Source organism: Anser brachyrhynchus (assembly GCF_964034855.1).
Source record: "Anser brachyrhynchus genome assembly, chromosome: 7".
Taxonomy (NCBI): domain Eukaryota; kingdom Metazoa; phylum Chordata; class Aves; order Anseriformes; family Anatidae; genus Anser; species Anser brachyrhynchus.
The window spans coordinates 31,480,790-31,551,702 of NC_137701.1; the positions used below are offsets into that span (position 1 = coordinate 31,480,790).

Below are 70,913 nucleotides of genomic sequence, written 5' to 3' on the forward strand. Positions count from 1 at the left end.
AACCAAACAACAAAACTGGATTTTCAGATCCCAGCAAGTGTCCTGTGCTTGGCACTGCTGGCTGCAGCCAGGCTAGCTTAGCCAGCAGGTAATGAGTAGCTAAGCAGGTCATTTGGCAGACAGGATGACTGATGAATCCTGGCTTCCTATGGCTTTGTGCCTCACAAGTCATCACCCACTCGGATTAGCTGATGTTTGAGAAGGCTGAATCCATGCCTTGGCTTTCCCTGGACATAGGCATTGAAAGAGTTTACCTCCTGCAGCCAGCTGCTCATTTCACAATACGATCCAGTACACGAGATGATGTTATGGGGAGGAAAGGCAAACTCACATAGCGCAGTCTTGATGCTATAGGAACCAGGCTGACCAAGATAACAGCCTCACCAAAATGATTCCCTCAGAGAAGTCACCCACTCCTGTTCTGCATCTGAAACAGCCAAGTCTGCTTTGCCAGAGTCCTGTCCTTAGGGACTCCCAGTCTTGACCCATTTCTAGCCTTTCATGGAAGCTTGCAGGTTTTCTGTGTTGTGCTGCTCACCTTGGGAAGAAAGCAGAAGACGGGACTGGACAAGGCCCTGAGCAACCTGCCCTAACTTTGAGCAGCAGATTGTGTTAGAGACCCCCTGAAGTCCCTTTCAACCTAAACTATCCCATAGAGAGACTGAAAATTGAGATGCAGTGGAAAGAGAAATAGTGTAGAAAGTAAGCCCTGCTTGCATTGAGAAGAAGGAAAGAAAATTTCAGTGCGCTGACCCTCCAAGGGGATCACCATCACTGGATATGTGCCACAATGTTCTCGCTGTCTGGATGCAATCAGGCAGTGATATGCCGAGCCTCCGCAGCAATGCACGGGTTTGATTGCTGAAAGACAGCTGCCTCCAGCAAAGGTGGAAAAGTCAGTCTCCACTTGTTGGGTTTATTTAATCCTTCCCAAACTTGTGCCAATCAACACAAAAGGGCTTCTCTCAGGAAAAAAAAAAAAAAAAAGAAAAGAAGAAAAAAAAAGAAAAATAAAAAGAAGCCCTCATTCAGAAGAGCTAACCGTCCTGTCAGCCTAACTCTCGAAGCTCCTGGGGGCTACCTTGTATTTCATCTCTCCTCTTGCCTTTCAGGTCCTGGTTTCTCTTTCTTCCCTGCTCCCTTTGCAACAGCCCAGCCTTAGAGCCAGTTCTGGCATCTCTCTCCCTCTTGGGCAATGTTTGCCTACTAGATGATCCCCTCTCCAGCAAGAGGTTTCTCCGGCTGTAATGAAAGCTGACAGCAAACAGGGAACAAGGCTCTTTTTCTGCAGAAGTGCACACACCTCACAGATTCCTACATGCTTCTTGCTGTTGGCCATAATAAACTCTACTGGCAGTGGTAAGCAGAATTAATGCATGTTTGAGTCCCCAGCTAGGGGTGCTGATGGCACAGCAGATAAAACAAAAATGACTATTGTATTTCCAAAACAGCACTGGGGAGAGATGTCTCTCCCTGTGACACCACATCGGACGAAATCACAGGGATTTTTGCTAATATGAAGCTTCGGGGAATTACTGTCTGAAACAGAGAGGCAACGGCTTTCTGCAGCTCTTACATCTGAGTCATTTGCAATTGTCTGTGCCCCCACATGTATCAAAGGCTAAATCTGGAGAAATCTGCACAGGATATGGGGCATTTAGGAAGGAGGTATTTCCAGGTTAACATCTAATAAGTATCAACTTTGAGACTCAAACTTTGCGGGATACCACAGCATAGAGGTAAAACCAGCAGGCACTCTCTTCCCTTTTCTTTCCACACAGGAGGATGAACTGAGGTCCCACAACAACCTCCTTCCCACATGATCCCACACGACTTTTTTGACAGCAGCCCTCTCCTCTCTGTTGGAGAGCATCTATTTCATGGTGGTGAGACCTGGTGGCTATTCAAACACAGTTTCAACCTTATACAGCTGATTAACCCAAAGGATCAGAAGTACTTCCTCCAACCAGACAACAAGTATGTATTTGGGAAGAGCAGTATGCCGTTACCCAGGCAGGAGTCAGGTAAAGGCAACAGAAGTTTTTCCTGCAACTTTTCTCCATATTGCTTTTAATGACTGAAAGGAGCTCCGTGTCCCTCTGCTATGTATTGGTACGTGCCTTTAAGACAAAGATCTATTTTTCTTCACCGTCCACTGTATGATCAGCTAAGTCTGCAGTAGGAGGCTGTATAAACAGAGCTCTCAGTGCTGCAGTGAGATGCTGAGCACTCATCTAGGTGCAGGCAAGCAACAAGTGACACTCAGAATGCCTGGAAATACCTCTGCTTCAAAATGCCTGGAGATATCTCTGCTTTCCTTGCAACCTACACCGCAACCTACAACGCAAACATTCGTTCAGCTTGTGATTCTCAGGCCATTTGCATTGCCATATAGATACTGTCCTACAGTACTCTTTTATTGCCTTTTCCAACTATAAAGCTGGCGAAATGTAGATCTACAATATATCCTAAACAGCCATAATTAGTGCTCCTGCCTCTAGTAGATTTTAGCAAGATCTAGTGTTTGGTTGAGGGGTCAGGAGCAAGTGGAGAGACTCTCAGAGCAACCCTGAAGTGACCAGGAATCTGCCCTTCTGCTCCAGTATTCTATACAGAAACAAATACGGAACAATTCATGTTGACAGTACTTAAAGTTTGGGTGGCAGGGAATAATGGTTATTATTACCATAATGAACAAAAAGTTAGCAAAAATCCAGAGACAAATGAGTTGTATGTTGAGTAGACCCACTGAGAGAGGATTCTCACATTTAAGTCTTCATAACAGTAAAGAGAAGACATTATGATCAAAAGAGGGTTGTTGAGGGTTGTTGAAAACTAACAAAATTTCAGCATTCAAAGCCCTGTCTCTTTAAATGCTACAGTGTCCCCACAGGACGAAACTCAATCCCATGCAAATGGCTAGCACAAGGAGCTAAATGACTTGTCAGATTTTTGCTAGTCCTATCTTCATGGCTGAGTTCCACTGCCTGAAAGCCAAGCTTACACAGGTCTGTGCTTCTGCACACAGTGTCAACACTTTGCCCTTCTCCTTTTGTACAAAACGGCTGGAAAAGTAGGACTGGTTCTTCATCAGTTATTTGAAACGTTAGTGATTGTATTTTTAATTTCACAAGAGGATGGAGGGGGTGGAGATTAAACATTGCTTATAGCAAACTAGCAGTATTTCACTACGTCTGTGACGAGAGAGTTTCCAAAACCTTCGTAATCTGCTCATGAAAGAACATACTGACCGTGAACTTATTTCTTCCAACCTCATTTGCTAGTTTTGACCCTAGTCCTTCCTCCTGGTTTAGGATATTGGCTGAAATCTTACTGTTGGGATTAATCTCTCTCTCTCTCTAACTGACCTCTGGAAGGAAAAACAAGGTTTGCCTTACAGGGAATTATGAAGAGGTTTGCAAAGCACCCCAAAGATAATTAGTGAGCTTTTTCTCTGTGCACAGCAGTGTCACTGAAATCAAGACAAACCATATGAGGACTTGGACCCAAAAAGAGTAGGAAACATGAAGCAATTTTCCTGTTGGAATCAGTTTTCCCATCTCTTCATTTTACTGGTTTGGCTGGGAGAAGAGAATGGGAGCCACAAGCGATGTGTCTGTGGACATGGAGCGACTCAGCTCCGGATCTGAGGCTACAAATGCCTCTTCTCCTCTTAGCCTCTTTGTTACTCAGTCAAGACCACACAATGTCCTTAGGCTGCTGACAGTTCCTCAGCAGCTGAGTTCCAGTTTATTCCTATAGGCTTTTATGGCTACATATATCATCCTGAGACAATTTAATCTCTAAGTATCATCAAGTTTATTCTCTTTGATCTGACAAATCCAGCCTCTTCTTTTCTTTTCTTTTCAACAATCTTTGTGGTTAATCTTTTGCCCGCTGTAATGTTGTTGCTCTGCAACTGTAGCAGGTCAGGGAACTTAGCTGCTGACTCTGCAAATATTGTTAATCAGGATTTGATGGCTTTTCATCTGTAACAACAGCCAAGCAACTATGATTAGGGATCGTGTTCCATCACGTGAGCTACCTGAGTTTGGGTAGTTGGACAAAAAAAATACACATGCACAAAAACCCTACAAGGAGCACCCAGGTGGCCATAAGAGAAAGTCATTTGACAGCAGCATCCAACCAGGGAATTTATGGCCACCTGATCAGCTGAGTTTCCTTCTTTTCAATGACCCAATTCTCTGCTATCGCTTATGAATCAGAGGCATCCTTCAGGATTTGGCAAGAGGAAGGGTGCAAGATTCTTGGTCCAATCCCATTTGATGGACCAACAGTCCGTTCTTCCCGCCGTAGGCCCCAATCCAGTAAAGCCCTTAAGCACGTGCAAAAACCCCCTTGACTTCAGTGGAATTTCTCACTGGCTTAACGCTAAGCATATGGTTGCGTTCATACCACCGCTTCAGCTTGCTTCTCCAATGGCTGTGTAACGTGCCCGTGACCTGGTAAGCAGCTGACACATTCCACCCGGCAGCAGTTCTCCTCTGTGCAAAGTGATTTCTGCACCGAGAGGGTGGGAGGTCCTCCAGCAAGAGAAATGCCTTATCACTAAATACCCCTTTCTTTATTTCTTATCTTTGTGCTTAGTCCTCAGCAGTATATTAAACTGTCACAGGGGCAGACAGAGGGGGAAAATCCCTGGTTAGTTTGCTTATCAATCACACAGGCTGCTGAGAGGAGAAGGAGCATGAAGACCTGAATAAAACAGACCAGTGTAGGCCCACTACATGCAAGGATCATGAGGGAGGAGAAAGAGACTTAGCACCTTGAGGAAAAGACACTGGAACAGACAGGAGTCTGCCCTTTGGAGACATGCCTGACAAGTGAGAAAATGCACTCAGCAGATGACAAACCCATGGCCAACACTTCATGCCCCCTTGCTCCTTTCTGTTAGGAACAGCCATACTTTCTCCCACCCATTTTCCTCATCACTTTTCCTTAAGGTCCTCTTGGCCCAAAAAAGCTTGGTCGGGGATTTGCTCAACTGCAGGGCTTGTCCTTCTCACCTCTCCCATGGCTGCGGAGGATGTAGAAATGTGGTGATTTAGAGGCCAGCTACAGAGATCCCCAAGGAAGCATTATATAAAAAGTGAAGCTGGGACAGGACAGATGGAGCAGGATTCAGATCTTGCTCAAAAGAAAAAGATTGGACAGTCTTTCTAGGAACATTTTATTTTAAAAGTCGATCCTCCTGTCAGTTAAAGCTGTGTCCATTCTGTCACATTTCCAGCTCTATCTCACCAACGTGAACACACTGAGAAGGATATTTAGCAGCCCAGACAAACAGGATTTGTTCAAATGTTTCCCATGGGAGAGATCTGAACCTGGCTAACTTCTATTGATCTCTCACCTGTCCCTGTGCCAGAGGACTCAGTAAAAGACACTGACTTTGTGCTGCCTTTGTTTGCTGGCTTCACTGGATTTTACTCCTACAATTCTGCTGCCCCAATCATGTGTGTACTTTGGCAGAAGGTGAATAACTTCAGAAATGTTGACATCTGCCCTATGTTTCCTTAGGGGAGCTTGGAGTTCATGAGGGATTTTTGCTTTTGGAAAGTTGCAGGTAGAAGGTTGTTGACTGAGACACAAGTGACTCAGCAAACAAAAAGCTTGAGCTAGAAATGTGAGGTATACTGAATGCCTGCCCTTGCTAGAAGAGCTACAGTGACTTTGAAGAGATAAGGAAGCAGGTAAACTTGCACAGCCCATTCCCACCTTTCTTCTATTTGCTTTGCAATAATTGAGTTAAAGTGCTTTGTGTTGCAAGAGCAGTCACCAGGCTTCAGTGCTTCAAAGACTTTCTGGCTTTCCATAGCTCAAATTTTTTGGAAATTATTTTGCCTTGTGAAGAAGCATCTCCCACTGACCAGAACTGGCAAAGTGGTGACATGAAAGTGGGAGGAAGACCCTGTTTTGGTATGATGCTTCTACAGACTCAGGGAGCAAAGCTCTTGATGGAAAAGAACCAAAGTAAGATGGGAAACATTCCTTCATCTTCTCCTTCCTATAGGTTTTCTCAGAAATCTGTGGGATGCCTTTAATCATATGAAGCCTTCTTAAGACTGAGGTTAAGACTAGAATTGGGGCTTATAGAATGCCCTGAACTTGCCAGGACCAGATCCTAAATATATTGCTCTAATCCTTCTTTCAATCCCTCTTTATTCAATTCCCAAATTAAAGAGGTCAAGGCCTGTGTTGTGTCTCCAGATGTGACTGTCCTACACCCAATATTTTTAATTGACTCCTTCTCTTCTAGACAAGTAGATGGATACAACAGATGTCTTTATGTCATGACACCCTCAAGCATTTAGCCCTAGCGTATGGGGTCTTACCCATCTGTCTTTCAAAAATACCACATTCCTCTTTTCTCAGGTCCCTGCGTAGGCAGTCAAAGATCCAAACACCTGCAGTTAGAATGGACAATGAGCAGGTTTGAGGAACTGCTTGGGTACCCAAGGTAAATTTTAATTTCAAATCCTATCTCAGGGTGTTAAACTAAGACTTTCCAGCTGAAGATTTTGGATTTTGGTATATAAAATTTGACATTACAAAGGAGGTGTTTGCCCTGTGTAGGTTACTGGCTACAGCATGATGGACTGAAAGTTGCTGAGAGAAGGTAGGTGTGACTGTTTCTGCCAAAAGTGTGTGTCTGACTTGGCAAGAAAGTAACTCTGCAATAAAAAAGGATATAGAAGAATATTGTGCCATAATCTCTGCACCGGGATGGAACTAAGTAGAAATAAATCAAAAAATGGATATTTCCAGCTGGTCGCAGCTGACAGGGAAAGTTTTAGAGTAGCAAAATGGTTCTGTTGGTTTTTCAGTTCTTTATTTCTTCAAATAAAACCAAGAGAGAGCATGCAATGGACCAGTGGAATACAACAAAAGCATAATGCCGTCCTTCATAAGAGTATTTTTACTGTACTACTTTCAAAATGGATTAACCAGAAGTAGCATAGTATGCCTCCTGGTAAAAGATCTAAGACAAACATCCTTAGACTTAATGACTTGACCTTAGATTAGTCTCCCAAGAGGGAAAAAAACCCACTGGTCCCATTTTCTAAAACACTCCAAGCTAAACTAATCATATGGCTGCAATAATTAACGATTCATCCTTTCAGTGGACGGAAAGAACAGATGAGAAGATAAATAGCTTTATTACATCTCTACTTTGATATAAGCAATTCCATAAACATGGTACTCATGTTGAGTGTTCATCAAAGTAAACAATAATACATTTTGAAATCATGTAGAAAAATGGATAAATGTTCCATGACCACAGGTCTTCAGGGGATGGCAGAAAGCAGCTTGCTTTCAAGGTCTAGCTACATATAATAGAAGTCTAAATGATGCACAAGAGATTTAATTGGTGACTGCGGCTTTTTCTCTTACCAAATGGTCATGAGCAAGACTACAGTATTCTCAGAAGTGTTCAGAATGGGGATTTATTTGTGAAATTCTTAAGCAAGCAAATTCTGTTCCACAAATTATTAATATCTCCAACTGTTTTAGATTACTGATAGCTTTTGACTGTTTGGCTAAACAGAAATAAGTGTATGGGAAGCCTTATGAACCTTGGAAATCTATACTGTAATACAAAAAGAAAATAGATGGGATGTGTCTCCATTTTGCTCCCATTACCACCTAATTTAAACATTCACTTTAGAAGGGAGAAACTCTGCCTCTGGAGGTACCAGTCCTTCACCTTCAACTGTGTAATGAGCCTAGAGAGCTAGAAAATGTCGTATTTATTTAAATCTTTGGATAAAGTGTTGTGAAACAAATTCCACCTCGAATTTCACCCTCTGCTGCATTTCTCACTCCTGACCTTACATGTGTTTGCACTGAAAGAAAGTTTTTTTCCTGTGTGTCATCAAACATGGTTGTCCCTAACCTATTTGAGACCTTTGTAGAGCACCTTTTTTTTTTTTTAGAAGGGATAAGCCTCCACAACTCCCAGGGAGACCCTTAGCACCTCACCACACTGCCCTCTTCACTAACTGGTGTCCTGATTGCCAGCAACATTACATTTCAATGGCATGTCCACCTCTACATCAAGAAATGCATGGTGCTGATGTGCACAAAGCATATTAAGCTTGTCTCCAAGTCAGCATACAGATCCAAAACACAGCACTGATTTACCATTTACTAATTATTGTGCAGATTCACGCAATGGAGGGGAGAAAATCCTCTTTATCTTTGGTACTGATTAGCCAAGAGGCATCAGGAATGAGAAATGTAATCCAGACACTACCACCAAAGTAAGAAGAGTGAAATTCTGGAACAGATGGCCTGGAAAGTTTGTGAAATCTCCATCACTGGGGGATTTTAAGAGCAGTCCAGGCAAAGATTGCTTTCAGTTGAGTTGTCGCTGTTTTGGGGCAGGTCAGCACACTGAACTGTCTCTCAGGATCCTTCCCACCCTTTTTCTGTGGCTGTAAAACTTTCCTATTCTCTGAGAGATTTGAGGTGCATTTGCACACAACAGCTGGCCTGTACCAAGGTGTTCCACAAGTAAGCAGCACATCAGGTAAACACTTTCTTGACAGATTGCCTTTCCTGATGGGAAAGCTGAATGCTTTTTCTGGTGGCCAAAACACAAACCTTCATTATCGTTATCATCACAGACTCTATCATTATTATGAAGGGAGCAGCAAAATCCACCACAGGTAGGGCTTTTGGCTACTGCAGCACTCAGAGTAAATATATGCAGAATAGGTGTGATTTGCTAGGACAAGATTTTGATGGGGATGAATGCCTGGGGGTGTCTTGGTACTTCCTTCTCTTGAGGAGACGAAAGCCCAGAGCAACAGAGCCTCCACTGATGCCAGCCCCAGCCCCAGCCTGGGGCAGAGAAAGCAGCTCTCTGAACGGGCACGCGGCAGCAGGATGCACGTCACCTCTGTGCCCAGCAGCTAGAAAAGCTGAGGCACCCCCAAGCTGCTTTAACATATTCCCTCGCCCGAGTTTGGTTAAGAAACAGCACGTTTCTGCTGTGGATCAGCATGCTGGGCCTCCCCGGGAGGACACAGCAGCAACACGATGACAGCACAGCTGGAGAAGACCCTCGACCCCGAGACCGAACCTCCAGCTCAAGGCCTCCCAGGGCACCCTTTCTGCCCCAGGCCAGGCCAGAAGCGAGGGAACAGCTCTCCTTTCAGGCACCACTGCTGCTGACAGCTTACAACAAGCAGCCTCTTGCCCTCCCTGCCTGGACTGCACAGCCCCTCCAAGCTCGGCCGTAAATCCCAGCCTCCCCCAGCGAGGCAGGGGAGGGGGATGTTTTGAAACGGCTCGTCACCGCTGGCTCCTTTGTTCCAATGCAAAGTTCACGTAGCAGCAGACTCGCTTGTTTGCTTACATTTCAAAGGAGGGGGTGGAAGGGAGGGAAGAGAGGGAACAGGAGACGCACAAAGTTTTGGCTCTCAGGCAGAGCAAGAGCACCCTCTACAGCTCCCTTCTCAGAGCACAGACAGGCCGTGGATTGCCTCCAGCCCTGCCTGTCTTAGGGAGAAGAGGTGGAAGGAGGCAAAGCACCAGCTAACCCTCAGGCCACGGGCTTTTCCCAGCTCCCCACAGCCTCCAGGCCCTTTGCAGTCCTCTCAGGCCTGTTACACAGACCAGATCGGCCTGCCTGCGGCCTGCATAGGCTTGGTAGTGTCCACACATCTGGAGGATCTGGGGTTCAGGAGAGAGGAACGTCACCTTGATTCACCACTCTTCTGGTCTGGAAGGAGTTTGTAGCAGGTCCAAGGGCTAAAATCAGACCAAGGCTGGTTTAGATCCTCAATTGTTGTGTTTCCCGACATAAGCCCAGGACCACTGCAGGGTGAGCTCTCCTACACCAAGAGGAACTGAAAATCCCAGAATTGTCTTGTACGTCATGAAACTTCTCAAGAATCTCAGGAACACAAAATGATGTTGAATTTGCTTATTGTACTCTGGGTACTTTTATCACTAACTCAGGTTTTTCTTCCTTATTGCAGAAGTTAAGAATCTGTTCCCTTTCTCAGGAAACTAAAGCAAAGAGCTCAGTCACATGAAGATCACACGAATCTCAAAACTACAACTCTAGGAAAGCAACTAAAATCTGTTATATTCAGGAATGAGAAACAACTACTTTTTCTACTTTCCCTTCCCCTTCCTCACTTAGGAGTATAGTTTTGTGTCCTGATTGACTTACAGATTAAATTATATTTTGTTTAGAAAGAAAAAGAAGAGCCTTTCCTCCATCTTCTGAGTCTAGCTGCTCTTAGAGACAGTGAGAAACTTCTCCTGCATGTTTGCAGAGCTTCCATTGATTGTCACAAGATTTTGCAGCCAGGCCCATGCTGAATGCCTGCAATAGCACAAGGATATGAAGGGACCTACTGTGTTATGCAATGCAGATTATTACCATGGCAGGCTACCAGGTCATATCCCCTCCATAAACTTACCAGTACCCAGCGTATGAGAAAGTCCTAGCTGGATGATGGAGTTAAAACTTTTTATAACCCTAGTTCAGCCCTTTCTACAGCTCCTACAACAGGGGAGTTGAAAAAAACTGGCCAGGATGGAGTCTGGCCAATACAGGTTAAGAACAACTAGGAAAAAAATATTATTGGAAGTAGGGGACGGGGGTAAAGAGTTACCTCATTTAATATTTAAATTAAATGGCACTGTAGGTCTGGCTAATGCCACTAGAAGTGGAAAGTGGCTAAAGACCTCCTTGCTTGTTTTTAAAATGCTTCACAGGACAGACCTCCAAGAACATGATGTTGAACCTTTTTATCCCAATCTTGATAGTAGAGAAGGTTGAATGTAAAATCTCCTACCAAAACCTAGAGAGCTTAAACAATATCTCCTTGACATGTATTTTCATTGAAAGGGCTTGGATTTTGATGTGATTACCAAGAATTGAATGATTTGGGGTGGGAGAGGAAGGAAAAAAGGATAACCAGCAGCATTTGGCTTAGAACAGAAGTGCTATATCTTTCTGTTTTCCAACAATGAAAAGGGGTAAAATAGTATTCACTGTGAAAGGACCAAGACATTTTGTCATTGTTTTCAAGGACACTTGTTCAGTCATCCTATTATACAAAACTTTCAATATCACCATGGTCAGCTTCATGTCACTAAAGCATCAAAAAGAAGCCATGTTCTTTGTCAGCAAACACCAGTACCCTGTTGCAACTGACAGCTTGTGCAGAAGTCCCACAGAGTCAATGAGCTATTTCTTGTGACATTTTGTATAATTTCAGATGTTATTTCTGAAGACTACCGTGGCTAATGAAATAAGAACCAGAAAACCCATTCTGTGGCTTTCCAGGACCAGGATTTGATCCATTTTTTCCCTCTCATTATAATAGATATTTGTGAATGGACTGATTGTTCCTGGACTTTTCTTCAGCAGAAATGTAATAGGAATTTTGCTGAAAGCTGGGGTTCATTTGGTTTCTTTGGAGATCTGAACCATATTACAATAACTAGAAATGACAGAGCTGTGTCCAGGGACTCCAGAGCTTCTAAGTTCTGGAAGTAGATGCAATTTATGAGTTGGCTGGTCTCAAGTCCAAAACTATGAGCATCCCTTGCTCCCTCCCAGTGGGTGCTCTGGTCACAGGCATGCTGTGTGCTCACGGGTCAGACAAAGCCTCTCATCGTATGATCAAGAAGCCCAGACAATCCAAAGAGAGAAAAGTACCCCTCAAGCCACAGAGATCTGACTTTGCTTTTGATTTAAATTCTGAGTTCATTTTGCATAATGGTTCATTTTGCATTTCAAAAGCCAAGCCCCAGCCTTTCTTCTTGCAGGGAATTAGTTGGCGAAATGTGTCCCACTCCCTTTTTCAAGGCCCTTGAGAAATTATGATATTCCAGATCCAGCTCTCTGTACCACTTCACTCAAGTCGAAAGCATCCTCAGCAACTAACCTGAAACACTTTACATGCCTAGTTCTTCTTAATATATGCTTCAAATTCCTAATTTGGGGCTTATGAATTGATGATGCTCTACTCATGGTTAGGTGGAGGAGCACTTTCAAGGAAAACCATAGAATCTCAATACCACCATACGATGTTCAAGGTGAGACAGAAGTCCTGCATGCTTGCCCACAAAGTGTTGGCTGCAAACACCAAGCATCCCCCTTTTGAGTTACAGCACATGCTTTCAAATAGGTTTGATGTTATGGTGCTGCTGGTGTGGCCTAGGAGATGGTGGCTGAGGTCATGGAGAGCAGCTTGAAATCATTGGTTGTTGTAGCTAAAGAAGTGGCCACCTGAAACTCAGCTGTAACAAGGAGGAATTGTAGATGGAAGAGAAATAGATCCCTTCCAAAGGAAAAACATGATATTTCACCCACATTTAAGGTGTACCTAATTGACAAGGATAGCTAGGCATAATTACCCTGTTTCCAACAGAAAGGAGGGCACTAAGTGTTTCAATGATCAGCATTTTGAGTTTGGACTCTACAGAACTCATTTTAAAATTGGAATTTGAAAGTTTTCAGGCAAGTATCTTTGACAAACCAAATAACATCACAGCCAAGAAAACCAGCCCTGTTTCCCGCACTCCCACCAGCAGTACAATGCTTTGGTCCATCCACACCTTGCCTGAGATGTCTACTACAGGGCACAACTAAACTTCCAGCATAGTTGAGCCACTGCTACAAGTGTAGTGGCAAAGAGTAAGCAAAGTCCCTGTTTATTCCCCATTTTATGCAATTCTGATAGCTTCACAGCAATTAGTTGAGCAATTAGACATGCATTTTGCATGCACAATTGCACATCTATACTGTCTGAGAATCTGGTTCCAGGCTACTGCTTGCCAACAGTATCGGGCCATCAGTGTTTGAGCAGGCTGCAGTGTGGCCCATATTCTAATAATATCCTCCCTTCTATATGGATGGTTTCTTTTAAATGTCCCCATGTGAACAACAGCCTTGTCAGCTTCCTGCAGCCCTCACTGTCCACGAGCTAATGCGCCTCCTGGTCACCCAAGGCAAGAGACCTCTTTCACTCCAGCTTACATGCCACTCAAAATTTTGCCCTCATTTCCTTAATCAAACTGGTGATGGGTTTGGATATGATTTCTCCAGTCTGAGGACCCTCCTGTCATGGCCACATGCTCCTCATTCTGCATGTAATTTTTGCTTGCACAAGCAGTCCTTTGTACGTGTAAAAGCTCACATTTGTGCTTGCCAGTCAAACAAGTCATTGTCTGCTTACTCTGTCTTTGTGCCTCAGACTTTCTAGGGCAAATGGAAAGGCTGGACAGAAGAGCCTTTGGGACTCCCAATTTTCTTAGCAGCTGAAGCCAAAGGCATTTCTATCTCACAACGACCTTGTCGTAAACATGAATGCAAGTACACATCCATTCGTCCCAGCACAATGGCTGAAGTCCTGGTCCTGTCAAAACTGATGGGAGCCTTGTCTCTGATTTCCAAGGGAGGCCTGAATTTCCCCTCTGTGGCTTTTTTCAAGTCTACCCTTAGCAGAAAAGATGCTCCTCACTTGCATGTGCTCTGCCATTTGCAGCAGCAGAGGTAGCCATGTGACCCAAAGCAATTAAAGCACCGAGCGCGCACTCCGGCTCGCCCTTGCATTCTGTTTGGTCACAAAAGAGCAGTCATGGACCGTTTCGACCGAAAACAGACCTGAACACAGAGACTTCATTGTCCCAAGGCCAGAAGAGATGGCTGCTGGGAAGAATTTGAAAAGCATAGGTTTCGGTATATATGTTGCTTTTCCATGAAACTACATACACTTTTGCAAATTATAAGCTGTTTCCTGTCTATGTTCCAGCACTTTGGGCTCAAATTAAAATCTCCTTAAAATTGGACCAGCAGGAGGGGGAAGAAGGAGGAGCTGTTTGCTGGAGTTCTTAAGCAAATGGGAGGAATTTAAGGTCTTGTCCTCTCTAATTCCTCCCCTATAAAGGAACGTACTTCAGCAGGTTGCCACATACTGAAATAAACTTGGCAGCAGCGAGAGAAGCAATGTTTTCTTTCAGGTTTTTAATGCTTTTGGCTTGGACTGCTTTCTCATTGCTTCCTCCTATTGCATTCTCCTGCCTTTCCATCCAGGTGTCACTTAGAGCACCGGCCATTTTGCCCAGGGATATGGTAATAAAGGAAACCATTCCACCAGGCTGTGATATTTTCCTTCCCCTTTGCCACCGGCGACCAGCAGGCCTCCAGGCAGGAGGCACTGGCCAAGGGATAGGTAATGTTTTATATGCCCCTCGGACGGGGCTTGCTTGCATACCAATTACAGCCTGGCGTGCCTCTGTCCCCCTGAAGGCTGGGAACATCTGGAAGCATTCACAGTCCAAGCACAATCTGGGCCAAATCCCTAAGTGGAGGGAAATCAAACCAGAGAGCCCGGGAAGTCAGCAGAGCAAGGCTCGCTGAGGTATACCACAGACCTGCTTCTGAAGTCTCTGCTCCTCCTGCTCGTGTGATGGGAACACAGCAGGGTGAAGATAGCCACCTGTCTGCTGACCCCACGCTATGTCTTTTTGCCATCTCCAGTGATCATCTCTTCAGTACAAAGGCTCTGTCTCGTGGGCTCCTTTCCTTCTGTGCTTTGAGAAGGACTCAGCCTGCGGGTCTCAAGCTCACTATTCACACTTTTCAATCCTCGATCTTTTCCATCCTCCTTAAATTGGTCTCTTGTTCCCCTCTATCAGGATGTCCAGAGCACCCTGGGTGTCTTGTGAGACCACACAGCCCCACTGAAACATGGACAGGCTCTGCAGCTCCCAGGAGGGGCCTACTCTCTCTAACACCTGTGCCCATCAAGTCAAGGCCCATCTTTAGGTGCCTCTTTCAGCCAGCAGAAAGAGCATGGCACCTTGACAATTTAGGCCATACACTCTGCAGGTATGAGGAGCCCTGAGGAAATGGGTTGTCTTTCCTGATGTTCCTCTGGAGGGTGGACACCACTTTCCTAAAGGAACACTGCTACGGTGACTGCAGTTTTGTGTAGAGGTAGTGTTTAGTGCCAGCCAGCTTGTGCCAGAGCAGAGCATAGCATAAGGTAACTCACCCTACTTCTGAGGTGGGTTTTCTAGGCCACGTTGTCCCACGTTGCCCTGGCTAGACCAACACTGTGCTCCCGCTACATTTAAAGCTGAAGCTCCAGGAGGTGAAAAAGCCAAAAGGAATGGTTTGGTGTAGAAGAAAATATGGACTGGCCTTCACATTTTTTCCTGATAGCAGTGTTCACAGTGAAAGATAATGCCATACCAAAGGCATATATGGTTCAAATATGTGTATGATTTATAGTCCAACGTGAGTTCTCAGTTCAGATTTCCACCCACTATTACAGAAATCAGGAACAACTTTTCAAATTTTCTAGGTATAACCTTGGTGAAGAAGAGTTAATAAATAAATAAATAAACAAACAAACATGGCTGGATAAACCTTTTGAATTATTTTCTTTGGCTTCTTCTCAGTTCCAAATGCACATAAAGACAAAGAGATAAAAACAGGAGGTGGGCAGTTCATATGTTGATTTGCTGTTCTGACTGAGGTTTTGGAGCCTTATACGGCAGGCAGCACAACTGTGATCTTATCCCACCTCAGCTTTGTTGATTAAGTTCAATGCAACAGGACAGCCCTTCATTTGCAGGTGGCTCTGGGTGAAGTACATTTCAGAGGAACAGCAGTAGAATATATGTCTTCCTAGCTTGGAGTAGGGAAAAGAGACTGACTTTGCAATGCCTGATGCCTGCAGTTCATCCTCCTATATATAACACCGGCCTCAGTAATTCCAAATCACAAGTAAGATTCTTGGGTCTTCAGCATGGTGGGGAAAGCAGGATGTGTTTGTTTATGTGATGAGGGGGTCCCATCCTCTCAATATGACCCATGCTGTTTTACCCCCCTCACACCTGAATATTGTTCCTTTCTCTTTCCATATACCCACAACGTTGAAGGCAAAGTGACTGGTTACTATCATGAATCCAGCCCAGGGCAGAAACGAGGAAAGAAACAGGGAATCTGGAGGGGAAGTCATAGCGTAGCAAGAGCGATGGGCGTTACTCCACAAGGCAGTTAGCCTAGTAGATAAGAATATGCATTAAGTTCAGACAGGATCAATCTGCGTCTTCATGTTTAAAGTGAGAAATTTCATTGCAGCAGATAGACCTGCAGCCTGGGAGACCAAGGAATGTCCATTTAAGTGGTCACCACAAGCAGGTACAGAACCAGTAACAACAGCATTCCCCTTCCAGTGCTCTAAACTTGCTTCTGCACTAGCTGCTAAGGCCAAGCAATGCTGAGAACGAAGAAATTCCTTCATTTTTGCCAGCTTCAGCTGAAAGGCGCAGAGGTCTGAACTCAGCCAAACAAGCCAATTTTTCTAAAGCTGTGTTTTATAAGGGAGGAAAAATAATACAGAGAGCATAATAAAACAGAGAGCACGCTGTCAGTCCTCCCTGCCCATGGTGTGGCTTCTGCTGGAGGGTAGTGCAAAATCCATGTGCAGAGCTCAAGGGATGATCATTCTTATTCATCCATGAAAAATTGCCCCGGGAGGAATATGTCTGTAGCCACATGCCTACTCTGACCCCACCTCCACGCTGAAGGCAAAGGAAGCTGTAGCTGCAGTGGGCAATTTCCAGAGCTACCTGGTCCACGCTTGCTCTTGGGACCACCTTGCTCTTCTGCTCCCCCTGTCCATGACCATCTCCTTGGGATCTTGTGTGCAGGTTCTCTCGCTTTGTACCTCATAGCAACCTGATGCGTTAGTCCTGAAAGAGTTAATAGCTCTGTTGTGGTGCGGGGTTCTTTTTTTTTTTCTCCTTTTTTTTTCTTCTTTTTTTTCTCTTTTTTTTTTTTTTTACTCTATACAAAGCAAAACACAGAAGTCTGTGTTGAGAGGCCTCTCGCCAACAGGTATATTTTGTCTCTCATTAGGGTGCTCGGAAAAAGTACTGACGAGGCAGATTTTTGCCTAATGAGAGTAAGAAAGAGAGGAGGGGAAAAAAATGAAAAAAAAACAATAAAACTGGGGATTTCCCTTCTATTATATTTCCCACTTGAGCAAATGAAGCAAGGTAACTGTGGGTACAGCATTTGGGGCTTTTCTAATCAAGATGGTTAATTACTGTCTGAAATCAATACATGCAGCATTTCCCTTTGGTCTTCCAGCAACATTTCATGTGCTGACCTCAAATTCTACAAGCAACAGTGTGTTTTATGTGTGCAGTTGAATTTAGCCATGCCCTTCTCATTTGCTGAGAGCTCCAGGGTAAAGCCTGATCTTTGAACACCCTGTGCACGTTAGAGAAGAAGGAACTTCTAGATGTTCCAGTAGTGGGTGATGAGGAGAGAGATTTAAACTTAGACTTGTTTCTAGGTCCCAAATTATGGTAGGACTCCAGAGACCTACCGTCAGCTGGGGCAGAATTGATTAAAGTTATACCTACCTACCCAACATTTTTTTTTAGGTAGAGATCACCAACTCCAAAGATCAGTTTATTTAGCTTTGCCTATTTCATTCCTGAGAGAGGATGAATCCTTCCAGTCTACCCAATCTACCATCTATTCATTGATCCCAAGCTTTCCTATGCCAAGCATCACGTGTCTATATACACTTGATCAAAGAAACAGACAAGCAAGCAAGCAGTCTCCCAGTGGTTGCAAACATTGACTTTATCTTATTCCTGGTTCCCCTTGGGTCAAAAGACTCCTCTTCCCTTTCCTCATGGAGGAGGAGTACAACATGAACGCGTCAAGTTCCAGTCCACAGGGAGAGTTTATGAGCTGGCCAAGAGAGCCTGAAATGTGACTCCAGGATGTGTCTTTTAGAATATTGCCACTGAAAGCCCCTCAACTGAAAACTCGTCATAGAAAAATCTTCATTGGAGCAGCCAAAGGAGAATGCTGGTATCTGAGTGCAGAGTGAGGAATCAGCAAATTCATTTGAAATTCAGATGCCAGCACTAAGACACATATGGAAACAGGCCCTACCCCTTCTAATCTAGATGATCATGGGGATCGGGTTCCTTGCAGGACCCAGGTCTCAGACTGACGGGGGATTTAGGCAGTGGATGACCTTGAAAATGCCACAGCATAAATCACCATGCAAACCCAGGAGGGTGGGTCTGTTTTCCCCATATAAATATTTAAAGAACATTCATTTTTTTCCAAAGTGATAGATGACAAGCAGGTGGCCTGAAAACTAGAAATATTTTTGCCATTTGTTCAGGGAGCTTTGTACACAGGTTTTGCATTTATTTCTTTATCTATTTATTTATTTATTGGTGGTTTGCCATGTTATTCTCCAAGGCCAGGAGTTGGTTTTGGAAGCTTTCCTGGAGAATGGTGCTCTTGCTCTGCAATTGCTTTTTAAGCCTGGTTTTGATTTTAAGCAAGCAAGATCTGATTTCCCTGCTTTGCTCCAAGCTACTTTGCAGTACACTCTTTGGGCCAGATCCTCAGCACTCACTCCATGGTCAGAACTGTGCTGATTTCATTAGAGCATGAGTACAGCCAGATCCAACCAGCCCAAAGGGCCCAATATCTTTTCTTTGCATGAGGCAGTAACAGGTGCTCAGTGAAGAACGTAAGGACCAGGCAAGTGCACAGTGATGCTTCCCTGAAACACTCTCCCACCCTCCAGAGATCAAGGATGGTTGCTTTGTGCTCAAAAGCCCTTTATTTTTCCAGTCAGTTTTTGAACTCATGCCAGCTCTTAGCCTTCACAGATTCCTGTGGGAATGAGCTCCTATGGTTAATTTACAGGGGGGTCTGAGTTTGTTTTTATTATGTCATTGCTTTCTTGTTTGCTTACTTTATACTTTTCCCACCTATAAAGATGTCTGTTAAATCCTCTGCTGGTCACATTATTTCCCAGCTGAAGACTTCCAGTCTGCTTATTTCTCTGGTTCTGACCATCCCTGTTGAAGGAGCCTGAGATAAATTCTTGTGGAAAAAAGTATGAAATACATCATTTGTACAAAGTCCCCTACGTGATGCCTCTGGGAAGCAGAGCAAGGCAGTACACACCTCCCCTCTGGTAGAGCTCATATCTATACATACACCACACATCTCTACCTAACACAACCATATCTGTAAAGGGGATCTCTGCCCCAATGGCTTCACAGCATAGGTAGGAACCTGAGGGAACAAGGCAGGACACAAACCATAAGGCAGAGGACAAGACATTCTCTCAGATAACCTGCTGACTTTGAAGACTATTTGCAGGGTAGATTCATGAAACAAATAGCTAAAACCTATTATCCTAACATTAATGGAGCCATCCACCAAGACCGTTTCCTGGGCCAATGCATAGTTTTAAGAGTGTGCAAGTGAATAGCACTGTTAAAAAAATCTTCATGGGACAAAGTGGGGTAGGAACAGGGATAGACTGGCAGGGATAAAGTGGCTCATAAGCCTCAGTCTGCCTGAGTTTGTTTCCTCCCGCTCCTTGTTAGCATGAATAATAATGAGATAACATGATGGGGGTTGCTGGCAAGGCTGGCGGCAGGACTCGTGAGTCCCAAAGGAAAGTGTATGCAATTATCTGAATGAGTTAAGACCGAAGCCAGAGATAACCGGTGCGGATAAATGAGCAGCGATGAGATCAGGCTGACGTCATCCACCCCAGGCAAAGTTTGGACGTCTCTCCAGGTGGAAGTTTCGCTAACTGGTGCGATGGAAGTAGGAAATTAAGAACAAGCCCCTGAACCATGAATTTCACTGCTGAGTGCTAACACAACTCCGAGCCCAAAGCCAAAGAGGAGGCCAAATAATGGAGAAAAGATCAGATTCCCATTTATCACAGATTTATCTCCTGGTCCCCAGCAGCGCTTTGACATGGTTGAATGGCTTCTGATGAGTTGCTTCCCTTTGGCCTCGCCTTCCAAGTTTCTTCCACCTTACGTAGCTAAATAATGGCCCCATGGAGGTGAGAGACAGCCCTCTCTCCAGTGGTCAGACCTAGCAGTGCTGGCTATAGACAAGGCTCCAGTGCTAGCAATTTTGGGGAAGTGCTAAGCATCTCTCGACAGCAACAGGAGTTAGAGGCACTCAACAAGCTTTCAGAACAAAGCCAGAGAAAGAAGAAAATTGAGTTACTGCCTTTTTTTTTTTTTTTTTAAGTGGAAGCATGTGCATAGAAAGTGGAGCTACTGACTGGTCTCCCAATGACTGACGTGTGACCATTCAGTGAAGCTGCTGGCCATAGATGCATAGGGGTTGTTTCCTCTTTTCACTGGTCATATTTATAGATTTGTAGAATGCTCTCTACAGTTTGCAAATGACTGCTTCATACATCTCTCCATCTTTAAGATTTTTATGATGTGGAGCCAATCCAGCGTCTAGACCAATAATGATAGCCTGCATCTCAGCCAAGCCTTTTCTTAATTGTCCACAGGGCTGGCAAGGAAATATAAACATTTGTACAAATGGCGACATTACTGAAAAGGCTTTGACCAGCTGGCATCTTTCCCTGCCAGTCCTGGGGCAGCTTCTTACTGTATATTTCCTAGAACTCAATCCAGTCTGGTCTTAAAATAGCTCAAATGATGGTAGTTCCCTGGAAAAGTGAAGGTTTCTGCAGAAAATGCGATAGCAGGAGACTGATCTACTTCTGTCCATGGGGGTAAGGCTTTGCTATTCCTTCAGTCACCTTCAGACCTCTCAGCTTCTTTTTGACACAGTAGGGTCAGGTTTAGAGGTGTCTGTTGGGAAGGCCTAACATCCTTCCTCCCCACCCTTCTTCCACATCAACAGGGGCCACATCTCCCATCTTGGAGCACCAAAACCCATGGGTGCCTCAACGCCAGCTGCAAGGTGTCCCTGGTCCCATTTACAGCCCACAGATACTGCCATCGTGCAGTTCATGATGGTTCATATTGGCAGAAGCTTGACTTTGGCACCAAGGCATTAGTCTATTCAACCCCTTCCTTAAACTGTATTCTTTTCTGGACTCTCAGCACCTCCTGAATAAGCTTAAGTCCTCTTCTCACTGAACAACTTTCCATCACCTCTCCCCCCTGTTAACTGCCATGCAATTCATTGATTTTTTTCTCCTCATTCTTCCACAGTTTCTCCAGCTCACTTCCAGATTTTGTTTGCCTTCCCTCCCACTTTGGCTACGCCCATCCACTAAGGCAAAATGACCACAATAGTGTTACAATCCAGGTCTGGCTTTAGCACAGCCCTGACAAACCCTTCCCTAAATTTCTCCAAGACTGAGGTGCTCAAAGATCTTCGTGACCCTCAAGACCATATAGTCTTATGCCTTTGTGCTCATCTCCACGTATTGTCCTGCTTGAGATGGTAAACTTGCTGGTATGGGGTGTTACTCTTAATTTGGGAGTTTAAATAGCACCAGGCAAAAGGAGAGGAGCTGGGAAGGGGATGAATTAGGTTCTTCAGGGTTGGCTCCAGATCAATGAATATTAAGGATAGGAAGAATCCCCAGGAGCCTGTCTCTCCACCCTTTAACAGAGAACCCCACCTCACTGGTCTTGTGCATCCCATCAGGGTCTGAGCTCCATTTCAAGTCCAACAAGCTATACTTTGTGGCATGAAGTGAGGGTTAAGTACTGAGCAGGCTTTATGCAGACTCTGGGCACAGAGGGAAGTTTCACCACAAAAGCATTATCAGAGATCGCTGACTCAACCACTGCAGCACCTCATTTCCAACTGCACAAAAGCTGCAGGATTCAGACTCCAATGTCAGGGGACCGGGGGCTTCAGGGTTTTGGTTGGGGCCTACATCCCCTTGCAAATTACCCATTGAAGACACAAATGAAGCTGTGGGCCGTCACGTAATACGAGGCATTTTATTGCAGCCGGGTTGGGGTTTTAAAATAACACGATAGCATGCAATGAACAGTTGGGGAACAGAGCTAGAGAGAGTACCTCTCCAAGCCTTGCCTACTGGGAGCCGGCAGCAGAGCCAGGAAATAAACCCACAGCTCCCAAGACCCAGACTAGTGGCTGAGCCACAGGAACAATCCTCCCCCTCCTGCAATCACCCCTCCCAAGGGCCTGCAATCTCCCCAGCATACCAGGCTCCAGCAGGCATGATAGGCTTCCAAAACATCCCTGCCAGAAAGACTGAAGGGGTGTTGGGTCTCATCCCCATCGCACAGAAAGGGCCCTCACTGCTATGCAAGACATGGTAGCTCTGTACCACTCTGCCAAGCTCTCTGGCATGGCCCAAGGAAGGCTGCTATTGCTTTCACCTTCTTGTAGTCAGCTTCTCTTGGATGCAAGAAACCCAGAATCCTGGTTTCTCTGTCCTGTACAAAGATTCTTTCCACACCAGTAAAAAAAAATAAAATGCAGCCATCCTATTTTGTCTGCAGGTTCAGAAAAGGAATGTACCAACCTGGCACATCATCAGGATGTCAGTGTCATCAAGTAAGAGATGTGCAATCTGAGGTTGAAATGAGTGCTGCCCTGGATAGGAGAGTGTCAAGCTGGGCAAGTCCATCTAAAATTTTTCACCAGCAGCCGCCCTGTGTTCTTTGGTTCCTGGCAACCCATTGGAAACCTTCAGGCTCTGGGTTAGGGCAATGCTGGGTGCTCAACCTGCAGCTGAACTTAAGGGGAGGTGTGTAATGTCCACAGTGCACCAAGTCATTCAGGGACCTCACAGGAATTTAAAAAAACCACTTACACTGTGCCCAAATGAAGGTTGCACAGGAAGCCTGTCTCCAGGCATTTCTGATCTCCTGACTTCAAGTTTGCAAGCAGAGCATTCTGTTCACTTCAGTTTTATTTGGTATAATACCAGCAGAGTTCCTTCATGCCTCTGTAACTCAAAGGATTGTGTCAGCTCTTCTAACCACATCATTGTACCAGGAATGTGTATTCAGCTGGACATTCGCTGTAAACCCTGTCTTTTGCATAGTCACCATCTTTGGGAGAACAGCTTTTCCTTTTTTTCCAGTTTGCCTTTCCTTCTTTGTTCACAGATATGACCATGCATGTGGCCCTGTTAAAACCCACTTCCATGTGCAACCAACTATCGCTGTTCAGCCGGTTATTAGCAGCCAAGGGGTTGAGCCTGGGTTTCAAACTTGTGGTAATGACAACATTACCCTGGCACACAAATGATAGGGTTTCTCATCTCCTCTGCTTCATCATTCCCTGGAAGTCCAGGTCTTCCTGATTGTAACCTGGTGCTCTAGGTTTCCAGTGGCATTGGTGCTATAGTAACAAAATAGATGGGTGGCTAGATGGTTGGAGTCTTGCCAAGCCAACAAAAATAGCTGAACAATGCCACAACTTAAGCCAGGAATGGCTAACTTCTAAATTATTGAGAAACTCTTGTATTCCCAGCCAGGTGTTCAGGGACCAGGCAGATGCAACTTCAAACTGCAACTTAATAAACCTACCAAGCCTGACCTGGGTCAACATGGCACCTACAAACACAAAACACGCCCCCAGTATGGTAAGCCTGCCTGTGAACTGGATATTGGGATGTGGATCCAGCTTCTGGGTTGTCAGTTAGTCACCCTTACGCGATCTAAACAGAGAAAGTGAACACAAAATACAGCCCCCCTCTTAGCATTGGTAACATTCTTTATCTTGCATAAGAATGGCAAGGCTTCCCAGCTCCATCAATCCTTTCCTTTTGTACAAACACAAGGAAGATAATACACATTAAGCAGACCATAAACTGCTCTAGGCATTGATTCCACACGAATTCTCACATTTGGAGCATGACATCGATTCGGCCCAGTGGTCACTGGAATTCCCAGGCCTGCATCTCTCCTCTCCTTTTTGCCTCTTGTGAGATTGTGTTAGCAATAACCCATTGTCCTCATTCCACAAAGACTACAGAGAAAGCCAGGGCAAGGGTAGGGACATTTCTTCCCTGGGGCTAGAGGCAGCACCAGAAATGTAATGTAGAAGAGGATGTTCATCTTGAAGAGAGGAAAGGAAGAAAAATTTCTTTGGTGCAAGCCTGGCATAGCTTTTCTTTGCTCAACATCTGGTGTCCAGCCTACCAGGCCTATCTAGGACTTTCCTGCAAGAACACTTCATTATCCCTCTGCACACTCCACGTGCTGCTGTCCTGGATCATGGGTCTGCTGGAACTGGGGACATATGGCTGACATCAGTGGATCTACTCCTGTCTGGGCCATACATCACTCAGGGGATGTCGATAAACCCTATTTACACTTGTAAACTGTAGATATTTCTTTTTAGACCTTTGCCTAAAAAATTTATAAGCTTTTCGTGGCCTGGACTATGTCTACAGAGCACTCCACAGCACGCATACCTAATTTCACATCAGACACTTAATCCACACTGCTTCTGACCTGTCCAGTGAGAACAATAAGGCACCTTTTTACTCCCACCTTGGCAGGAAGCCTTTGTAATAAGTGCAAAAAAAAAGTTGAACTCATAGCCCTGGACCTGCAGCAAAATACTTGAGTTGCTTTGGTATCTCATACCATCTGAAAATAGCAGATTATGAACTAGATGAAAAGAATGTATGTTCTAATCTGTACTCCTGCTTGGAAAAATGTAACCCATAGGTCTGCGACAAGTGCAGCTCCATCTAAAGTAGCAGTGATTTAGGCTGTGGGTAGCTCTGAATCCACCAGAGCTCTTAAAGAAATGCTGTGCTAAGCAGCAAGATGGGAGAGTCAACCCTAAAGCCAACAGCAGGAAATAAAATTTGACAACTTTCTGGATATAAAACGTGAATTTTGAATACTATAGCTTCTTTTGGAATAAGATCATTGGGATGGCAACAGATTTTCCTTCCTTTGGAAGTATTTGGACCGTGTCCATATTCACATGACCTACTCTGTGCCTTATTTAATCATTGCACTTGCTGTGCATTCAAAAGGAGTAAGAAATTCTGATTATTTCCTCTCCAGAGCTATGAGATCTCTAGATCCCTACACAGTCAGCAATAAGCTTTGGCTTTACCAAAAACTGGTGGATTCAGATGAACTGACAGAGAAAATTGTCCAGGGCTCACCTGTCAGGTATCAGGCTTGATCTTCATAAGATCTTCATAATTCTTTTCCAAACTTACTGTTCAGAGACCACCATCGAGAACAGCTTTGGGAAGAACTGAGGAACGCTATGGAGATCTTCAACTAGAAAAGTGATTATCAGCTAAAACTTTGGCTGTTTGGGGACTTAATTCTGGTGTTACAGCTTTGGCTTTCTAGTACACTAAGAAGATAACAGGTAAAGGCAAAAAAAAAATCAAAACACTCAGTTCCCCCTGCTATAGGATGAACATATCCAGCAGCTCCCTGATCCATCCCCACTGTAGACCACAAGTGTTTTCCTCACTGCTCCACCCTCTCACCATCATGCACGAGCACCAGAACAGGAGTAAAGTTACTACCCTTTGAATTCCCTTTTACCTGGAAAATTATCACATGGCTGAAATACAAAACAACCATTTATCTTAAGCAAAGAAAGGGTTAAGCAGGGCCAAGAGCACATTGTAAACAGACTGAAAGTGTAACCTTTGCTTATAAATCATGTGTTCAGCCCCAGAACACGCCTTTAATCCTGTAATTACATTCAGAACTCGCTGTTTCAGTTTAGGAAATACGAGCTCCACTCCAAATGGCACCAGGGCTGACCTTAAATGATATGTTAGCTCCCCAAAACGGCCGCAGAGCCCTCCGGCTTCCAGCATCCCTTCCCTGGGCAGCGGGGCAGGGAGGAGCATGCACCAGGCTGCATCACCCTGCCTTTTGTGAAAGGAGCCTGCGGGGGCCCTGCCTCCAGCCAGCAGTTCCCCGAGAGTGAAAAGCTGCCCGCAGGCGTGGGGTTGGCTTTGCAGATGTGGCTGACAGGAGTCCAGATCCTCAGCGGCTGGGAAGCATGCAGGAACTCAGCCTTTGACGACAGGGCAAAGGGACAAGCATTTATTTGTCGAGCGTGGCATCCTCGCTCCTGTGGCTTGCAGGACACGAGGCTGGGGGCAAACCCTGCCCAGCCAGCTCTTGCTGTTCCCCACCACCATCACAGTGGGATCCCTCTTTGTCCAGGGGCTTCTTCCACTGCAGCTCTCCTCCTTTTGTGGGCACAGCCTGTCCCCATGATCCATGGGGAACAAGCAGATGTCAGGAGCAGGGGGAAGGCACCCAGGCAGCTCCCTTTCTGGTCCCAGCTCTGCTTCTGCACCAGCCTCTCCTGCATGGTGCTCTCAGGTCACTGCATGGCTGCAGCTCATGAGACCATCCTCAGGATGGCCCCAGGTCACTGCTACAGGTCTCATGTCCATTCCCCAGCCCTTTTTATCCCCCATACAGGCTGAGAAGAGGAGCTAGAGGTCCTGCAGGTTGTATGTAGGAAAGCAGGAACCTGAAGCTGGACCCAAGGCCCCAGAAAGGCATTTTTCCCAGCCTAATGTACACAGACACATGTACGGGGAGCTGCCCAGCACAGTGGTGGTCACCTAGCTTTTGGTGGCTCAGGCAGAAACTATTAAAGCAAACTGTGCAGAGAGGCTTTCATCTATTCCCAGGCTGCCTGTATCATCTTTTGATTAATCCCAGGATTATCTTTAACTCCATTTACTTCCTCTCCATAACAGCTTCTTGAAAAAAAAACATGCACCAGCTGATTCTTACTCTTGCTTCCTGGTCTGATCAGGAATCTTCCACAGGTATGTTTTCTCCAGTAACTTCAGAGTTTCTGCAAGTGGATCAGCAAGAAGAAAAGGAAACTGTAAAGGCAGTATGGCCCCAGCTCCCAGCTGCTGTGCCCTCTGAGAATTGAGTGGGACCTGTTGGGAGCTTAGCAGAGGTTTGAGTTTCCATCGGGAAGTGAAGCAGGGTTGCTCCTCTCCAGACCCATTTACTCTTTAGGATACAGTATCACACTGAGGCATCCCAAATGAACAAATGAAGCACAGATATCTCCAAAGAGCAGCTGGCAAGATCCTGCAGTAAGCAGATGTTCCGCCAGCACCTCCTGAACTTCTGGAGCTCTTAAAGTAGTAAACAGGGTTATCACATTGCAATGAACTCCCAAGATCTCTGGATTGGATCCATTTTCCATCCCTTTCATGGGAATGATCCAGGAGCTGGATGATTCATTAGCGGCGGCTGGCCAGAGCGTGCAGCAGCACACCTCCTGGATTTTTATGGGAGCAGTTGTATTGTCTTCCCTGCAGAAACACTGGTGCACTTCAATATACAGCCAGCCTCACCGCTGCCCTGACTGAATCCTCAGTCAGATTTTGCCTTCCTCTTACATTTGCTTTGCCAACTGTTTAAGTGGCAAGGAATGCCACAGGCAACGCTGGACTAGCAGATCTTGGTCTCTTGTTGGTGACAAACAAGTCTTGAATGTGACTTTGCAAAACACACATCTGGGGTTCCTCTTTAAATCCAGTGTGTGTCCTTGCCACCGGGCAGACTATTTGAATATTTGTTTCTCCCAGATACCTGCCACATCCTTCAAGGATGACATGGTGTCCTGGCCATCTATCCGAGCTCAGGGAAGCCCTGATGCACAGAGACTGCCACTGTGTCACCCAGGGTCTGCATGTAGTACATACAAACGGGGTCCGTCTGTAGTTTGTTTCTTGTTTATACCACAACAGTCTGACCCAGATGGAAAGCCAAGCTCCCAAACTATTCTGCTTTGGACAAAGTTAAATCATAAGAGCAGAGGGTAATACTAGCAGCACAAGGCTGTTTGGTGCAGTCGTGGAGAACTGGCTGTCGAAATACTTTGTTTTCAAACTTGCTGCTGAAAACAAGTCTGTGATTGAGCCAGTTCATATCAAATTATTCACTTCTAATCTCTAATTCAGCAACTGGGAATTTACTCCCTTTCTTTGAGGAAGCCTAAGCAGAGCAGTTCTGCAAGGATCCTGAATGTCTGAATGTGTGATAATCTTCCCTCTGCCCACGGTCAGGTAATTTCTTACTTGAAAAAGCCTCCTTCAGCTTTTGCAACCATTCTCCCCAAATATGCTTTTTTTTTCCTCCGTCCATTGCAAAATGTTGGCACAAACACTAAGTCTGTGTCTTTCCAGCAACGCATTGCTGATAGTCTTCAAAACTTGGCTCTCTCTCACAGAGATTGACTAGAACTAATCTGTGTCCCCATCCCTAAGGAACAGGGATTGCAGCTACAGAGACTTTTTCTAGGGTTACATTCCTACTCTTTTCAGATGAGAAGTATTCAGCCTTGCCTAAATCACAATGGAAGTCTTCCATTTTGTATACAGGATACATGTCACTGAGACTCACCACATCTCCATAATCCCTTCTAAACCCATACTCCTGTGACATCAAGGCACATCCAGCCAATTTAGTGCAGGGAAAGGAATAGAGAACAACCCCTTCTTTATTCCAGGGTCTCCATCACATTACTGATGCTCCCACAGCACGCAAGTTAAACTGGTCTCCATTAGTGCCCTGCACTTCTGGGACAATACCACACTACCATATCAATTTCGACTGTCAAACTTCAGCTGCAGTGGTATGGCACAACTGCTGCAGGACTCATTTACGTGCCCAAATGGATGTGGTGTGGTCGAAGCTGGCTTCAGAAATCAAAGCTTTCTGCAAGACCTCCTCCTCTTCCCTCCAGGTCTGCTGTGAGATTTTAGCACAGATAGCTCCAGGACTGGAGGAAATAGGCTTGCTAGAGGCCTCACATACTGGGATTTCTCTGCCATTCGTTTTGGGAGAGGCTGAACCAAGGAAAAGGAGAGCTCAGGCTCTACTCGCTGACTTGTGGAAGGGAGTGGAAAATTGGCTGCAGAGCAAGAACCATCGGATAATTCTCAATGGAATCCTTTCTAAGCGGGAAGGAAGTTGCTTGTGGAATACCACAAGGATTAGCACTGGGCCTGCACAGCTTTTAATTATTTATATTGTATAAATTAAGGCTGGGGAGCACTTGGGAAGAAAAAATTACCTGGCAAGCCAACTCTTCCTCTAAACCCAGCTTTTGCTCTTTTATGCCTAGTCTTCCTTCTTTTCCGAACTTTTACTGTCCACTATCACATACCTTACATTTCTTTTTACTTTCTGTTATTCTAAGGTTGTATGACATGATGCTATGCTCTGATACAGTCTATATGTATTTTTCAGTCTACCAGCCTATGAACTCAAATGGAGGCAAAGACAATGCTGTGCTGGCCTTCCCCCCTGGGAACCAGCTCTGCCTTCCATCCTTCCCTCCACACAGGGCAACAAGACCTGCAGTAGGGCTGCATCTAGTTTTACTGACAACTGCCCTGGCAAGCAGGAATAGCGAAGGAAAGTAACCCAGAAAGCAATGAAGAAAGTAGACCTGGGGTGCCTGCTATATTTCGTGCCCAGTCTATCAGCGTCCAGTGTTTTGAATGAGATCTTGCCCCATACCCTAAGGGGATGGAATCAGTGTCTGTTCCAGGCTAAGTGGGACCAGACCCAGGGAACAGGTCTCTCAGACTGGCAATGCCGAAGTCTCCAGTGCATGCGACTGACAGACACAGGACCTCAACCAGATGGATCCTAGATCACAGACTTGCTACTCCTACAGTCCTAAAATCAGTGTCTTATGTCAAAGGATAGGTGATCTCCAGAGTGAAATAAACAGTGAAACTCATCTCAGAAGTCTGACAGATTACATCTAGAGTGCTAGTGACACTTTCATCCCTGCCCAAGCTTAAGGCATCTTAGAAGGGAGCAGACCCTGCCACAGCTGGTCTACACCTGTGCAGGAGCAGAAACCACTGGCACAGGCAGTTTAGGATTGACTCCAGAAAAGGTGAGCCATTTCAGAGGGGTGTAGGGGACACATTCTCTCCCACTGGCCCCAAGGGAGATGACAGCACAGGTCCATTTTATGCCACTGTCCCTTCCACACTGTTAGTCTCAGGCTGTACAGAGCAACACTTCCCTCACTTTCAAGGGGCACACATCTCCACACAAACTGATTTGAGCCTTGTTCTTTAAATCTAGAAGCAACAGGAAGCTGCTCTGCCCTTTGATTTGTATCAATAGGACCTGAGCTTTTCTCTGGGGCTGTCTCACTTGGATGGGTCAGCTGGTTACAGAGGTTCAGGGCTGAACATGAGCTACCTGCAGAGTTTGATTTCTAGCGTTCGCTCTTTTCTTTCCTAAGTGAGGCAATGTGACTATCCGGTGAGCAAACCAATTCGATCTGCAGCTTCACAGGGTGAACACACAATTGGGAGGAAAAGCCAAGAGCCATGAATTTTGCAGTGAAAAGGAATCAGCTGGGTACTCAGATGAGTCATCTCACATTTTCCCAAAGTGTTTGTTCTTATTTTTGAAGGGCTGAAGTAAGAATACATGAGAACTGTATACAGCCTTGATTTAGGGGGACATAAACTGCTTCCTCCACATTAGGCTAGAAAGTAAACATCCAGCCTGGGAGTAACTCCATCAGCTCCTACACAGTCACACCAATGCTGAAACTGATTTACAGAAGACAACAAACAAAATCTGAGAAGGTCAAACAGCAAGAGAAAATGGGAAGAGTGAAATGCCCTGAACTTCTCATAGGCCTGAACCCACAACATAAGCACAGGCTTTTCCTTACAAAGGAAGTATTTCAAAACGTTGGGATCTTTGTCAATTTAGCTTAACTGTCTACAGCCCCTGCCAGGAGCGAAGGGGCTCAGTTTCATAGCTAAGTGGCTAACAGTTCAGACAAGGACTGATGGTCAGGATAGTTTGTCCCTATGCTCTACATTTGCCCAGCAAGGCAGGTAGGAAGCGATGGGGTGGGAAGGGATGTTCCCCTCAGACTGACCTTTCCTGGTAGAAGTGAAGTCATTGAGACAAAAAGCTTTTCTGGCCCCAGTACTTTCTTCTTATTCAATGAAATATTGGTGCTTCCACTCACAGGAATGGAGATTTCCATCCCAAACCAGCATGCTGATATCCTTTCTCTGATGACAGCCAAAACTTAATGCCTCAGAGGAAAGCAATAAACTGCCACAAAGCACCTGGCCAATTTTACGTGGCTGAAAGGAGCAGAGGAAGGGGCTAATTCCTTCCTGGCTCCCAGGATTATCCCCCCACTGATGCCTGAGATCTCATGACTTTACTCTTTCCTTCAAGTGTTTCTGACTCCGTATTTATCCTGCCACACTGCTGAGGGTGCAGCAGAAGTGTTGGGTTCAATGGAGTGAACAACCTCTTGTTCACCTTTGCTCCAAACATGGGAGCCTCTGAGAGGACAGATTGTGACCCAGCTCTGCCTTCCTCCACTTAAAGAACTAGCTCACTGTTAAAAACCAAGGCTGGCACTCTCCAGACCATGGCAAGGTTTCCTGTCAATGTCATTGTCATCTTGCAGTTGTTTAGCCATGGATAGGATCCTGGCAGAGGCAAAATGTGATCAGACAAGGCCCAGGAATAAAGTTGGAGCTTCTGAGCAGCAAGAGGCAGCCAGCTAGCCCTTGGCATGTGAAACATTCTGCAAGGGCTTGGGGAATGGCCTTCAACTATGTCTGGAAGGGGTCCAGAAGTCCCTCCGGGAAAAATATGTTGCCCATTTCCATCTAATATTTATGCTGAGCTAAGGACACAGAGGCCAACTGGTTTGAATGCCACAGGGATGTCTGCCAGCACACCGCCGGTTATCTTGGTCATCACCCCCAGTGAGGGAGGCTGTCAGTATGGTTGTGATTTGACTGTGAGAGTAGGCCAGGGGAAACTGAGGCAAGGCATGTTTTAAGAAATATCTGATGAGACAGGAGGAACAGCCAGACCAGGAACAGAACCCAGCTCTCCAGAGCCTCCCCAGCCCAGTTTTGGAGCCAAAAGATTTTACATCTTCCTGTTTATACATGTATAGTCAAAACCTGTCTGGAGAACCTGCCAAGCTTGTCAGTACAAACTCCAGTCCTCCTTACATACTGAATGTCTGTTAGCTGCATCTCCCAGGCACACCGCATCCCAAGTGGTCACAGAACAGACATCAGCCAACCCATGACTGCTAATAGACTTGACAGAGGGGTTACAAATACAGACTTGCAGTGTACTTGCAGGCCTGCTCAGGTGACAGGATGAGCATGCACATCTGTGCTCCACCACGTTACAAGCTGCTGCATTCCTAAAGGTTTCTGGTGCCTGCTCTCTGTCCCGCATGCAATGCAAACACAGCCTCAGCTGTCATGACCAGCTGCACCAGCCAAACCACTCGTGTCATCATTAAGGTGAGAACCAGAGCATCCCACGTGTCCCTGTAGACAAAGAATAAACAAAAAGATCTGGCTTCGCTCAGTTTGGACAAAGCACATCACCTCCAAGCCCCCAGGAGGGGTGTACTGGCATCTCAGAGCTGATGCTCACCGTGTGCCATGCAGCCACAGGCAGCAGCCAGGAATGAGCCATTTCCTCTGTCTGCTACCTCCTGTCCCCTGGACTTTCAAAGAAACGTGACTTATCATGCATGCTTGCTCTATCAAAGGTAATTTTTAACCCAGCTGATTAAAAATCTTTAACCAGCTTCCATCATGGGAGATCAGAGTCACATTTTGACATCTGCATTTAGGTGTATTCATCTTGAACTGAATCTTACTCTTAAAACAGGACGCGTCGCAGAGGGGAGTTCAACCCTAATCAGCCATCAGATCTACATGAGACATCCTTTGAAGAACCTCAGCCATGGGACAAGTTTCAGCAGGGACCTGCCCCTTCTGACATACCACAGCAAGCCAGCTTTGAGGCAGTGATACCCAGCATCCTGGCCCTTCCTGACACAGAGCAGAACGACCTCTTGGGTGGATGCAGAGTGAGGCGGAGCATGGTTAGTAGTAGCAGCACCAGAGCATAACCAAACAGCAAAATAAAAATAAAATAAAAAGTGGCTCAGTCCAAGGCCTTTGCAGAGGCAGGGCAAAAAGCATCATTCCAGTTAAGCCAAATTGCAGTGGAAAAGCTTTGTCTAGGGAAGGAAAACGCTTTTGTGCAGAGGTTTAATTACATGCACGATGCATCCTTTCTGACAAGGGTCAAGGGGGCAAAATGTTTCCATTGAAACAATAACAGAAAGGGAAAGTTTCCACATCCCCATTCTCAGGATTAAACAGAGGGGTGGGTGGCAAGGGCTCACATTCTATTGTTTGTTGACAGCTTTCCTTTATATTTCCAAAACCAAGCAATCAAAGACTCAGATGGCTGCCAGGCTTCCTGCGAACTCCACCTTCCACTCCCTCCTATTTTACAGTGTGCCTTTTTTTTTTTTAAACATGGTTCCCTAAATGAATGGGCTTATTTGATCTCATCTGCATGTCACTCTTCAGCTTCCCCCCATCATTAGCTGCTCTGAAACCCACAGACCCTTTCCACCAAGTTTGCTGAAAGGGAAGAGATCTCAAAGATACGCAGTACTGCTGAATTTGTGAAAATAAGAACCTAGACAGAAGACAGGCTGTATTAGGGATCCCACTGAGGACAGAGCTGAACTGAACCATACAAATCCACACAGAGGTGCACTGCTGCTCTTCTGTCCTGGCTTTAGGGCCCCAGTGGTCACAGCCTTGATCAAAGCACAGTGAGATAACACACAACAAGCCAGAACCACACCATGCTCTCCACATCTGAGGTTCTGCCAGCCCCTGGGCCCAGACACTGAGGGGTTTGAAGAGGTCTTTGAGCAACCCAGAGAACAAAAGGGCTTTGCTGGAGGAAAACAGCTACAAGGAAGTTGCCAGCATCCACAAGCAGGACTTGAACTTGGTGCCAAAGCAGTCACAGCCTGGAAGACTTCACCCTGAACACCCTGACTACTAGGACAGGACTCTCCCTTCCCATGGAGGGCACGCAGAGCCTGCTGGCCCTTACAAAGGGCATGGCAGAAGCTGGCAGCTGCATTTGGGTGGCCTCACTCTTGGAGAGGATGCTATCTCCAACAGAGCAGATCAAAGGCATGGCAAAGCCTGGGCTCAAAATAGGTGCTCTGCTCTGAGGCTTGTTTCTAGTGCAAGTCCCTACAAAAGAGGAATAAAGACTATCCACTGGAATTTCTGACCCAGCCCCTAGAAAGCAGCTCATATGGATGTCCCTCACGGACTCATTTCATGCATCTGCACCTCAGGGCTGTCTGGTGGTCTCCCTCTCTCTGATGGGAAGCAGGTTCCCTTCTCTTCCCACAGGGAAGACAGGATGGTGCAATGTTTCAGTCATCACCGAAGGGGAAAACAAGCTGCTGCACGGATCTATGGCACAGCTGGACTCCGAGCCACTCGGCCAGAGGTCCTGCACTGTTAGCAGTGGTTCCCTGCCAGCCCCTCCACGGTTCATTTCTCCAGCAGAATCCTATTGCTCTTGCAGCTGCAAAGCTCAGGCCCCAGCAACGCTGGGGTTGACATCACCATATTGTTAAAGCCTCCCTCATTTTGCAAGACCATTTCAAGCACTCTCGTTTGCCTTGGGGACTTCACTGATGTGCCCAAACAGAACCATCAGCTGAGACCAAGTTTCCCAAGCTGCCACCCTTGTCTTGCAGCAGCAAGAAGCTAAATAAATGAATAAGCCTCAGCTTCAGCTGAGCCCATCAGCTGTCTCACACCACCATGGGAGTGCAAAGTCAATCAGTCCAGGCCCTTTTTTTTTTGGCACCACCAGAGGTGTGGGTGCTGTGGGCATGAAGCAGCATCTTCCAGTGGTTCAGAGAAGCCACCTTCCTGGCAAGGAACACCTCCAGAGCATCGGTATTCCGATGTTTTCCCACTTCTGCCTCTTTGCCAGCCAAACTCCATTTCCCCAGCTGCCACTTCCTTGTGCATCTCATTCCCAGCTGTGCTGAGGCTCCTCCGTCCACCACCAGGCAGCAGAGCTGACCACAAATTACTGATTCCATGAGTCTGCAGGATGCGTGCCCCATACTTGGGGCAAAGGAGGGGAGAGGAGAACAGGGGCTTAGCTCCGTGCCAAACACACACAGTGCTCCCTCTGACTGCCATTGTTCTCCCTGCAGGGCTGCTGTGCCTCCAAGGGGAGCTCTTATTTTCTTGATCAAATCTCACTGGATTTGAGGCTAAGGACACGCAGGCTTTGGCTTGGAGCCTTGGAAAGAAAAAAGCCATTAGCCATCAAGAACCAATTTGCCAGAAACATTGTCTGTTCCTCCAGAGGAGGTGTAGGAAGACCTGGTATGCTTATTCTACTTGCCAGGGGAAAAAGGGAGCAGCAGTGACTCCAGACTCCTCTCCTCCCTGGTGTGAGGGACCAGGCAAAATATCTTGCCCATAAGCTTGGCCTGAGGACAGATGCCAGGAGGGCTCTCAAGAGGTCTACATTTTTAGTGTGTTCATGGCCTCCTTCAGATTAGATAAAATGCAGAAATCTGTTGTCTACTCCCAACATGGCTGAAACCTTTTTTACGTACTGCTACCCTGCCCAGGCCAGGCATGTCAAGGCTGGTATTAAGCAGACCTTTGTTGGTTGTATTCACACCTCAGCTCCTCCTGCCCACAACCTCCAACCTTGTTGGATCTTCCATTGCTCAGAATTCAATCCAAAAAGCCTGAGTTTCTCAGGGTTCCTCCAAGAGAAAACCTAATATCTTAGGTTCTACTGTGAGAAGTGATTGCAGTGTCCACCTGTGCCACAGCTTGCTAGTGACCAAGGTCACATCTGGACTTAAACTTCTCAGTAAGAAATCATTCCTTACAGTCTCTCCTCTGCTCCTTTTGTTTGTGTCCTGCACAAGATCTCTCTTGGTGTCTCCAGCTGTCTACCCACAAGAACTCGTAAAGGCCAAAGAACTGCTGAGCAAACAGTGCTATGTCTGGTGTGAAGGGAAGATGTATTTTCTTGGAGCTGACTTTAAATGAGCTACTTCAAATGCAGGAAAGGCTGAGAAAGCCTCCCCAAACCTGTGTCCTTCATCAGCACTGTGCATCCCCCACCCACCCATGTGTGGAAAGCATTAGAGTTTGAAACTGCTGGAAGGTAGCTGGGTAAACATGCAAAATACCCCAAAAAAACAAGTAACAATTTTGAAACATGCTGATGTCATTTAACCAACACGGTCACAATCTGTGTGAGCTCTGCCAAAGGGCAACGAAGACTCCAGGAAGGAAAGCAGAGCCTGATTTCATCTGCATTTTCACAGAGCCTCTGACATCAACAGGAAAAATAAAATCCCCAGATGGGCGAGAGGTGAAAGTCATGCATGACTTTGTCCAAGGTTTGCTGAGGTCTGTAAGAGCAGGACAGGAAGGAAAGGACCCCACATGAGAACTGCTTGGTTAAAAAAAAAATGGCTATTTTGAATCCTGACAGCAGGCTTTCTGCTCAACCTGGCTGCAGACTGGCTTCTTATGTTCAGGTGATTTTTCCTTATCAGGCTGAGCACCAGCAAAGAGAAGCACAAGTCATGTTGGTGCCAATCATTAACACCACAGAAGGCTTGGTGGGCTGACACAGATCATAAAGGTAAACAGCATGAACCCACGGGGCTCACACTGAGCTGGGAAGTGGGGGAGCTGTGGTCTCTTCCAGCTCTGCTCAGCTAGCACTGTCAATAACCCATGTTTTCCGATTGTCTCCATCTGTCCCCTCCCTGCCCTAGTGAGCCGGTGGTGTTCTAGCCAGGAAAGTCTGTCCACTGGGCAAGTGGACATGGGGTTACTGGAATACAGCTTCCAGAGATGATGCGAGCTGCCTGTGCTATGCAGGGCCCAACTGTGCCACTGTGGTAGAGGGCAGAGCAGCAAGAAACCCAAGTTTCTGCTTCGTCCTCACACGTGGGGTAGGGACCTGACTGCTGTGCCCCCACCTAAGACATGGGGATGATGCGGCGACACCTCCCCTCCTGATGTGAGAACCCGGTGATACGGCTGCGTATATTCTCGGTGACTCCTCACAGCTTATCGCCAAAGCGTCTGACATGCGTCTGGGGCACCCAGGCGTACTGTGTGGCCGTGCTGCAGAGAGATGCCCGGGGAATTCGGAGGCACCACTCCAAAGCTAACACTTACTTTGCCCTGATAACAGTATCTGTTCAAGATGAATCATACCGCTCCCTGCCTTCCCCATCCAAAAGCAGCATTTGTGATCAGAGCTTTTATTTTGTGAAGCAGATTTGTACCCTGACCTCAAGACATGCCTCCTCTCCTGGAAGGAGGTCTGTCCTCAGTCCCAGTGTGGAAAGGCAGGGAGGAGTTCAGCAGGGGCAGCATCCAGCGCTGGGAGGAACGGTCCCTTTGACACAGCCCATTTGAGGTTTGGAGTAAGGGATGGTGGTGGGAAGGAATTAAACACCATAAAAATGCAGAAGGAGTGCTAAAGACATACACTGCCATTTAAATAGGCCAGCGTGATTAAAACCCGATGTGTTGTAAGATCTTATGGGCATCTCATTAAAAACCTATTACTTAAAAAACACAGCTTAGATGGGAATGTTGTTAAAGGGCAACTTAAAATAAAACTGACCATCTGGTCCCCATTAGGCAATTGTCTATAACCACCGTGTTATTATAAAATTCACTGTGTGCTCCACATCTGCTTATCTCCTGCCTGCCCCAAAAAGGGCAACTTCAGCTGAGATTCAGTGTCTGGAAGGGGCACGGTGTGGGGCAGACACAGGGGGGTCTCCGCTGGTGATAGCAGTCAGCTCTTCCCACATTACTCATCTGTCCATGCACCTCCTTATTCATTTATTTATCCCTGTGTCTTCCATCCATCCGTGCATGGTATTTCTGTTGCCGTAACCACTTTCTTTGTCTCCCAACATATACCACTCATCCATCTGCCTCATTCTCACTTTCAGCCTTGCCCGGTGCCCACAGCACACTTGAAGTACACGCAGTTAGCAGCACAAGATGAACCAGGGAATGGCTCTTGGTCTTCTCTTCTACCACTTTCTCCCCACCCCACAACAGTGGGATCCAAGACCCAGACCACCCACAGCACAAGAGCGTAGAAGGAATCAGCATCACAAGTGAAACAAAGACAAGAACCCAACAAATCCTGGTCTGGTAAGCTCAGCATTTCCTGGAGGGGGTGGACACACTTGTGGCCTCTAAATCACCAAGCACAGGCTCTATCAGGGATTCCTCATCCCAGGACAGCCCTGGTGGAAGGCTATAACCACATTACCAACAAAATCTACATGCAGAGGCATCAGTATTTTCATCAGCTATATTACAGGAAATCCCAGTCCAATGCAGGAAATCCTCCAAATATGCCCAGAAGAGGCTTTCTGCATAGAAAATAAAGTGGACTAACGCCTTACAAAATAAATAAATAATAAACAGGGCTAGGCTTGGTGTTGGGGAAATGCGAAGTTCAGGGTGAAAGGACTTTGCAGGAACAACTGAAGGCATTTTCACCTAGGGAAGGCACACACTGGCAAGAGCTGTCATCAGAGGATTCAGATTTCAGAGTTATGCCCAGGAGCAGGACAACACACTAGTTATGGAGTCCATCAACAACCCCAGCAGAGGGAAACAATCCAGATTCAGGGTCCATACAAAGAGCGCAATCAGGAACAAAAGGAGATGGAGACAAAAACATGCCTAGAAACAAGCGATAGCACACATCAAGGACACACAGAGAGGAGACTAACTACCTGGGAGTATAGACCCACCGTCTGTCCAGGAGGCAGGACCAGAACCAGAGCTGCAAGCAGGCACACCAACAACAGAGCTCAGGAGAGGACTATAGACCCCAGGCAGAGCTTAAATGGGCTCCTGGAGCATGGCCGGAGGGTGTGGTGGTGGTCCCAGGTGAGACCCCTCAGGGCTGCTAACACCTGTGGGTACACTCAGCACCCTGGCAGGAGAGCTTCGGTACCAAGGGAGGCTGGAGACAGCAGCACTGGGAGAAGAGAAAAAATTTCAGTAAAGCATTGACCCTGCACTGGAACAACTCACAAAATAATTTCCTTCATCCCAGACAAGAGAGGAGTGATCTTCAGGCACTCCAGCTAGACCGGCAAGAGGCCCCTGTTTTCTATGTATGGGTCAAAATAACCCCAAAACACTCAGACTTATGGTTCAAAAACATCCAGAATGTCCTGGCCCACCTAGATACAGTAGAAGAAACTGGCTTTTTTCTATAGGTGCTATATTTTTGGCAAGGGGAATGCTGAAAGTGATGCATAATGCCTCTATATTGACTTCAGCACTTCAGCCGCCACCTGGGATGGAGCTTCTTACTCTTTGTGGCCATGAGAGCAAAGTGGGTGTGCAATGCGTGCAGCGAAGCCATGGTCTCACCTCCACACATCACATCAGTAAGGGCCACCTGCTTTAGTTTGTGTAGTGGCTTTGCTAAGCTCTGTGAGGACATGCTCTGTAGAGGCAAGTGGCCCTCCTTTGAGCTGGCTCCCACAGGAATGGGTTAACCTGAGTTATTCTTTCTTGAAAAAGCTTGCAATAAAATTAACTTTCTCCTTACCTTCACTATCACCCTGCATCCTCCAGAGAGTCAGCTTGCTTGATCCAGAATGAATTCCTGCCCCCAGTGTCCTCCTAACCTCCTAAGGCAACAGCGTCCTTCCTCCAGGTCTCCCTGAAGCCGTGGCCCTAGGCATTGCAGGAGGATGGGCATGGCTGCGCGCTGCCGCTCCAAGGCCACTTCGTGGCTGCTTCTGCTGGGAGGAGTGGAGACACGCAGGGACAGGACAGAGAACTGGGGGCGAGCCACAGAAAGATGCTTCTGCTGATCTTGCTGCCCTGGGAGGTGGGAGGCAGGGACAATGCCTGCCCTTCTGGGAAGAGCTGAGCTGCAGAAAAGCCTCAAGCACAGAAACCTCGTCCTTCCTCCAGGTGCAGCCGGACTAGCATTTCTGCTCTGCACGTCAATTCCCTGCCGTAGACAACCATTTGCTTGACTTGTCAGTAGAGTCTGCTTTGTCTGACACTCGCCACAGCATCCAGCTCACGTGCTGCTCTATACAGAAAATAAAGGACCACACCGTTCTGGTGTTATACCCTCATCCCCCAGCACGCACAGGACCACAGCACTGGGGACTCCTCAATTCACGGACCTTGGGCTCGGGAAGCAGAGACAGGACATTCTGACTGTCAAAGCATCTTCTCAAACAAGCAAGGATGGGGCTTCTTCCACGAGACAAGCTTCAGAGAAGCGATTTTGTAAACCCTCAGCACTTACAACATAAAGCACGGGCCTTTCCAAGCAGGAGCACACAAGTAGCCCTCGGTCATGGCATGTGAGCTAATGCCCCTGCAACACATGTCCTGTCAATCTCGCCTCAAGTGATGGAGAGAGAAGCGTCCAGGAGAGAGCTGACACCACTGGGGCTTTCAGCTCGCGTACAGACCAGGGAGGCGAGGCGAAGGAAGCAAACATTGGCTCCGTTAGGAAATGGCGGCTGTAGGAACAACAGCCTGTTTCCATTCTGGTTTAGACGGGCTGGACCCATGAAACAGGTTTTGCTGGAGTTTTCCTCTTAGCCCTCCCCAGGGAAGAAGGCAGCGATCTGCAGTTTGCTCCAAATATTCACCCTGACACAAGTGTTTTGTGTTTATCACAAACTAAGTCTCCTGCCCCCAGGCTCTAGAGAGCGGGGTCAAATGGCATTTCAGGAACACGGTGTGTGTGTGTGTGTGTGTGTTTGTTTGTTTGTTTGTTTGCTATCGGGAAGTTGTGAGGGCTGCTCGGTTTGTTTGTTTCTCAAATCTCCCAGGGGAAGTTTCTGGCAGAAAGCACCTCCTGAGCAAGCTTGGACCAGGGTATGCTTTGGCTGGGAACTGAGGCAATCTGCATATGAAGAAACAAGAGGTGAAGAGGAGAAGAGTCAGGCCAGAGGGCTAAGAATTTGGCTTTGCTATGTAATGTGGTCATCAGGCTGGGACAAAAACAATCTGAAAATCAGAAACAAGCTTTGCCCAAAACACAACTCAAACCTCAGCAAAAGCCATGGGAAATATTTCCATTTTAATTTTTTTTTTGCCATCGTTGGGCCTCCTGTGTGTTTTATGTGACAGGGGCTATTCTGGTTCCTACTGAGATCAGTGGAAAGCTGCCTTCTTTAGGCTGGACCCATGTGAAGCGCCTGCTTGGTGAGAGGATGAAAGATTTTAGTGCAGCCAAGCACTTCTCAGGGATGTACCCAGGCATTAGAGATGGTTTCTCTTGGAGCTGCATCCAAGGCAGTTAAAATCCCCTGCAGGGGCACCTGTCAGCCAGCTTCACCTTTGCCACTTGTTGAACTACTTCTGCAAGGACTTTTCCCGCAAATAAACCCGCAGAGCTCCAAAATATGCCTGATGAGGAAATCTCCAGACACGAGAGAGTGCCAGAGGACTGGTTTCCTGGTGTCACAACAGTCGGAGGAACATGTCGCGTGGCTGCTGAGCTATCAGAAAGCCACAGGAGTCATGGCGAGTATCAGGAGTAGGCAGCAGTTTTTGTACAGGCTGGCTCTGCAAGCCAGCTTAGCTGCCTGTATCGATGGGTTTAAAGTAGCTGGACATGTGGGGGAAAAAAAAAAAAAAAAGAGCTACCTTTCCTTTTCACCATTTCCAGCGGGATAAACGAATATTGCACAGGTCACTACAAAGAAATCTTTCTAACAGGGTGCCAGGTCCCATTTGCTCTGGGAGAAATCACAGTCCTGCATTCAAAAAAGGCTGATGGAAGTAACAGATGATGTACTGTAATGATCCATGGGGCTTTTAGACAGGTTTACTTAGGAAACCAGGCATGTGAGATCACAGTGTCTTTTAGCCTGCCAATGCATTTGTCTCATCCTTCTTAATAACTTTTTAACTCACAGTCCAGTTTTAAGAAAATATTACAAAAGAGTCTCCAAAATAGGAGCTTTCTATAAGTTTCATGAAAATTATTGGCCAAATGGAACAAAAAAAAAAATAGAGGTCTAATAAAAACACCCACTGCTGTCTGAGCTCAAAGCTTTACAAGGCTTCAGAGAACCCATGAAGATGCTCACCTTCAAGGCAGATGAGAAGCAAGGCTTCCTTTTTCACACAATGACTTAGGGCATCCTTAAGCATCAGATGAATAAATAGGTGCCCTTCTCATCTCCTTTATCATGCAGTGCATCTGTCTGTTCAGGTCAGGCCAGAGATGGATTAAGCCTTCCCAAAAGATGTTAAAGTGCAGGACATGCAAGGTCATAAGCAGGTGAGGCTTGTGGAGCCCATGTTTAGAAAGCAGCAAGGGGAAAATCCATGTAATTCTTAAACCCCAAAAGAACGATGCAGATTTGGGCACACATCTTATTTTTGTGTTTGAATTTTGTTTGCTTTTCATCCCACAAGCTCTAATGTAAAGGAATCTATTTGCCTAGAAAACATGTACTTATACATGCAGTGCAATCTCCTTTGGAACAAAAAGCAGTATTTAAAAAAAAAAAAAAAAAAAGGAACTTAAATAAGGCTGAAAAAGGGATCTCAAAATGGATGCTGCAGGCCATCGTTCTCAGAAGCACCATGCCATCCTAACACGAGCACACTTGTGCACATGCACACCAGCACACAGCCATTGGTACAAATGGTGGTCTGGGTAGTGAGGAAGGAAACGTGGAAAACTGAGCAAAAGCTGTAAACCCAAGACGACCAGAACGGTGTTAATGACTGTAGCTGGTGCTAACACAGGAACACTGAAGCACAACTCTCATGGTAGCATCTGGCATGACATGTCTGGGGAGGTGCCAGAGCACTGATGCCAAACAAAATTCTTTCCTAGCTTTCAAAGCAGGCACAATCCTCCCCTCTCCCCTTCTTGGCACCCCTTTTTCCACCAATGAGGTCGTTGGTGTGGAGGACAGGTTCAGCTTCCCCCAGTTTCCCCTCCAGAGTCTGATGCAAGAGGAGACCCACCAGAATTAGTGTGTGGCCATATACAGCAGAGGACTTGATCCCCTTATCGCACCTGCTGCTTCTCATCACAAACCCGATCCTCCTCGCGTGTCAATGTCTGGAATGCCACCTCTGCTACTTTATCCTGGGCTTCCTCGTGCAGCTATGCCAAGTGCGAGAAGCCTTTTCCTTCCCTGATCTCCTTATGGACCTGGAACATATGGGTGTAAAGAGAGGGAGTGATGGAGAAGTCTTTTTTCTTTTTTTTTTTTTTTGTATTTTTCTTGCCCTTTGTTTTGTATCGTCTAAAGATTTTAACGATGAAAGAAACTGGCAATGTGTGCTGTGAGTTAAGAAGTGTAGCGTAATCTATGAGCAGAGAGCAAGCTGTGGTTACTGTCCCCTGCCAGCTGGGAATTGCACCTCCTATCCTATTTATTGGTCAGCCATCCTGTGTCATCTCCCCCTTCCTATTTGCCCCATCATCCAGCTGCTGCCTCTCATCTTTTAGAGCTGTGGGACATAGAGATTCAATCAGGATGGTTATGGCCATGTAGGAGTGTTCGGCTGCCTCCTAATATGCATATTAGTAATCATGTTTATATGCTCTTTTCTATTCAAAGGCTCTATATGCTGATATATGTAAGTGGAAAGTTAGAGCTCTACCCAAGACTCAACAGCCCAAGGAACAAGGAGTTAAAGAACTGTAAAGCACAGCTTCACACCACCACTACTGACATACCCTGAAACAGTCTGGGCACATCTTGAGTGCCTGAGGATGAATGGGTCAGCCTGCATATGCTTTAGAAAACCCTTTGAACCTACATTAAAATATTCTAACAATGTTATACATCAAAATCAGATGTTATTCTTTTTCAGTAAGGAAATTCCTAGAGCAACTCATGGCAAGTACTCGTTCAGATTGTTACAAGAACTGTAAATAAGATAGAAAAGCATTTTGCATATTGTTTCCCTTTACACTCAAACAATTAATCACGTGGGGGGCCTTTTGTGATTGTCTCTGAGCAACTAGTGAAACAAGAGCAGTATGTTCTAGATGTAAGCTTGTGATTTATTTATGTATTTATTTTTCTCGAACCAGTATTTAAGAAGCCTAGTGTCCCTTAATAACAGTGGCATCCCATTTTGTTGCTGGAAATTCCCTATGTAATTTCTTTATATTCCTGTGAATTTTGTTTCTAGAATAATACACTTTCTTTGTTCCTCACACATTATATCCTCACTGCACAGGTAATTCAGAACTTGTCTCAATTTTAGCTCTATCTCTATTCCATTTCTACAGGAAATAAATCAAAAAAAAAATGCTTCTGGACATTGGTCTGGAGATGCCTTGAGCCCGCACAGATTCCGCCGGCCTGAGGTATTCAGCAGGGCTCTACAAGTTTGCAGCAGGTTATCTAGCAAATGTTTTCCCACAGTTGTTTCTGAGGGACAAAGTTTTCTGAAGTGAACACAAGAGACACGAAAGGAACAATAGCAAAGAAGGCGGTGGGGATTCAGCCCTCATCATAGCTGTGAAGAAGCAGGGGTAAAGTGAGCGGTATTTACTGCGGGCAATATTCATTTGAGAGAATTTTCCCAAAGGCAGCCAGCCTTCTGATATACCCAGATCTCCACATGGCCAAGAGACGTAGACTGAATATCTGAGAGCTAAGGGGTGATACAGCTCCACGAGGAGTCCACGGGCAGGAGATGTTGATAGCTGTCAAAGGAGGTCCTCCACTCCGTAGTTGGGAGATAGCCCAACAGGGCACGATGCTGAGTCCAGGGCAACTCAGAGATCTCAACCTAGGTATTGCTCTTCAGCTTTCTTCACTCCAAGAATTCACATCACCAATATAGACCAAAGACAGGTAATGAAAAAATAAAATAAAATAAAATAAAATAAAATAAAATAAAATAAAATAAAATAATAAAATAAAATAAAATAAAATAAAATAAAATAAAATAAAATAAAATAAAATAAAATAAAATAAAATAAAATAAAATAAAATAAAATAAAATAAAATAAATAAAATAAAATAAAATAAAATAAAATAAAATAAAATAAAATAAAATAAAATAAAATAAACAACCCCCACCACTTCAAATGCCACATCTTGCAATACATGCAGGAAACAAAGCAGGTGACGATTCAGCCTTTACTGGAGCACATCAACCTGGATGTGTCTGAACACTCAGGAGGTTTTTGTTTGTTTTTTGTGTCCACAGAACACCCCGTGTGCTGCTGGACCTCTTCTCCCACATATCAGCTCATGCCAATCCCTTTTGGGAACTGTCCTAGTTGTTCCTACAAGTTGCCTCCTATTTGCCCTCTTCCTGTCCCTTCCCCATCTCTCCCCATCTCTTACTGCCCACACAGCACTTTATCTTTGAGGGAGGTGGCCAGGCATGCGTGGCGCTAATCCAGGTACAAAAGGCCTTTACTTTTGGACAGCCTTAATCCACGGTTGGGTCTGGGGGCACAGCTTCCCCTTTCTGTCTCTGGACCCACTGCAGCGTCTCCATCCCGGAGGAGGAGGAGGAGGAAAGGGAGGTGTTTTCCTCCCCGAGTCACGCTTCGGAAGACGTCCTGCACCCATTCACCGTGCTCCCCACCCCCCCTGCCATCCCTCCCCCAGGGTTGCTCCTGGTGGCCACAATAAGAGGTTAGCCAGCCTATTTCAATTAGTGGCAAACCATGTGGCGTGACTCCAGGGCCTCCATATGTTCATAACTATATGCAACCGCACTTTCCTTGACGCATTCCTCATTCCAGGGAAAGGCCACATCTCCGCAGCGTGCTGGCACAAGTCACACAGGCAACTGCAGAGGGGACGGGATAATAAATACACACTCACATACGCATACACACACACATACGTCGGAAAACTTGGCACCCTCCCACCCTCTCCCGTGTTGACTGCCACATGGTCCCCATCAATTTTTGTCAGAGCCAGCCAGCCAGCCACTCGTGGATGCTGACGAGGCAGTTTCAGTAACTGAAGGGACTTCTCTGCTTTCTTCCCCCAGCCTGTAGGATTTGGGTTGGGTTTGTTTTGTTTAGTTCTTTTTTTTATTTTGTTTTGTTTTGTTTTGTTTTGTTTTAAAGGCATCTACTCCTGGGAGACATGTCACATCCGCGACTTTGCCAGCTTCCCAGGTACTTCTTGGCTAGGGCGCGCTTCTCTGCAGCTGGGCACCAACAGCTCCTCTTTGTCCTGTGTGGGAATGGGACGGGCTCTGAAACAAAGAGGCAAGGTCCTCGCAATGCACCACCTCTACCGTCCCAAGCATCCCCAGGGGAGACTGAAGAACTCCCAACCGTTTTTCCCGTATCAGCTACAAGGGAGGATTGCACATGCCATGTACTCCTCCTCTACCTTGAACGCGACTGCTATCCTCGCTCTTCCATCCACAGTGTTCTTTGCACCTACCCCTCTGTCCCTCCTTTGACACTGATCTTTCTATCTTTTCCTGACTGCTAGTTCTCCTTTACACCATGCTGTGCCCTGAAAATGTTGCTTTTACCCCTGACCTCATTATCTTCATTTACATTTACATCTCGTGATCTTTCCTTAATTTATAGTGGGGTTTCCAACAATGCCTGAGAAAGTGATGAAAATAAGATTTTCTTCAGCCTTTTGAACACTTGGAGGCACTTCACACCACTTGACTCTGAAGCACCCTACCTCTAACCTGCCAGGAGCCTGCTGTACTGCCTCAGCTCAGGATAAATGGGCTGTGCTCAGCACCTGCCCCCTGAAGGGCTCGCACTTGTCCTGGCCATGCAATCAGATGAAGAGTCTAAGCAAGAAATCCTGATTCCTTTCGCATTAATAACTTGAATCCTTACCTCTTGGGGACTGTGGAGAGATTTACCCAAATCTCTTCTTTGTCACTTTATTGGTGCGACACTCAAAGACTTTGATGGGCACTCAGGACACATCTCAGTGTTTGGGATCTCCTCCTGTGAGGTCCTCCTCCCTCCTTGTGATGTTTTCAGGACTTTCTGTAGGTGATCAGCAGTTTCTGCCTAGAGTTAAAAGGCAGGCTTGAATTAATACAGGTCCCCAGGAAGATATTTGACAGATGTCAACATGTTTGCTAATAATTAATGACACAACACATGCTGCAATGGCCTCTAGGCTAGGCTGGAAGGGCTGAAACTGTGCTCAAGGGAAAGGAGCAGAAAAAGAAAAAGAAAAAGAAAAAGAAAAAGAAAAAAAAAGAAAAAGAAAAAGAAAAAGAAAAAGAAAAAGAAAAAGAAAAAGAAAAAGAAAAAGAAAAAGAAAAAGAAAAAGAAAAAGAAAAAGAAAAAGAAAAAGAAAAAGAAAAAGAAAAAGAAAAAGAAAAAGAAAAAGAAAAAGAAAAAGAAAAAGAAAAAGAAAAAGAAAAAGAAAAAAAGTAAAAGAAAAGAAAAAGAAAAAGAAAAAGAAAAAGAAAAAGAAAAAGAAAAAGAAAAAGAAAAAGAAAAAGAAAAAGAAAAAGAAAAAGAAAAAGAAAAAGAAAAAGAAAAAGAAAAAGAAAAAGAAAAAGAAAAAGAAAAAGAAAAAGAAAAAGAAAAAGAAAAAGAAAAAGAAAAAGAAAAAGAAAAAGAAAAAGAAAAAGAAAAAGAAAGAAAAAGAAAAAGAAAAAGAAAAAGAAAAAGAAAAAGAAAAAGAAAAAGAAAAAGAAAAAGAAAAAGAAAAAGAAAAAGAAAAAGAAAAAGAAAAAGAAAAAGAAAAAGAAAAAGAAAAAGAAAAAGAAAAAGAAAAAGAAAAAGAAAAAGAAAAAGAAGAAAAAGAAAAAGAAAAAGAAAAAGAAAAGAAAAAGAAAAAGAAAAAGAAAAAGAAAAAGAAAAAGAAAAAGAAAAAGAAAAAGAAAAAGAAAAAGAAAAAGAAAAAGAAAAAGAAAAAGAAAAAGAAAAAGAAAAAGAAAAAGAAAAAGAAAAAGAAAAAGAAAAAGAAAAAGAAAAAGAAAAAGAAAAAGAAAAAGAAAAAGAAAAAGAAAAAGAAAAAGAGGGAGGATAGCAGAACCGGGGTGAATGGACTTCCACAGAAGCGGGTCTGAGTGCCAGGGGTGGAGACCTGGTTAGGTCAGGGCCTGCTCTAGGGACAGCGATTGATGGAGGATGCAGAGCTCCCTCTGAGACATAGGGGGAGTCCTAGGAGGTTTCATACATGCATCAGTCTTGTATTCCTCCGTAGGCTGCCCTTGTAATCAAGGAGGCAAGGGAGAGAGGGGGTAGTGCCACCTCCTAGCCAAATAAACCATCTGCTCTGGCTTTGATAGAACTTGTAGGCTGTGGCTGGGGTTTCTGCTACATCTATCCTGAGAATGAAACTTTTCTACCAAGTATCCATGAGTTTTCCTGCACTTTTGAGACAGGGATTCAGACCACTGGTCCCAGCTAGGGTTTTGGGCAGGCCATCACACAAGCCACCAGCATGCTGGGAGTCAGGCTTGGGTTGCAGCCTTGGGGTTTGGCTTGGTACGTGCTCTCCAGGAACTTCCTCAAATGGCTGTCTAAGAAATGCCATTTAAAAATGTCTCATCGTAATAACACAGTGATGCTGCAGAAACACAGGCACCTTTGCAACCTCAGTGAGCAGCTTCTTCAATACCAGGTTTGTCTTCTTCCTCCCTGCAGCTACCGTGCCTCCAATGGATGGGACTACCCAAACCCCTCCCGCATTGCCGAATGCGAGGTCACGTCAGCCCTTGCCATGCAGCTGAAGAAACCACATTTCTTGAGCAGACCCATTTCTTAGAGCTGGAGGCAGCTGAGCCGAGAAGATGCTTCAGGAAACGCGGAGTTCAGTGAGGGCTCGGGCCTGATCGGGGTCACGGGTAGAGTCAAGGCAATTACGAGGAAGTGCTCTGACCACGAGCCCACACGGCCTGTCAGCTCCACTAAGAGACACGTCTTCTGACATGAACAGGGATCCTGTTAGTAGAACAGACCCTGAAAGCCATCCAAAGCTGATGAACCTTTTCCAAACCACTAGCCTGGGCTCAAGATGCAGCATCATGGGATTTCCCTGTACCTATATTATGGTACTGCTCAATTATATGCATTATAATATTTTTATCTCTCCCTCAGAAGCCCTGGGTGTTGATCACAACTGATGACAGGAGAGTGAGCAAGGACAAACATCAGCTTGGAGCTTGAGACTACAAGCTTTGGGAAGAAGGCTAGGCAGCCTGACCTCACAGATCGAAATATTACCATGTCCAAGGATGTGCAAAGTGAAAGATGAAATAAGGAGCTGGGAGGATCAAGAATCCTTGCAACACTCTGCATTTGGCTTCACTTCTCTGTCACGTCTTAGCTTTGTGACCCACACAGTCTCACTGGGACTACAACTAGAAAAGGAGCTGGAGGGGCAAAGCCATGAAGACCTCATCGATGTGCAGGAGGACTTAGGCAGCTTCCCTGAGCTCTCTGTTGGGTTGCCCGCTGCAGCTGTAGCTGTCTTTTCAGGCCAAACTCAGGTGCATCAGCTGTGATTTGAGATGGATGAACATGGCATAAGATTCCGACAGCCATCTCAAAGAGTCCCAGCAAGTCACCATGGGAAGCGCCGTTTCCTGAGATTGGTTCTTGCACTGGAAAGGAAAGACAGAGATTCCACGTCAACATGGAGGGTCTCCAAAGGATGCTAATAGGATGCCGTGATGTGGAACCAGCCCTCTGTCTCCCTCCTCGAGATGCTTTTCTTCCCTGTTCCTGTCTACATATCTGTGAGGGCCAGTTTCCAGGGGAAACTAGAGATAGTTGCAGAGAAAACACCATTGTCAGACTCAGCCCAAATGTGTTTCCAGATAAACTGCGGATTCAAGAGATCACCTCTGTCTGGGGAGAGCCTGGGGAGAAAGTTTTCTTCCCCATCACTGCTCTGCAGGTAACAGTGGAGACCCAAGGTCCAGGAAAGCATGGACGTGGGAGTTTTACTTCCATTGGTCCACATCTTTCTCCAATTGGTCCTGAAGCACCACCCACATCCCTCTGGATCACAGCTGACTTCAACCAATATCATCTGCAGGGAAGGAGGCAAAAGGCAAGGAATAATCTGAATGGTCCGTTTTGTCAAGCTGATCTAAGGCTGATTGTCCCCGTATCTGCCTGAATCAGAGCTAAACCTCATCACCCGTTTGAAGTCTCACTTTTTGGCCCACCGGAGAACAGGGGCATGCGGACAGTTGGAAAGGCCTCCAAGCAGAGCGCAGAGAAAGATCTAGAGTTTCACTGCTGGTTGAACGAAATGAGCTGATTTTGCCAGTTGTCGGGCAGCGATCACAGCCCTGACGAATGACAGAATAAACCAAGTTCCTTCCGCAGCCAAATTCCATTGACACCTCCACAGAGCTGGCTTTCACCATCCATCACGACATCTGCTGAGGTCCACGGGAAGGGGAGAGGGTGTAGCTCTCTGTCCCACCCTGGGTTATTTTCACAGCTGGGAAAGGAGGTGGTGAACCTGGATGGGGAGGTTGGAGACTTTTCCAAGGCAGCTCACAAAAGCTGTGAAACCAGAACCAGAGCTTACAAGGCCTCAGATCCCCAGATCAGCAGCTCCAAAAGTGCCCCAGAAAGGAATTTCCCTGGTTCTGCCCAAGCAGAATTTTTCTGCACACGCATAAAATCTCTCAGCCATTGGGGTAAAAACCTGAAAGGGAGGCTCAGAGAACATGAGCAACTCCAACCCCCCCGGAGGACACAGCCTCAGGAGGGACAGGCAGGACAGTAGCCGCAGAAAGACCACGACATGCAGAACTTTTCCCTGCCCAGATACAAGACTTTTGGAAAATAACCCAACCAAGCAAGGATGGAGCTGTTTTGATTTACATCAGATGACGATGAGTCCCTTGAAAATCAGTTCCAGGTGAGCTGTGTGGAGCTGCCCAGAAGTTGCTCGCTAGTTTCTCCCTCCCTCTGCCTCCACATTCCTTGGTGCCAAAACACGTTGGAGCTGAGGATTCACAGGCCACGCAGAACAGCTCCCCTGGGAGGAGCCGTTCCACACATGCCTTCCCAATCAGCTCTCCCAGCAGAGTGGCAATGTGTAGAAACCAAATTGGTCATCACTGGCAATTGCAGAACTGGACAAAAATAGCAGAAAAAAATTTCACAATTTCCTGCACATTTTTTCTGATTGTTCCACAAAAAAAAAAAAAAGACGTTGGGTTGTCCAAAAGAGAAGAATGGTTTTAGCAAGCAAAACAACAGTAATCACCTGCTTTGCTAAGTGTTTGCAAATACCATAAACTGTTTTTCTTAGCCAAATATCATTCCTTTCCACCACCATCAGCCACTTCACCCACTTACTCACTGTGACTAATGGGAGGGGAAAGAAATTGTTGCCTTTTTTTTTCCAATGGAAAAAAAATAATAATAATTAAAAAAAAAAAAAAAAGAAAAAAGAAAAGAAAAGACAATTTTAACTCTCAAACTTTCATTTTAGTTGGAAGTGCTCTCCTTGCCTCTTCTTTGCCCCCCCCATCCCCCGGATGGGTGACACCATCCCATCTGTGGCATGAAATCATTTGGCTTTGGTCACTTAAACATTTAGCAGTAGAAGATAGCATCTAGCTATATCCTCTCTGGCAAACAGTCAGTGGTGGGACAGGATCTTTAAGTTCAAAACACTTCTCTAAGACAGTCAATGTTCCTGGACACGTCCTTCATTAATTCTCAATTCTGCTAATTGAGTTATCAAAGCTGTGTCGGAGGGGGGGAATTGTTTATATTTATTTCTTTCTGGGTTGTAGACATTGCCAGTAGAGTCTTCAAAATAAGAAAAGAAAAACCCTCTGACTCGCTGCCCAGAAACTCAATCCCAAAAGCCTCCTCCCAACCTCTGTTTACAAAATTATAAGCTTTCTTTGTCCTAACCATTTTCCTGTTACAATAATATTCTTCATCTTCTATCTGACTTTTTTTTTTTTTTTTTTGGAGCATGGAAAATATGATTTCATTGTGAAAGGATTTCTTATGAATCAATACAGCAAAGAGAACACAGAGATGTTTGCAGTAAATCACCCTTGAAGCAGAGACATGTAGAAAATGAGTTACAAGAACAAGTAGATAATCCCAAGCCATTTCCAGATGGAAGGAGGTTATATTTTCCATACACTGTATCTGGTTTTTGTGTCACAAAACACACCGGTATTTATTTAAAGTATTTTTTTTTCTTGTACCGTAGGGTTATGATTACATGAAACGAGTTTCCAAAAATTACAAAAATTGGCCTCCTTCAGGTTACAAATGGAAGAACTGAGATACTGAGTTCAGACCAGCTAAGGTTTTTGGAGTTAGGAGCCGAGTCCAGCAGCAGAAGGCTGACTTCCACCCAGCGAGGTCCCCTCCGTTGCTGGAACGGCCACGACCAGCTCAGAGCTCTGATTTTCCAGTGCTCTGCAACTTCGTTCACCCACTGCTCCCTGGCTGGCAGGGACCACATTTGGAGGTAGGCAGGCTTGCTTCTCCCCTTCCGTAAAGTGAACTCTGTCATCACCATCTCCTCAGAGAAGGCTTGGCAGGACCGAGCTCCTGGCGACCGGAGAAAGCCGCCGAGTTCTTGGAAGCACTGGACTGAGAGCAGCCTGTCTGAGCCGTGCACCAAACTGGGTGTTAGGTACCGAGCTGTCCTCCTAAAGGGGAGGCATCTGAAAGACATTTGGAGAGCGTCTGGGTGGAATCAGGACTGGCTGCTACCCAAGGGACTGAGGTACGTCCTCCGAGCAATCCACTCCACCTAAAACCTAGACAGGTAAATTAGGGAACTACCACATCACCCTTCCAAGAACTCCCTGAGACCTGAGAAGCTGGTGGAAAATCATCCCATGAGCTCTTTGTTGAACCGTGGCTCATGAATGCTGCAAGGCAGCTGAGAAACCAACGGCTGTGGTAGATGCAACCTCAGATGTGCAAGCAAACAAGCAACCTGTGAAGAAATAAACGTAAAACCAGACTTCTCAAAGCTGAGTCTAGCTGTGGGTGGGCAGCACACAAAACCCCCTGTGCAGACATTTTGGGTGTCATGTTCCAGAAGGGGGAGAGGACCCCTGAGTTTTAACTCCCGTTCATGCAACGTTCCCAGTAAACCTGTCACCTTCTGCTCACAGTTCTGCTGAACTGAAGGGTCTCCAGATAGTGGTCACAGTCTGATTGCGACCTGATGCCTCCTGTGCCCTCACCAGCAGCACAGAGCATTCAGCCCAGCTGCAGGGTGTGCCACGCCAGCCTCTTCCCTTACTCTGTAGATAGACAGAAGTGAGCAAAACAGGAGCTGGATCTGCAGTAAGCCCCCTGGCCGTTCCCCTGCTGTGAATTCCTAGTCCTAATTGCGCTGACAGCGGGTGGGACCTGCACCTGCTTGGAGATCAGGGGTTTCACACTCAGTGCAAGCTCCTGAGGGCACGACAAGAAGTCTCCAGTCCCAACGGGTCACCGAGCAATGGGAATAGTGCAACCAGTGCTGAGACCCCTCTCTGTGAGGCTGAAGGAGACCCTTCAGCTTTCTGATGGATGGGCTGCCAGGGCTCTGTGTGCACCGGCTGACTGTTTGAACCCTTTTTCTTTATTTATTTATTTTTTATTATTTTTTTTTTCCGGGAAAAGCTGGCACTCCAGTTATTCCAGTGCTCCCCTGCCCTTAAAAACCTGCCTTTCTTCTAGCGTGTCAAATACACCGGTCTATATGAGGAGCAGCAGCGAGCCTGGAAAGCTGGCCTGGGGCCGGGAGAAATGTCAATAGGAGAGGAAGTATCTGTCACATACACACACACGAGGCTCCATCAGCCAAGTCATCTTTGGCCTGCTGCTCTCTCCTCCTGCTCTCGGCAGCCCCATCGGTAGGGACCGACCGACCTCTAGTGGTATGAGCCCACAGTGCTACCAAAAGCATCCTCGGCTGGGAGGAGGCTGGATCCACAAAAGAGCAGCTTCCAAGTGCAGAGTTTTCTCCCCTGAGGAATGCAAGGTCCCACATGGGTGAAGACATTTGGGGAGAGGCAGGAGAAGCTGGCACTGGACCTCTAGAGACAGCAGAAAAGGGACAAAATGGATGGGAGAGGAACTGGAGGGAAGCAGCCCCGAGGGCTCGGGTCACCAGCGTTGCCTTGGGACCTGCATTGCCAACCCCTCAGCATCCCCACCTGGTGCTCCCCAAGGTCTGGTGGCTCTGAGATGGCTTTTGGTCAAAATGATATGGGAGAGAGCAGAGATGGGGTAGCAGGGTGCTGACACTGGAGGGGGGTTGTGAGGCCGGGTGGCCTGATCGTTAGTGTCCTTCGTTCTTGTCCTGCGCTGCACATGGTGACTCTTCTTCTGCTTGGGCGGCAGTTTCTGAAGCTGCTGCAGAGGGGATGTCCCCCTCTTTCCCAGCAGTGTGAAGAGGAAAAAATCCAGGAATGAGTACCAGGGCCCTATAAAAGCTCACAGTCGAGCTCTTTTTCTTGCTGGAGGGTGTGTAGGATCTCCCTCTCCCCGGGCTGGGGCTGGAGCCAGGGGCCCTTGGGAACAAGGGACAGGCATTGCTTGCAACCCATCAGGCCAAGGCGGAGAGCAGCCTGAGCAAGGCTGAGGTTTCTCTCACATGGAAGTGTGAGCTATAAAGATGTGTGAAACCCTATCCCCAGCACTATCCATATCAAAGGGTTCAAGGGGGGTCTGCTTTAAAATAGGACCTTGGCACGGGTTCCTGCTTCTCCTCACGTCTTACTGAGCCAACACCGTGCCAAAATGTCAGCTTGGCTGCTCCACATGTCCCAGGCATCCCTGGCATGTCCTACAAAGCTTTCCGGTGTTCCCAGGGAGATTGCTGCCTCCACCGACAGCCTCTCCCAGCTCCTCTCAGTGGAGGCCCTGAGCTCCATCTCCACAGCCAAGGAGCGAGTCTCAGCTGAGGTGCCAGGAAGAAGGACTGGGGACACGCATGTAAAGGTATTTTGGGGACAGCATTGGCCAAATTGTGGGCTCAATCCAGGCTGTCTCAAAGGGAAGAGACTGCAAAGACTATATCCTGAGTCACCACAACCATTTTCTCCCACCCCACCCTGGATTTTTTTCCTCGTTTTTGCCCCTCTCGTTTTGGTGCACTTGTAAAATCCCAGCCCAGAGAGGGAGCCCACATGAGCAAAAGCCTTTCCAGATTGCCCCGAGGCTGGTGGGTGAAGTTGCCCCCTGCTCTCCCAGCTGGAAGGAGAAGCTCAGCAGAGATACCTGGCAGAAAAAAAAAAATATTTTTTTTTTTTAAAAAAAAGGAGACCTCTTTAAAACCAAACATGTTTGCCAAGCATCTCCAATGAAGACAGACCGCTCTCACACAAGCCACCCCACAGGCAGCGAGGAGTCCGGACACCCAGCTCCAGCCACAAATCACTCTTCTCCTCTCCCCCCTATCTCTGTCAAGCAGCTGCAGTGTGTCCCGGCAGAGCTCTGCTGCAGAGCCGAGGGCGCTGCCGAATTCTTGCTCCGACTCAAACGCCGGCTCCCTGCCGCATGCGGATCTCATTAGAGCCTGGCTCTTCTGGCAAGGGCTCTGTGCACAGTCACGAGAAGCTGCTCACTGGTGACTTGTTTCATCCAGTTGTTGGAGGCTTGAAACAATGAGCTTGCAAATATTGCATTCCTCCCCTTCTCTTTTCCTTTCTTTCTCTCTCTCTTTTTTTTTTTTAAATGAGGAATGAGGGGGGAAGTAAAGAGTGGGTAGCACTGGAGGATGGTGTTAGCAGAGGTGGGAGAAAAAAGATCAGAGGGGTATTTCTGCCCTGCAGTGAATACAGATGCCTGTGAGTGTACCTGTGCGTGCCTCACAATGTCCCTCTTCAGGGACTGTCCCAGCTGTCTGGCACCATTACCAGCTCCTCGTGTAATTACAAACTCCCTGACTCAGGGAGGAAAAGTGGGAGCAGGACCCCTAGCACCACCACCAGAAAGCTGCCATAAAACAGATGCCGAGGCCACACAGCTGTCCCACTGTCCCCAGGACAGGCACATCCCTCCTTCCCTTCAGCCCTCTTTCTCTCCTAAGTGTGTCAATGAGGCTGCCTTGCTAAGACACCCGCCTGATTGCACTTTGCCTGCTGTATACGTCAGCCCCTGGGGGACTCCTTTGGGCTCCAGCCCTGAACGTGCACCCAGGACCTCGTGTCTGCCCCCTTCATCCCTGATGGCCAAAATCTTCTGCTGGGAGCCCCGGTCCTGCAGGATCCAAGGCTGCACGGTGCTGCTGGAGGGGTGGGAAGGGTCTCCAGCACCGAGGGGTTTCACAGGGGCATTTTGCTCAGGTGAGAGGCGGGCAGGGTCTGGCGGAGGCTCTGAAGACCACGCAAGCCTGGGGCCAGCACCCTCAAGGTGCCCCTGTTGTCCCAGCCCTACAGCCACGGGGCAGGCTCCAAGCCCCTTGACCCCAACACCACCCAACCCCACCTGCACCTGAGCCTGCCCCAGCATCCCAGAGGAACAGGAGCAAAATCTGGAGGTGGGCTGCAGGAGGGGAGCTGCAGGAGAAGGTGGCTGCGGGCGAGGAGGCCTCACCTCCCGCCCGGCCCTCTTTGGGCAGGCGTCGGTCCCAGGCCTCCATCACTTGGAGGCACATCCCTGTAGATGGAGCCAGAACCTCACAAGGCAGAAGGACAGCCCGGTCCTGCCCACCGCCCTTCTCCGAGGGACAGCCCAGACCTCCTGCAGGCCGCCCTGCTCCAGCTCAGCCCCTCCCTCCCCTCGAAGACCTCCATGGTTTCACCTCCACTCTCCCTCTAAGTAAACCCACCGTGTCATACTGTCCCTCTTTGTTCAATATTTAACCCCAAATCCCTTTGTTGCCTTTCTCTGTCCACCATGGACGTGGAGAATGGGAAAATGCTGCCGCACAGACCTCCCACCAAGCAGTAACACCTTCCTGGGATGGTGACCATGCCCCCATAGCTACTTCGGGGGGGGCTTTTCTCACCCACAGCCCTGTAATGGACCTCCCCAGGCCCTGCTGGGATGGGTGGTGGCGCTCATCCTTGTTGTCTCCTGCAGCCAGCTTGGTCCCCTCCCAGAGAAGGCCACAGGGCGTTTTTGGGGTGCTGTGCTGCTCAGACCCAGTCTGTGTGCCCGGAGGAGCCCCATGCACTTGGGCAAGGATCCAGTGCCCCTCAGCCCGTGGGCTGTGGTGTCACCATCGCACGCTGTGGCCGAGCAGCCGAGGGATGCAGAAATTCGGCAGCAGCATCCCAGACACCAATGGCAGGGCTTGCAGCCTGCAGGGAGGTGCTGCCCCTCACATGCACAGCCAGGAAAGTTCACGTGTGCACGCGCACGTGTGTTGGTGCCAGGGCAGGCTTTCTAGCACATTCCAGTGGACTCCGCATCATCCGTGTGGACAAATCCCTCACCTTCAGTGCTGTGTGTGTTGGGTGGCAAATGCAGGCTCAGGCTGGCAGGGGATGCTTGGCTTCAGTGGTTGCAACGAGAACGGGGACAGACAGGGTCCACTCTTTGCCAAGCAGGGTGAGGACGTGAGCGTGTTTGCCCCAGCCCGAACTTGAGGTTGGCTTTTGTCTGCATTGGATCTTTTCCATCCGTCCCACCCCAGGGATGCTGGCTGGTCCCGGCCTTTGCCCATACATGATGCTGATGAAAAGCTGGACTGTCACACCTTCTGTCCCCTTCTGTCACTCCTGAGGGGCCCCAGCACCCTTGGTAAGCCTGGGAGAGGGTGAAAGTGAAAGAAGAGGAGACTGCCCCATCCCCACCACTGGCTGCCCAGAGCCTGACCAGGTCTCCAAGCAAGTCAGCTGGAAATATTTGCCCCCTGTGAAGGCTTGGTGCCCTGAGCCCTGTTCATGGCTTCCCAGCAGCTCGGCTGTCCAGCATCAAGCTCTCTTCTGGAGGTGGATGGCAGGGGGCCACCTCCCACAGCCCCTCCAGAACCACTCCCTGGGTGGCCCTGAGCCCCAGAGCAGGGACTGAAAAGAGAAAAAAATAAATAAAAATAAAAAATCTCTGCTTTAGGTACGTGAAGGAAGGGACTGGATAGGCACGGGGAGAGACGATGGGGGTGTGGAGCTGGTGGGACCTGTCCCTGCTGGTGACACCACTGGCCTGGCCTGGGGACAGCGGCGAGCTGCAGAGAGGAAGCCCCTGAAACGCCTGCGCTGCACAGCTCGGCGAGGGAGCGCGGGTGGCAGATAAGAACATGTTGAGGAAAAACACAAACCAGAAGCTCCCGAGGAATTTTGGAAAGGAAATGGGGAATTAACTGCAGAAGAAAAGGGGAGGGGGGGGGGGGGGGCGGGGGGTAGGGAGGGGAGGAGGGAAGGCACAGCGTTTTCTGGCTCGCAGCAAGCAGCCTGCCCGTGCCACTTCGGCACCCCTCGGTGCCTCCCAAGGTCCCCCCGAGCAGCCTGGCTCCAGTGCACATCGCTTGGTGCCCACCCACAGCCCCACGGCTGGATTTGGGGGGGTCCAGAAACCATCCCCTTTCATCCCCTCTGCATTTTTTTACCCCTCCTGCCTTTGCACAAGCCCCCCAGCACGGGGTCCCCTCCGAGCAGCCCCCTCCATCCGCTCCTCGCCCCGCAGCTATTTTGGAGAGAGGCAGGAGGTATTTTTAGTGCTCCCGGCTCCCAGGAGAAGCTCCGAGCCTCTGAGCCGCAGCAGCGCTGGCGCCAGAGAAACTGCCGCTGCTCTGGCTGATATTTCTTGTATAATTAAACTCAATCCATCCCGGGGGCCGGGTCTTGGCCACCAACTCAGCGAGGAGGGGAAGGAGCGGAGCCAGGGAGCTGGGGGCTGAGGGCTCCGACAGATGCTGGGAATTGCTCCGGCAGCAGCGCGGGAAAAGCCGGGGCTGCAGCTCCGGGGGGAGCCGCTTTGTTTTAGCAGGCAGGATGGCTCCAAAAGGGGCGGCACATGGGGTTTGAGGGGTGCAGAGCTCAGCCCGAACCATGACCTTGGCAAAGGCAAAAGACCCCCGTGGGGTCTGCAGGGACCAGACAGTGGCTCACAGGGGCACATCATCCATCACCCCCTCGGTGCCTGGGACAACCTAGGACAAAGCAGCGGGATGTGAAGAGCGCCCAGTGCTTGCAGGGGCTCCCAGAAAGATGGAGACATCCCTCCCGACTAACAAAGGCCAAAAGCAGAGCTCGAGCCCTGTAGGCAGTCCTCGGGCTCCCTGGTGAACCAGCATCTGGAGAGCACCAGCTGCGGCTAAGGCTGATGAGGAGCAGCACAGCCCCCACGTCTTCCCACACCCACCGCCGGCCCCGAGCCTGCCATCGAGGAATGGGGGGGGGGGGCAGACTGCAGAAAACACAGCACCCCCAGCATTGTTGGTCTTTTTTTTGTTGTTGGTGGTTGGTTGGTGGTTTGTTTGTTTGTTTGTTTGTTTCCCCCTGTGCAAAAAGAACAGAGCATTTCTTCCTGCACTCCCTTAAATTAAGCTACATTCCCAGCGATCCAGACACCGAGCTGGCATTCCAAGCAACAGTATATTTTATATAACTGATTTTCGTTTTTACCACTTTATAAAGCCATACAATGAACTGCAGAGAATCAGACGTCTGTACAAAGGGGAAGACGAAAGCGGAGTCACATTCACACGCAGACATGGTGCGACCGAAGTCATCTTTACACGCGCGACGACATCATGGGCACAGAGATACAAAATATAACGTATTTTTCCATCTATATAAATACACAGAAATGGGCAAGTCTGAAAGTTTTAAACTGTTCATTAACACTGATTAGCAAATAAATCGGTAACGTTCCCAAAGTAACAAAGACAACAACAGGGAAAAAAAAAAAAACATACAAAACACGGGATCCACCAACAGAAACATTGGGTTGCTTCCTTTTTTCTTTTTTTTTTTCTTTCCTTTTTAAGGAAAAGAAAAAAAAAATAGTAACCCCAAACCAACCTCGCAATTTGCAAAACAAACGAACGAAATCAAACAAGCCCCTGCGGGCTCCTTTGCTGTCTGATCTCCCTGCCTGCTCCAACGGGAAGGTATGACTTTTGCTGATGCTGCCGTCTGGGTTTTTGGGGCAACTGGTTTGTTACCTGCCCGACCTGCTGGGTGGGGATCTGCTCAGCGCCGTCACACTTTGCGCTTCAGCTCGGGCTTTTGAACTCATTGGAAAAAGAAAAAAAAATCAATGCCTGGCAGCTGCAGCCAAATCCAGGTGGGACCTGGGGGCTGGGACAACGCCTGGGGCTGCACACGGGTGATCCCCCAAAATAGGTACTGGAGGCAGCGAGTTGAATGGGAGCTCCACGTTTTGCACGCTGCAGGCCCCCAGTGCCGGCTCCGCTCTGGGGCCCCCATTTGGGGACAGGCAACAAGATGAATCCCACGGGGAGCCTTTGTGAATGGGCAGCAAAAGGGACAGCAAAGGGAGGAAGGGGGTTCTTCTCCGAAGAAAGAACCAACACAAAGAGGGCACGTACAACAAATTTACACAAACAAAAAAAAATTTTATATATATATATATATATATATATGGGGAAAAGTGCGTTTTTAAGGATATCTTTGGCAAGAATATATGCAGTTCTTTGTGCAGGAAGGAGGGATATGTTTGTGTGTGTGTGTGTGTGTGAGAGAGATAACATCCGGCTGCTGAACACGGCAGTGTGATTACAACGAAACATATGCTGGGCTTAACTCGCACAAGCTTGGCTCTCAAATACCAAATACTGCATCGAAAAACCAAAGAAAAACCAAAGAACCTTTTCCATCCCTTTCATAAGGAAAAATATCACTGCGGTGCTGGGTCCCCACTGGCCCCAGGCAACGCGAACTGGGGACAGAAAGGGGAGCTACACCTAAGAACGTAACTTTTAAAAAAAAAAGGAGCTAAAAGAAGAAAAGTGCCTTTAAAGGTAGCTGACAAACACCCGGCTACATCATTGGAAGCTCTGTGTTAAAAAAATATATAACCATCGGGCGATTTTGCTAGTGTCCGAGGTTGGGATGCGGTGTAAATCTCTGGCTTCAGCGAGTGGTTTAGTTTGGGAGCCGTGAGAGGTCCCAGCTCGAAGCAGGCGTGATGCTGCCGGCAGGTATCTGCTGTGCTCGACATCTCTGGGGTGCTTTAATCTGCTTCCTTGTACGGGGAGGAGAGGATGAATGGGAGTTTCAAGCACCGGTTTCCGAGGCAGCAGATTAAAATAAAATTACATTATTATCATCTCTTCTCTTTCTTAGCAGTGAGAAAACGAAGTCTGAAAAATAGAGACTTTCAAAAATATATATTTATATATCTATAAACACAGTGTTTTCTCTAATTGGTTAACGGCAGGGTGAGGAGATTACGGGTGAGATCGTCTCTCGTCTCGCTTGAATTTCGCAGAAGGAGGGAATCGCTTTTGAAACATCAAAAATAATATATATATATATATATGAAAAGGTCTCCGCATCCATGCGGGCAAGGGGGAGCTGGGCCGGGGGGAAACCCCCTGGCCGCCCCCCCTTATCCCGCCGCAGTCTCGCACCCAAATCCCCGCTACGCATCCAACGCTCGCCATACGCCAGCCTCCGGCCACGCCGGCCCCCTCCGCGTGCCCACGCCGCTCGCTCTCTCGCGCACACACACACGCACACGCACGCGCCCCCGGTCACACGCATGTCACCCGCACGCCCCCCACCACCACCACGAAGTGGGGACCCCGCGCCCAACCCCGGCGTTTTTCCTCGCTCTTGGTTTGCTTTCAACGTGTTGGGTGTTATTTTGTCTCCGGGGCGGGGTGGAAGGCGGATATAATGGGGGAGATACGATGCGCAGAAAGCAATATGGCAAAAAAATAAATATTTTTGGAGTGTAAATTTAACCTTTGTTCCTCCTTAAAATTCTGTTAGCTTACAGTATTTCTTCGGTATAGCTCCTATATATATTATAGCTATCAAGGCAAGGGTGGTCCGAGGGAGGCGAGCTCGCCGGGGGGACTGCAGTACTAAGTTTCTAAATTTTGCCCCCAACAGGCTATCTGGGCCACTTTGCACTGAAACTTCTCCAAAAAAATAAAAATAAAAATGTTCTCAGCTTTTGCGTTCGCCATGCTCCTGCCCCATGCAGAGCTGGTGGATCAGCTGCTGCCCCGCAGCCGCCGGCTCGGAGGGGATGCTCGCAGCCTGGGGCTGGGACCTCTGCTCCCCAAAACCGTGGCGCCCTGCCGCAAGGGCACAGGGGCCCTTGGCCAGCAGCTCGGCTCCCAGCGAGGGCTGGCTCTCGTCACAACCCCAGGCAAAGGGAAGAGCCTCAGCTGCTGCAAACCCGCCGTGCATCAGGGGGGCGCAAGCCTTCGGCCGTGGGGGAAGGCGGAGGGTGGCTCTCAGAGGACCTGCGGCCTCCCCACCGAGCCCAAGTAGCCCAGCAACTGCTGGTCCATTCCTTTCCTTTTTTTTTTTTTAATACATTTTCTTCCTTCTTTTTTCTTTTTTTTTTTTTTTAACGTGGCCTCCAAAACAAAAATGAGAAAAAGCGCCTGAGTTACTTGTAGTCATTCGCCTTTCGTGCAACTTGAACGTCCATGCAATTTAAAAACTGCTTGCACGTCTCCAAAGAGAGATAGGGCCAGCCACGGGTCCGCTGCTCTGCACAGGAAACTGTGCAAGCATCCGCTATTATTATTATTATTATTATTATTACTACAATATTTTTCTTTCTTTTTTTGTTGTTGTTATGAGAACGTGTGACAGGCCGCAGGATAAGACTGCCAAAGAGGACTGGTGATGGGAGGGAAAAGGGGAAGACGGGAGAGGAGGCGACTTTCTCCACCAGCCCGGGAGGTTCCTGGGGAGCATCCTCCCACTCCCAGGCGTGGAGCAGCAGGAGCCCCACAGGTTCGGGCTGCCCAGGTACCAGCACCCCAGGAGGCGTGGAGAGGCTGCAATGCCCCTCTCCGGGTGGACTCGTGCTGCCTCACCTGTGAGCGGTGCTGGAATCTGAGCAGGCTCTGGGCCAGCTGCTGAGGTCAGCCCAAAGCCGAGTTCCCAGGGGATAAGAGGGTTTGGGATCAAGCCCTCGTATGCCCCAGAAAGGCGGCCATCAGGTTTCGGGCTCAGCGCAGAGGCTGGCAAGACCCTCCGCTGCAGCACGGCAAGGGAATGTTTCCAAGGGCATCTCCTCCGGTGTCCTGCAGACCTGTCCCACAATGCGGCAGGGCGTTACTCCTACGGGTTGCATCGAACACACAGCAGGCATGCGCCAATGAAGCTTCTTCCGTGGCTTTTGCCAGTTTGTTTCTTTTTTTTTTTTTTTGCCAGATAGAAGATGTCAGTCATGATCCCGCGTTCGGTCCAGAGCAAACATCACCATTCGGTGCAGCCTCGGGACCGCGATGCCGAAAGCTGGAACACCTCTCACCGCCGCCTTCGCCTTGGTCACCTTCCCTGCGGTGGGACATGCACCCATGTCCCTTCCCTGTCTGGCGTGACTTCGTGGCTCTGGTACGTAGGTGCGTGGCTTAGATTCCTCTATGTGTGTGTTTGGCTTGTGTTGAGTTTTTAGGGGTTTTGTTCTTTTTTTTTTTTCGTTGCTGTTGTTTGCTGTTTTCCTCCAAAATTCCAACCCTTTCCCCCCCCCCGATTCACTTCCCTCTCCCACAATGCACTTCCTCACACTCCTTCTCGGATCAGCTCCAAGTCCTTCTCCAAAATTCAAGAATCACCCGCGAGCACCGGCTCATCTTTTCTGGCCGGAGCCAAGCATGACTCTGGAGACAAAGTTGACGATGGCTGCAGCCGGCTGGTCCGGGTCCAGCTCCGCGAAGAGGTGGCAGACGTTGTCCGTGGTGCTCCCTTGCTTCCTGGCCACGAAGCCGAAGAGCCTGGGTAGGGAAAAGGAGAGAGGTTTGCCAGTGTTCCTCACCCAAGGGACACCACCACCCTCTTCCAGCAAGCCATGTCCACCTTCCCCTCTCCAACATCCACCTCCCATGGCCTGGAGTGAGATATCCTATGCCCCAACAGCCTCCTCTTCCCCTTGCTGTAGTTCCTTTGAAGACCAGCTTTCCACCTTCTCTTGGCCAAACCCTCCTTGCCCTGAGCACGCCCACCACCCTCCCCAAACCGTCCCCAAGGAGGGACCTTGGGGTATGCAAGTGAGCTGGAAAGGCCACGCGGGGACATGGGGCGTGCAGACCCACACGCTCCTGCCCACAAAGCTGGATGAGGCCATGTGGTTATTTCCGTCAGTCTCTCCCCCAGTAAAGAAAATGTCTTTTTTTTTTTTTTTTTTTTTAATTAGAACATGCAAACTCAAGTTATAAATACAGGGGAACAGAATGTGAGACAGGCCCAGGCTGCGGCGTTTCTAATTGGAGAGGGGAAATATCTCAGCAGCTGGACATCCTAATAAAAACCCCTTCGCTAACACAATGGCTAAAATTAGTGGGATTTAACCCCTGGAACTGGGCTCAGCTCCTAGGGCTGTGCTCTCGTGCTTGGGTGAAATGTTCCTGCAGCAAGGAGGCGAGCCCATCCCTCGGGTGACCATGGGGCCACCAGGCACGGGGCATCCGCCAGGCAGGTGCTCCTGGGGGTGATGCTCACACAGCGGTAGGACCCACCCCAACAGCGGCCGTGAGGAATCGAGCACAGCAAGCACTTACTTGGCTGGGCCACTGCCGTCAGTTTTAGTCCACCTGCAAGGAGAAGAGGAGGTGTGAGGGATGGTGCCTCCTGCACAGCACAGAGACAGAGCCCTACCGCTACCCGATGCACCTCTTCCCCAGCATGAAGGTGTTTGTGGACACCAAGAAGTCACCAGGAGAAGCTGGTGTTTGCCCAGGGTATCCACGGGGACCCTCAATCACTGCCCTCCTCAGGAGCAAGGGGGGCAGAGCAAGCAAAGCCCCTGCTCCAAGCAGCCTGGGAGCCTGGGGGAGGGAAACGGGCAGGGGACACGCGCTCCCCACGCGTTAGGGCACCTACTTTCGTTCCTGGGGGTCCAGGTCGCAGAAGGTGACGGTGTTGAGAGGGTAGTGCCGTCGGAAGAACAACCTGAAACACAAGGCAGGGATGTTATGGCCAGCGAGCCCCCCATCCCTGCCCATCACAGCCACCCCAGTTGTCCCCTGGGCATCCGAGGACTGCTCCATGACCAGGCTCACGCCACCCCGGGGATGTCCTTCACCAGCACGCTCCCAGCGGGACACGCACACCCCACGTGTGCCCGGGCTTTGGGGACATGGGGAGATGTTGGCGGGGGCTCTTACTTCCTCTGGTTGTCAGTTAAGGTGATGCCTTGCGCGGAGACTTTGAAGTGGACGATCGTTGCAGTGGGCGTGGGGTCGGCCACCAGCGTCTCGGCTACAGCCTTGGAGATGGCCTGGGGGCCCGTGAGCGACTCCATCTCCACCGAATTGATGAAGAGCACATTGCAGGCTGGAGGAGGAGAAGCAGGCGTGGGGTCAGCCACTGCCCCGGGCTGCATTCGCCTCACTGCAGCCTCTCTCTACTCACCCGCACCCTGTTTGAGAAGGTCTGTGGCCGAGTTGGTGGCGGATGCGGCGTCTTTCTTTTCCTCCATGGGATCTAGAAGAGATGGGACGTTACTGCTGCTCCCTGCTTGGAAACCCACCAGGCGGTGGGCGCAGATGCACTATCCCCTTTCCAGCTGCTGAGCATCAGGTGCCAGTGCTGATGGGGCACCAGGGATAAAGGGTAAAACCCAGCCTGGCTCTGAACCAGCTGAGCGCAGGAACCAGCGGGAGGCACAGCCCGTAGCACAGAGAGGAGAGGGGTATGTCCCCAAGGACTGGCCCCACTGGGCAAACACAGCCCCGAGCGTGGCTTCTGGCTGGCAGGGAAGCCCCCAGCACACCCCAAGTGGCAGAGGGGCAGTGCCACCCCATGCTGCTGGCCGTGGCTCTTACCTCGGTCGGGAATGACCAGCTTGCAGGGCAGGGCCAAGGGCATGATGGAGTGCTGGTAGACCAGAGCCGAGAGGCAGCCTGGGGAGAGAGGGAGACAGTCAGCACGGGGCTGGGGACACGCGTTTCCCCAGCACAGGAACCTACCCAGGCCGTTGCTCTGGGTACAGGACCACATGGGGCATTTCCTCTTCCTGAAGCCACCATGCCCACAGGGGCTTATCTTCACCCTGCCCAGCATCATCCCTTGTCCTCTTCTTGCTCTGCCCCCAAGAAGCTGGGGCAGGGGCTCTCCCAGACACCTGATTGCTCTGCTCGGACAGCCCAGCAAAGGAAAGGCTTCCAAACGGCTGGGTGGGAACCACACCTGGGCACTCACCAAAATTAGGCTCGTTGGGGCATCCTTTTAGTTTCACACCCCGCGGGCTGGTCTCGATGAGGAAATGTCTCACCAGCTCGTTGGTGATGTCTCCTGGGAAGAGACAGGACATTGTCACACCAGAGCCACCCTCCTCCTCCTCCTCCCCTCGCCATCCCACTGCAATCCCCCAGGGAAACCAGTGCTCCGGCTCACCCCCAGCTCAAGGGAGGGCTCTCCACCACCCTGCACACCCTCCTGGAATCAGATCCTTTGCACTGGGTCTACCCCAAGCCATGGTGCTGGGGGGCTGGGGAGGCTATGCCAGTTTTGCCATGCCAAAGCCCAGCTGCAGATGTCCCCCCGAGGCTGGCAGGGGCTGGGAGGGAGGGATGCTGCCGCATCAGCGCATACTCAAGGGCACGTCTGGCTCAGCAGAGCCGGCTGCCCGCTTGTCCGGGGCTGAACAATAGCAAGCATCCCGGCGTGGGAAGCAGGAGGGCACACAATACCTTTCTTGTTCTGCTGCATGACCGTGGGAGGCGGGGAGGCTACTTTCATGGCGAGGCCGTAGGCTCCCCGGAAGGAGTGGCTGTCCCGGATGATGAAAGCCCCCGGCTCCCTGTCCTTCAGCAGCGCGATGGCTGTGGGAGAGAAGGGCAGACCTGAGACCCGGCACAGCCAGAGGCAGAGTGCCCTCCCAAACCAGCGGCGTGGGTCGGGACAGGCTGCCCACACTGGGCACCGTGACGTTACCATCAACCCTGCACGTCTGGATTGGGGTTCAAGTGGGTCTGTGGCCAGGAAGGGGCACATCTCACCCTTCTCAGTGCAAGGTTTGCGTCCCGAAGGGCACAGCCCCATTGGGTGCTGCGGGAACCAGCGCTCCTGCACTGGTTGGGAGCCCACATTACACATGCCAACAGCTGAGCCAGGCTCCATCCACAGTGTTTCACTCCTAACCCAGCCCCTAAGGGAAACCCTCGCCAAACCCCACAGTGCTGCAGCTCTCTCAGCCCCAGGCACACCCCAGCTCCCGAATGTAGCTCACCCTACCGAGTCCTTCATCCCGTGCCATCTACGCACCTTGCTCCCTGGAGATCTCCGGCTTGTACCAGTACTTGGAAGTGTCCTGCACAAACTTGACGTTGGCACGAGTCTCGGGGCTGATGTCTGCAGGAAGGGAAGAAGGGGAGACAAGAAATCAAAAACCAAAAGAGGCTGTATCTAAAACCCCGCCTGAGTTTTCAGCAAATCCTGCCTGCAGAGCAGCACGGCTGGTTGATCTTGGAGAGTATTGGTATCTTCACGTCCTTTCAGTCCCAGCACTTTGCGTTAACCTACTGCTCTGTACAGGGGCAGGCTGGGCTTCACCTGGAGCGCACGGGGCCCCTGGGCATGTACAGCTCACCCTGGGGCCTCGAAGGGCTGGGAAGAGCCCCTCGGCCCCACAGGCAGAGACAAAACAGGAGTTCAACATTTAAAAGGGAGCTGGCCCTTCACGATCCAGGCCTATGGCTTCACCCCAGCGCTCCCAGTTCCGAGGTCCCCACTCCTATGATGGCTCCCAGCCACCAAAAGTCACGGGGCTGGCGCAGGCGCCAGCGAGCCCACAAAGGGCCACCTGCTTGGCAGCCAAACCGGAGCAGCAGCCGGAGCCGCGGCTGCCCTGGTGCTTTATTCCCCGGCTCCTATCAGCCCGATCTTGGCGTCACGGAGGCGTCTCGTAACGGGAGCAGGGGACAGCGCTTCAGGCGCAGCAGCACGCAGGGCACGGCACCCCTTTGGAAACGAGGAGGGGGCACGGAGCGCGGCCCCGGGGGCTCCCCAGGGCGCAAACGCCAGGAACGGGGCCGGGAGGTCGGCGCGTCCCCACGGCAGAGAAAAGCCAGGCGGATGCGAGCTGCCTCCGGGAGCTTTGATCTTCCCTGTACACAAATCCCCGCGCTGTTTACGCCAGCACGATGGTCCTGGTGCCGAGCCGGTATTTTTCCTGTTTGTATTCACTGGTTTTGAAAAGCAGAAAAAGCAGGAAATGGCCCCAGCCCCGGCAGTGCCGCGGGTTTGTAGACAGACAGGAGTAAATCAGGACACAACCCCTTCCTCATGGGACGCAGAAGAGAAGGGGACAGGGGATGGCGAGGAGCCAGGGCGGCGACGGCATCGCTCACCTGGCATGGAAAACTTGGAGAAATCCGGCAGGGTGTGGGAGAAGGCCACGGCGCTGCCGCTGCTGGGGCTGGACATGCCGCTGGAGAGAGGCGAGGAGGCCTTGCCGTTGACGGTGGCGTAGTTGGGCAGGCTGTTGGAGCGCTCCCCGGCCGACATCCGCCTCTTCTCGGGCAGCGCCGGCTGCGGCGTGGGGCTGCCCTGCCGGTAGGCGGCCGAGTCTGGCGAGGAGGAGTGCGGCGTGCTGGTGCCCGGGTAGTACGCCGGCGAGACGGGGAAGGACGGCGTGGAGGGAGGCTGGTAGCCGGACGAGCTGCTCTGCCGGGACAGCGTCGGGCGCCTCTCCTCTGGGCTGGAGTAGCCGTACACGGGGCTGCCTGGCGGCACGGCCGCCGCCACCTGATGCCGGGCGAGGCTGGGGCTCCCCGGCGGCACGGTCAGGTTGCCGTGGGGTGCCACGGCATGCCGGCCCAGCCCGGGGCTGCCAGGAGCGCCGCCGACAGCGGGGTTGACGGCTCTTCGCCCAAAGCCGGGGCTGGGAGGCGTGTTGGTGGCCACTGTCCGGTGGAGGGTGCGGGGGCTCCCCGGCAGCGCGTGGACACCCACCACGCTGACCTGCTGCTGCGGCCGGGTTTGGGGGTCCGGCTGGAAGCCGGCTCGGCCGTCGGGGTAGTCGGGGCTGGCGTAGAGCGAGGCCGGGGTGGCCGCTTGGAAGGATGACGGAGACGAGGTTTGGTAGCTGCTGTGAGCAGAGGGCATCTGGGAGACGACGGGCGACCGGTACGCTGGCTCGGCCGCGGCGTGGGGAGGCGTCACCGTGCCGTGGGGGCTGCCCTCTGAGGGGTAGCTGTGGAGGGAGGCACTGGGGAGAGATGGAGAGAGGAGGATTCAGCCCCATGGCGGTTCCCACTGCTGGCTGGCACCCCTCCTCCAAGCACACAGAGGGAACCCGAGGCACGGCACCAGCAGGCTGCTTACCCGTCCACGCTGTGAATGGGGCTGCTGGTGGAGACGGGGCTGGGGGCGGTGAAGGAGTTGCCGAATGCGCCGTTCCTGGCGGGCACCTCCAGGCCCCCGGGCTGGGCAGCCGGCAGGGTCCCCCCCCTGCCCGTCGTGGCCGTCCGGGCCACCGACTCGACATAGCTCCTGGGCTCTGCAGAGAAAGAGAAGGGGAAAGGGATGAGCCGACAGCTCACGCAGCCGTGGGGCCGTGCCCTTATCCCCATTTCAGCCAGGGAAAGTGCCTGAGCTAAGTTCCTCCAGCTGTGCATTTCCCCCCATCCCCTGGGGGCTGTGCAGGAACGTCTGGCTCAGCTGGGCCTTAAGGTTGCTCCGAGGCATGCTGAAGACCTTGGGCACAGGGAGGGGTGGTTGTACCCACCCCTTTCCCCAAAGGGACCCGAGCACGCAGGGCCGGCACGACGCTGCCTCGCTCGGTGCCACACCACGGCCCCTCCGCCCTGCTCTGAATCAGTGTCCCTGCCCGGCCAGGATGCCACACGGCACACGGCGTGCTCCGTGCTCATCCTCAGCCTCTAAAAATAGAGCTGGCGACACAGCCCAGCCTGCGCTGACTCACGGGGGGGACGGAGGGTGATGTCCCACACAGCCCACCTCTCCCAGCCACCTCCAGCAGCGGAGACCAGAGAGCAGCTCCAGCTATTTCCACTGAGGCATCCAGCGCTTTCCCCAATCCCCGCTTGGAACTGCAGCCCGTGAGCACTCCCAACAAAAGCAATTTTCCTTTGGAGACGCCGAGCTGTCCCGTGCCAGGAGCAGCCGTCACCCCGGCCCTCCCTCCTTGCCTCCTCCCTTTCCCCACGAGTTTCTCCCCCGGTTTTGGTGTGAAGCAGGGGGGGGGAACCGATGGGGTCCATCCCTAGCAATGCTCCGGGAGCACCCCAAGGGAGATTCGCTGGCACACAGCACTTTGGGCCGGGCGTCCTTGCAGTTCCCCGGCTCCAACAGCTCCTTGCAGGGCCGGCTCCAGGCTGGCCGTGCCCGAGGCAGCTCCGCAGCAGTAATTAGCATTACAAACATTATTATTATTATTAGTCATAACAGTCAGGCTCTGGCTATGCCCGCAGGCAAGACGGCCTCACTGACAGCCAGCAAGGCCAACGCACAGCTCTGTGCTCGGGGCTGCAAGGAAAAAGACAGGCACGGGTCCCCCTGAGCCTCCCCAGGTCTCTGTGCAAGCGTCCCCTCCACCTGCAGACACGGGAGGAGGAATTGATCCCGCGGGGCTGCTCTCCCTGCCCAGCCCTTCTCAACCACCCCAGGAAAGAGCTGAGCCAAAAACAGAGCGAGGACGTCAGAGGGGGCCGAGCACCCGGCAGGACACGCGGTCAGAGCGACAGGGACAAGGCAGTGCCCAGGGGGACATCCAGGGCAGCTGCGAGAAACACATCGCCGCTTGGGCAATTAAATTAATTTCACAGCTACTCACATCTCCCACCCGTCTCCCCACCCCAGCCTAAAATTAGCCAGACAGCACATATGAGTCAGCCTGCAAGAGGTTAAGACAGAACGGCTGCAAAAATACCAGCCCCTCCTGCAAACGGAGAGGCTGAAACGGGGCAGGGGCAGGGGCTCGGGGACAAGGGCAGTGGGGGGAGAGCCCACGTGCAAGCATGGGTGTGTGCTACAGCGACGTGTGACACCGCAGGCACGTGCTTGAGTTGTTTGGTTCAACACAGGGAAAAAAAAATACTGGGAAGATTCAAGCGGGATTTTTTTTTTTTAGGTTGAAAACTCAGATCTTGCCTCCTGGTGTTTTCTTGGAAGAGGCTGTGGAGACGG

The 70,913-nt window shown here is 48.9% G+C and overlaps 1 protein-coding gene and 1 long non-coding RNA gene across 19 annotated transcripts in view; both read right to left on the reverse strand.

The window, feature by feature from the left end:
* Positions 1 to 13,764: 13,764 nt before the first annotated feature.
* On the reverse strand, positions 13,765 to 40,421 carry LOC308198614. The gene is made up of 2 exons (XR_013954059.1): positions 38,531 to 40,421; positions 13,765 to 16,755 (listed from the first exon to the last, which is right to left on the reverse strand). It is a non-coding gene; the product is annotated as an uncharacterized lncRNA (long non-coding RNA).
* A 21,824-nt stretch (positions 40,422 to 62,245) lies between these two features.
* Positions 62,246 to 70,913, reverse strand: part of TNS1 (tensin 1) — a 54,274-nt gene continuing 45,606 nt past the window's right edge. For 13 of the 18 annotated variants that reach the window (XM_080599109.1, XM_080599097.1, XM_080599102.1 and 10 more), the window contains 11 exons: positions 69,090 to 69,264; positions 68,114 to 68,973; positions 67,029 to 67,115; positions 66,455 to 66,586; positions 65,964 to 66,056; positions 65,588 to 65,665; positions 65,175 to 65,246; positions 64,928 to 65,096; positions 64,644 to 64,712; positions 64,322 to 64,354; positions 62,246 to 63,538 (listed from right to left, as the gene is read on the reverse strand). In XM_080599109.1, coding sequence (XP_080455235.1) covers positions 63,394 to 63,538; positions 64,322 to 64,354; positions 64,644 to 64,712; positions 64,928 to 65,096; positions 65,175 to 65,246; positions 65,588 to 65,665; positions 65,964 to 66,056; positions 66,455 to 66,586; positions 67,029 to 67,115; positions 68,114 to 68,973; positions 69,090 to 69,264 — 1,913 coding nt within the window. In that variant the 3' untranslated portion in view covers positions 62,246 to 63,393. The remainder of the gene's footprint in view (positions 63,539 to 64,321; positions 64,355 to 64,643; positions 64,713 to 64,927; positions 65,097 to 65,174; positions 65,247 to 65,587; positions 65,666 to 65,963; positions 66,057 to 66,454; positions 66,587 to 67,028; positions 67,116 to 68,113; positions 68,974 to 69,089; positions 69,265 to 70,913) is intronic. The other 5 variants (XM_080599107.1, XM_080599110.1, XM_080599100.1 and 2 more) reach the window with 1 other exon arrangement.